Source organism: Gambusia affinis, linkage group LG22 (assembly GCF_019740435.1).
Source record: "Gambusia affinis linkage group LG22, SWU_Gaff_1.0, whole genome shotgun sequence".
Taxonomy (NCBI): domain Eukaryota; kingdom Metazoa; phylum Chordata; class Actinopteri; order Cyprinodontiformes; family Poeciliidae; genus Gambusia; species Gambusia affinis.
In genome coordinates this window covers 13936269-13990819 of record NC_057889.1, presented here as the reverse complement: position 1 = coordinate 13990819, position 54551 = coordinate 13936269, and the positions used below count along the sequence as shown (strand labels likewise).

Below are 54551 nucleotides of genomic sequence, written 5' to 3'. Positions count from 1 at the left end.
TCCACGACATTAGCATCCAGTAGCTAAAGCCGTACTTTGCCGAAATGTTACAAAGGGTTTGGTATTCAATCTTAGAAAATGTGCAACTTTAAAAGGTGCGTTTACTCCTTTAAGAACTACAAACAGACGATGTATGAGTGTCGCTCCTCTAAAATGGTTTTTCCTTCAGCATACAGGAGGTGCACAGGCAATTACAGTGATGTTTTATGTATATCTACTCCAAGGAGACAGAGAGATAGGTGTTGGTTTTAAATCTCATATCCTGTTTTATTGTTCAGACATGGCAGAACAAGATGTACAATACACGATACAAAGAACACACACTCATACACACATCTCCCAACATGCATGTGGATACATGGAAAGACAAACAAAAAAAGGCCCATTTGTCGTTGACACAGGACAAAATGGTGCCTTGATTGATACAGACAGGAGCTTCTAAAGGGATCCACTGATCAAACAAGTCTTGCACATGATGTGAATGAGAACACACACAGATGCACACACACCACACACACACACGCAGGCTTTCAGAGACAGACGAACAGTCACAGAGGCAAACAGGAGAACTTTTGCATTTAAAGGGGATTTTTCATGGAGATTTAAGGATCTGGTGACAGCAAAAGATCAAAGCAAACAAACAAAAAGCCTCCAAAGTCCACCTTGAGACAGAACGAGCTGCTGCCCACAGTGACGGTGGTTCAGTGGATTTCACAGGGACTGAACTGTAATTTCAAGCTCCAAGCTGTTTGGATCCAAAGAAAGAAAACTGCAAATAGCTTGGATTCAACACAAAGGCTGTTTCCACGTTTGTTTGGTAGGGTTTTTTTTTATTTTTTATTTTGTTTTACTACAAAATTTTAAACCAAAGGTTGAAATTTAGAAGATATTATCATTTAGAAATGTTACCTACTTATCATTACGCCAAGTAACTTTTAACCACAAAAATTTGTGATGCCACCGTCAAAGCTGAAATAATAATACAAAAAAACGGTTAAAAAGAAAAATGTAAAATTCTGTGCTTTTAAGATTTTCAAAAATGTAATTTTACTTGTTGATAGCAGAAAAAAATAATTTTTTTAAAAGACATTAAATTATATTTAACTTCCAGAGAACAGATTCTGCTTTCGCATGAAAGGAAATTAAACTTTAAAAGTAACGGAATGACTATTTATCTTTGTTTTATCCTTCACTGTCAAATATCTCTGGAAGCTTTCCGCGAAAATTCATTAAATAATCTGCGAAGCTGCACGCCACGCAAAGACAATAAAACCAAAAACAAGAAACAAATGAAAGATGGTAAACTGAAGAGCTTGTGAGCTTTCATTGGAATCGCTGCCCGCACACTTTCCACCAAACCAAAGCTTCTCAGATTACGATTAAAAACGTCCAGAAAGAAAAAAACGCAGAGCCTCAAACAGCCAGACTCCAGGATGTTTTCGACAAATCAGCGCAAAGAGTTTGCCTCAGATTTTTAAACGGCAGGCATAACATAAATACTCTTATCTCCACTCTTTCAAACAGAATAGACAGTAGATAGGAGAGCAATACAATGGTGTCAGTTTTGGCATTGATCGAGTACAGATGTGATCTTGGCAACAAGTCATTGTGTTGTTTTCTGGCATTCGCTGCGTCCAGGCCTCCTGAACTGTGTGACGTTAGTGTTATTAATCTATTATTTTAATGCACTGCGTGGAAGAATCTGGACGCTGGAGTCCAGATCGGCTTCAAAACCCGCCATCAGCAGCCGCCGAGCTAAAGGATTGTCACTTGGGTAATGCAGGACTCACACAACACGTAAAGCTTGTGTTTCTTTGACCTGGTGGAGGGAGACGTCTGAACAACTAAAATGCTGGAAGGCTAAAGAAAACCCATGTCCTGAAGACGGCAGCCGGACAAACGAAGGCGTGCGAGGACCAAAGTCGGACACTCTGAACCACGATTCAAGTTGGAAGAATCCGGCCTCGGTGAGTCAGACCAGCTCGGGCCACACAGTGATGAGCGGTGAAACTGACCGGAAGGACGTCTCCGCAGCGGAGCCTGCGTTTAAAGGAGTGCTTCACATACGTCCATGTCTGGACAGCGGCAAATTAATTACCAAGGTGTCCTGCTAGGACAGTCACCACTGCTAGGACGTGAAGCTATATTATCTAATTATTGAGCACTTTGCCCAGCTAGCTCGAGTGGGAAGCGTGCTGTGATTGGTTTTGGCTTTGAGGGCGGGTCTTAGCGCACTGCTCACCCTTCTTAGCCAGGCCTAGCTGATCTTGTCTGGGCCACTGGATGTTCAGAGTCTGTGCGCCTCCACGCAAACATGTCACTTCCTGTTGTCCGTGGAGGAGTTGGCTGTAGTGTCCGTCTTCGTCTCCTCCGTGCTTCCAGGCGTCTGGAGCGCTGCGGCGTTGGGCCCGCCCCCGTTTTGAAGCGTTTCCTGTTTGTACTGTTGCAAGGCGCGGCTGACGGCGTCCTCCACCAACCTCCTGCTGACCCTCAGCAGCTCGGCCTCGTCGGGCTCCGAGCGGCGGCGTCCACCTGAGGGGAAGAAGAAGAAAAAAAAATTTGATAGAACAGCAGCATTCAGCTTCTGTGCACCACAAATCTGGAACAAATAATATAAAATAAGGTTTGATTGATGATTGATTGATCGATCGAACCATGGGGTTTTTGATGCTGATGCAAACACTCCCAAATGTAGGAACAGGTTTTCAGCATCTGCTGCCATTTCGTCACTTCATATCTGTAAACAAACCACTTCAGACTCTTGCATTTAAATTGAAACCTCAAATAGAAACCCAAAGAACGATAAATCTCTCTGATTATATGCAATTAACAACATCTACTTTTCTGGTTTAAATGATTGACAACCTAATATTACAGAATGAACAGGAGGGAGTAGGAGAAGATATGAAGCCATCATTTATGGCAAAAATAGGAATGCCAGTTTTACCTCAACCCTGCCTCCTTATGTGTTTATAGAGTCTTTCAACATGATCCCACTTTATCATATAAAAACCACAAATATCAATGTATTTTACAGATATTTTCTGTGGTAGTTTGGCACAAAGTAGTGCCTAACTGTGAGTGAGTTAGAAAAATATTAGGTTTCCCAAAAACAAGTCTGGAATACATTATATGGTATATAAATGCTAGCGTCTTGTACGTGTGTAACTGACGAGTCCAAATGTGTGTAACCTGTTCAACTTCCAAAAAAAAGGCTAATTGCTCGAGAAAGTCTCCGGAACGAGAATCTGCAGAGCTGCTGAAGGCTTTGAGGGGAAGTGCTGCGCTGGTCACGTTAGCAAACCTAAACGGAGAAAAGCTCCAACTCTGGGAAGAGTAAACCCAGATGACAGACGCAACTCGACACCAGAGGATCCGGACTATCAAAAACAGCGTTGCGATGAGAAATCACAGAGCTGTGACAGCAGAGTTAAAGTGAGAACTTGTTAAGTCTGTTTTAAACAAAAGAGTTTGTCAAGAGCGCCCTGCAGGGCTGCTACTGTAAACATTTCTATTCTCCAATTATTGTTGAAAAGAACATAAAACCGTAGGAGAGTTGACAAACACTGCAGATAAAGAAAAGAATGTTATTTCTTTCTGCTAAAGATCTGTCTGTAGGAGTCTTGAGTTTTCCCCCCCGTCTCCATGTAACAATCACAACAATAGGCAATAACTGGGGCAACTTTTATAGGATTTCAGTCAGAGAACAGAAGCAGTCGTTGTGAACGATAACGTCAATATTGTTCACTTTAACTCAAGATTCAAGTCACTGTCAACTGAGTCGACCGCATGTCAAATATGACTGCTTCTTACTTTAAGAGCAAACTCAGTGAGATTCAAACACTAGTTTGTTTGCTAAACCTCATATAGAAGTATAAACTTTCAAACCTCTAATCAAGTAGCCAGTTTTTCGCTCCATCATTTGGAAGAGTTAAACATTTTTTTAATGATCCGCTTTGCAAACATTTTGAGTACTTCTCATCTGTAGGAGGTTTCTCTGGGTTTTTTTTTCCATTTTTTTCCCCCCTCAAATACATTTAGATAAATGCGGAAAATTATTGTTATTATTCTGAAGACAATATATGAGCATCCTCGCTAATCATAGTCTGAACCAAGCCGTTAAAGACTGGATGTCTCCACAGAAGAAAGGATGTTATGACAACCGTTATCTCACAGCTCCGGTGAATTTTGCCATTTTTTTTCCAGTAATGAGAAAAAAATATTTCTTTAGCCCACTTAATTTCTGGATCACTCTGCAAAGGCTGCAGGGAAAATGAAAGGCGAACAGAGGGGGAAAATTAGGGAAGACGGACCGCCCAGCCAGCAGCGAGGAGAAACTGTAAGACGGACATAAAGTCAATAATTCATGTAGAAATACAGTTACAGTTGGGAGGCAGGCTGCAAGCCGGGGCGGCGAGTAATAGAAAAACCAGGCAGCAATTCGGTTGGTCCGAGACACACACACACACACACACACACACACACACACACACACACACACACACACACGCGCACACACACACACACACACATCTCTGTTATAATCACATCATCATCTGATTACTAAAGACTGGATGGAGATCCTCCAGCTAATCTTCGCTGGCCTAAAATCCCACTGGGTCTGTAGGTTTGTTTTATCATCGGTCAGAGTCGGGGCCTTTTTATGCTTTATAGAAAAACAGTGAATGCAGGAAGAAGAGTGAGATAGCCTGAGAGGACGACGAGGTCCACAACGGTCAGAATCAAATCCCACGGAGAAGATTAAAAAGCCTGCTCCTTTCTCCTTAGCGTTTCGACCTCACATCTTTGTTGTTGTCTTTGCTCATTCACAGATCAGTGATTTATTATTTACATGAAAACAAATCTTAAAGGCGCAGTTAGCTACAATAAAAGGAGGATCAGAATCCTAAGCAGCAGAGAGAAGAACAGGGAGAGAGAGTAGAGGGTTTATCTTTGAAAACAGCAACATGCTGGAGTGGTTTCCACATTATGTAACACAGAAGCTTTGGTTCAATTCTGATTTGGGTGCGATATTCTTACCCAGGAGATAGTTTGTTCAAGAGAGACAAAGATGTCAGCTGGAGGACTGGAGTTAGACAATTTTACATTTTTCAAAGCCACCACACTGAAAGTGCTGCTGCGCTCCACCAACAGCGACTCCTCAGGGTTTTGAAGAAGACTCAGTGAGGTGTTCATAAAGCCCAGTGGCTATCTGCTACTTTGTGTTGGTCAATCACATGGAATCACAATACAATAAACTGTTTTCAAAGAAAACGTAAAGTATCTAGATCTGCAAACAACAATCAATAGATGTTGTTTGATTTAAAAAATGAAAGAAAGAAAAGAAATCAGCTACATTTTAGAAAACTAAAGCGTAGTCTACAAAAGTCTTTTCCTCAAAGAAACAGGCGGTGATTCTTGATGCAACAAGGGCATAAACCCAGGCAGCAGAGTTAATGGACAGTGTCCCTGATCACTTCCTGCCCAGCTGTTCTGACCAAGACAGAGGCCAGCCCTGCTCGGCTCATTTAGGCTCACTTTGAAAATGGCAAGTCGGCATCACATTCAGTTCAGTGAACCACAAGTTGTGTATCCATTTGATTTTCAGTGCAAACCATTTTCAGTGAGTGACATCTTGTAATCAAGAATCATTAATCAGACTATTATTCATTTCGATTGTGTTGGGATTAAATGATATTAGGATCTTAACTTATAATCAGAGGTAATTTAGATTACAAATTAACCCCAGTGCCTTAATTGCAGACATGTGTTATGAGTACACATACTTAAGCGCTTGACATGGATCGGACTCTGAGTCAACTCTGCAACACAAGAACAAACATCGACTGTTAAATGAGGACAAAATGAAGAATAAGAGCATGCACAAGTACAGTAAATAGAATATTAATCTAAAGAGCTGAGCAGGTCTCTGTGGGGTACAAATAAGTTGCATGTGTGGATTTTCTGGATTGTGGCGCAACGCTAGAAACCAGAAGTAGGTAGAGCATCTATCATAAAAGGCTGCATGCTGTTTAAAATATGAGAGTACATGCAATAAATCTTTGTTTTATATTAAGACTGGTAAAAGGGCGAAAATAAAACGGCACGTGAATTCCAGAAAGTAAAAGGTGGCAGATTTTTTTTATATATATTTTTTTGTCTGCAGATCATCTTCTGTTTACAAGAATCATCCACAAAACTCAAACTTTAGTCCTGATGCAAGTCAGCTTATTGCTGCTTGTCAAAGGTCTTTTCTGTGCGTTTCTCTGATAAGGGCACATATGTTTGAGTAAAAATCCTTTTATCTGAATGTTCGATCTCAACTCTGATACAATGCAAGCCTTTATGATGGCAGTAAACCTGCCCTTCATACCTGTTTCGCAAATACACAGGACTTTACGCTATTTGACGAGCAACCAGGGTGACAGCTACGTGGAAAATCATTTACGCAACATATCTGGAACACCACATGCCACACGTGTTCAAGCAGCATCCTGAACACAACATACAACACTGATGCTCTTTCACCTGCAGTGTTATATCCTTTTCTTTACTTCCTTCACCTTCTCCTCTCAGCCTTCGTGCCTTTATAATCAACCTTTTCCCACTCAGTCACTCTACCTATTATTATTATTATTTTTTTTTTTGTGGCTGGCAGTGTTGTCATGGCTACAGAGATGAGAACCAGACAGGCACTTCAACACTGAACAACAGAAAGAGGTTGCACTGACTTCCATTCATGTTTGGCAGGTTGCACTGGCTTCAGTCTCAAAGCCTCTTCTCCTTTCACACAGCTTTTACTTCGTTTTCCTCCCCGGGAACTACTTGTATTTTTTTTCCCCCCCTCCCAGACTCTTTCCGGTCCCTTTTTATCATTAATTATGAAGGTCCTTCCTTAAACTGTCAGCTGCTTGGGTTATTCAAGACGTCTGTAAAGCTGCTGGTGAGGACGCCGACATTCAGTTCAATGTGACTGACATGCTGGTGGAGTTGCTTGACATAGATTGCTCATCTAATGTGAACTTGCATAAACAATTTCAAGTAAAAAGTATATATAAAAAAAACCCTCTAATATTTAAAATATAGTGTTATTAGAGTGGTGTTCTAAATATTTTCTACGGTGAAACGCTGAACTCTTCCTGACTTGCGTTTGTTGGATTCTGAAGCTGCTTGTGGCATCCAAACATCCATAAAAGTTACTTTAACTATCTGAAAAGGTTTTATCTGTACACAGACGTACGGCATATTCTCGTTCTCATTGTACATCAAGGTTTTATGGTTACACTTTTAAAACCCAACTAAGTCTTTTGTTAAACTGTTTGTTTGATTTAGAGTACTTTAAGCAAGATGGCAAAGAACAATTTAGTCAAGTCTACAGTCTTCTGTTCTCCAGTCGCCATCTCACATATCTATTACAGTGAAATATTATGAGATATAAGCTCTACAGACAGAGCAAACACTCGTTTGGGTTATTTGCTGACCTTAAAAGAACTTTTTGCACAATTAATACCCAAAAAATAATAATCAATACACTTCGTTGCCTGGTGTAGGAGGGGAGGCAGTGAATTTATAAAGAAGCTCTTTCTGTGTGAAAAATCTTTTAAAGTTGGGAGGTTCTCCTCTGAATTAATGAATATTTTTGTGGCGTTCCCCAGGGATGGATGCTTGGCCCAAGTGTGCATCATGGAGACAATATAAGAGTACTTATCTGTCCTTCAGCTACTGGTTGTCTTGGAACAAAAATTTATATTGAGCAAGTGCGAGCAAGCAACGTTTTTAGATTAAAACTCTGAAAGTGAAAAAGTCTAAAGGGTTCAAATATACAATAACCTTAGCCAGAAGTCTCCATTCACTATGTACAAATAAAACCCAAAGAGGTCATAAAACATGATATAAAGGTTCACAGTTTTATCAGACTGAACATATTCCAAGTCTAGCACCATAACTACAAAACATTACATCAACTTTTCATTTCTTTTTATTTTATTTTGTACCCCTCCAGGGGGTCTTTTGTGGGCTCTAGTGTCTAGTATATGAAAGGAGGAAGGAGAGGGGGGAAGACATGCAGCAAATATCGCCGCGTCCGGGAGTCGAACCCGCGACAGCAGCATTGAGGACTCAAGGCCTCCAAACATGGGTCGCGCTTATCACCAACGCCACCACGGCTCGCCCTCAACTTTTAATTTCATTTCATTTGTAGGATATAAAAGTGGATCTTTCCTACAATTCATTAACTCTGCATGAGCTAGAAGCAACAGATTATCATCCAACATTCAGTTTATTCCTTTTTAAGGAGGAACTATACAACCAAAGGGGCTTTACACATTTCAGAGATCAGAGAGTTGAGTTTTTTTTATGCTGTACTTCTGCCTGTGAGGACCAAATATGGATTAGTCGAACTTAGGTATTCAGGCAATGAAGCAATTTAAATCACAGTAGTGATTCATGTTGAACATCTAGATACTTCATTTCTTTCTCAGCATGTAAAAGCATCTAATATAGTAGTTTTAAATGTAATACTTAAATAGAAATGGGTTTTCTTACAGCTTATTGAGATGTACTTTGACATTTACACATGACTGTTCTAAATAAACTAAGCTGGAAGTGAAATAAATGCTGGTAATTAGTCAACCATTTCTATGTAATAAATGTCATGTTTTACTGCTTTCTCATTTACTGACAGTAAATAAACGAGTGATAAAAACAGTTGAGTAGCAAAATGATATACATAACTATAGATGTATTAATGCTCCTGCATAAACATTTAGGCAGACATGGAAAAGGTGAAGAACATAATTATACTTTTACCTTCCGAAAAATAAGTACTGCTGTGACACAGTAAAAACTTCCTATATGAACCAGGAGCATAAAATGGAGAACACAAAGAGCAAAGGCTGAGATGTCGCAGGTATAAATTTGGCTGCACATTTTCTGTGCGAGTAACGGGAAGTGGCAGCGCGTGCTGATTTACGTGGTTCTGTGTGCTGCAACCTTTAAACTGCATGAGCTCAAACTCCTGCATTTTCATTCATCTTGTCCTTTATCAGCTCCAGACATCCAGAGGAGTCCATTTTTAGTCAGGTCAGTCTGCTGAATGTTAAAGCAGCTTTTTAAATACTTACCCTAGTGGAAGGAGGGTTTTTAAAAAAATTTTTATAGCAGCTGGTTATTCTTGAAGTTTATCGTTCCAGCCTATTTACTATTGGTGACGCTAACCACACACTAAGGCCCGACATGCACAGTGCATGCAGCAGCAAAAGGACCCATAATAATCCAATTAAATACTTAATCATATTCACTGGATTCATGAGACTATCTATAATGTTTATATCCAGCCTCATAATCTGCTGTGATGACTAATTCTTCCCATTTCGGCAGATTTCCTGAAAGCTTGAGCGGAGGTTTACACGGAACGCTAATAAAGCATATGTGGCACGACGAGATGGAAAAGTAGAAAGAGCAAGGGGCAGCTGGAGAGGAGGGGAGGGGGAGGAAGGGAGAGGAGAAAGCCACAGAGGAGGAACAGCTAAAATGGAAGTTCGAAACTGAGATATGAGAAGGCAAAGAAGGAGAAAACCAAACTGGAGGGGGTTTAATTTGAGGATGAAGGAAGAATGAGGGGGAGAAACTGGATCCTGAAGATGAGGAAGGAGAAGAGGACAGCAGGAGCAAAGCTGAGGCTCCAGAGGAGGGAGTTAGATTCACTGATGGTGGAGCAGTTTCCTGAGGAAATACCAAAGACTCCTCCAAACCCGTGACACTGCCTGCAGCAGAGAATTCAAACACTTATTTTTTATCGCTGAGCACATTTGTCAAGCCTCTCAATAAACACGTGACAAAACAAAAACTAAAAGCTATTTTCTGACTGAAAAACAACAGAGAAATTGAAAAGCAAAGTGGCAGTGCCGTTCTCACTCAGGAATAATCCGCTTAATGAAACATTTGGCTACAGCTCTAAAGTCTGATCAATAAGCCTAAGAGGTGGTTAGCAGAATAGTTTATAGGCCTGTGGTCCCCAGCCTCAAATGTCATTTGACAAGGCGATGAAAGCTTGGTAAACTTTTGCAATGCTGTGCAGAAAATTACTCGGCAAAGGCAAAAGGAGAACTAGATCTACGGTACACGTCCACGGGGTTTGAAGCCGCCTGATTTCATTGTGTTTCAAGTATTGAAGTAAAAATAATAATAAAAACAAAAGATGCTTCTGGCAATATCTCCCTTCAGGAGGAACAATGGAACGGAGTGCAATGGGACAGAGAGATATTCTTCTAATCCAACGTGAGAAGACAGTTTTACGAAAAATGAGTCCTTCTGCTGACAGTGAACACAATAAAAGCTCCATTGTTCTGCTCACACCTGTAGAAAACAGGATAAAACGAAGCATTTTTCAAAATTTATGCTTTATCTTTTGATGTGTATTGGATTGCCTAGGGAGCTTAAATAGAAGTGCGTGTATTTCTGGGAAATTAAAAAAAATAAAAAGAAAGAAAAAGAGATGACACAGGTGGCCATTTCAATTAAGCAATATTTAGTTTTCAGACTTCACCAACTATAATAACTGTTGTATTGCATCACCGAGTAGTGGGTTATGCATAGTTGTTTGAGAGGTACACCAAAAAACCAGCCTTTCTCATCTTACAGCCACAGTTAAAGTAACTGGAACTATACACTTTGGCTGGGCTCCAGTCCAATGATAAGCATGGCGAAGGATCTGTGCTCCTGTGGGCTTGTTGTCCTTCCAAAACCGTGGGGAACTTGATAGATTTCAGGGAGTTATAAACTCTACTTCTGAAATGAAGGCATAAAAATGTCTGGTAGGCTCTGCCAGGAAACCACAGCTGGGTTGTCACTGGTCTTTCGGCAGATTGATCATCTAAAACGAAACGGCCAAATCAATACAGAAAAACTCGACTAGACACAATCAATATTTTTTCATAGGTAAGTCAATCCCCAGACCTAAATCTGATAAACTAAGGAGAAGAGGGTATAAAGGAGGACGATCTACAGTGACTGTGAAAATTGCTTGTGAAAACCTTGTGCATAAAGCCTTGATGAATCTGTTGTGTATGGTAGAATCTAAAAGAAGATAGCGCACCATCAACGTATGTAACGTAAAGGCTTAGTATTGAAGAAAACAAGTTACTAATTCAACGAGAATTAATCCCAAAAATACAATTTCATTAGCAAGAACACAAAATAAGTGAGATCAGCTGTTGTCCACAAATTCAGTACAATTCCTTTTAATAAATATTTAAGCCTTGATAGACGATGGGAGAGATCAAAAATTTACTCACCAACAGGGAAAACTTTTTTTTAAAAAAGATTATAAAATGCAGATCAGCCTTTAAAAAGTAGAAAATAGGCAACTTTTTGTAAGGATTTTTTTTCCCTAGAAGTCAAATATCTGAATCTCTGTCAGCTTGAAAATTGAACCAGACATTTGAAGCTGGTGTGCATTTGTCTTTGTGAACATGGACAAACCCAACGAAACACTCCTAGTTTGATTTACAAGAGCCGTAGACTGCTGCAATCCAACAGTCGACCTATAGGAGAATATCACAACTCAACTCTAGAGTTTCCAGGAAAGTGTTGAGTTTCAGCACAAAATTTTGCTATTGAAATTGAAAACTGTCTGCCACAGCTGTAATATATGGTGAAATTCTCTCTAAGGCAGCAGGAACAGTATGAACCAGGCTGTAAGGTATGCTTCATCTAAACAGTGTCTCGGTGAGTAGAAACACCGACGGAGCATGAAGGAGTTAACACTGAGAGGCAAGAGAGAGAAAAAGAGAAGACTGGGCATGGAGGATAAAACAGGATGAATTAAACAGCGCTGCATGCAGCTCGTCCCCCTGCCGCGCTTCCTCCTGCTTCTGTGTTCTCAACTTTCTCTCCTTCCTGCTCACATGTGGGCTCTGTCGTCGTCACCTGCACACCTCGAACACAAATAGGCCGGATTCGACTCAACATTTTCATAACGTGGCGGTACAAAGCTTTACTATTAAAATGTAAAGAGACGGCATCGGCCCAAGGTCGGATTTGAAGCGCTGTTACGGAGATAATGCAGGTGAACAGCTCACGCCGTGAAGAACCAGATGAAGATTCTCCTCCATTTGCATGCTTCAGACCAGCGGTGGTCCTCTGCGAGGGGGAAAGCTGCCTTCGTAGAGGGCGCTTTATTAAAACACATAGTAAAAAAAAAAGCAAACCGATGTTATGAAAGGAATGACGCCGCTTGGATGTTTGCAAGCTGAAAAGATGATGACTCGATCGAAAGATCTTTAAATTTTTTTTAAAAGACACTGTGGAATGTATGCACCAACATCATGAAAGCAGAGAAAAAAAACAATCATAACCTGAGAGGTTATGAATGTTAGATTGTTAGAACTTTTAAAAAAATGTTAGAATCAAAGGGATTAATTATTGTATTTTCAGCCAGTTTGTTTGTAGCTTAAGACTTGGCAGGGAGCATTAAGGAGCACATTTTAGAAAAGATGAAAATCTGTTAGGTTTTAATTAAGCTGAATGGCAGAAGCAATTTTTTAATATTCAATACGGGCAGTTTCTTCTTTCGGAGTTTTAATCGGAGCGTCGACAGAGATTCTTGAGACGCGGCTTTAACTCGTACACTGACCTTGACCGTTAAATGTCGACCAGCTCAATTTCAAGTCCAAGCAAGCTCCACACAGGATGCAATAATTCTGAGAAGTTGCTTTAATTTGATCTATAAATATGATGACTCTAGTAAATATTTTGATTTTTTTTTTAAAAAGACACTGTAGAATGTATGCACCAACTCCCTTTATTAAAAGTATAAAACCTTTTTTTTTTATCCAACATGGTTCAAAAAGAATGATTAACTATGATTTATCTTCACAACACAACAAAGCTCTGTTTCAATTATTTTGTCCTTAACTTTCTTTTGAGATCTTGACGCACCCTTAATTATCAAGTGAAGCAAAGCTTAAGAATGTATGTAGCACATGCTTGCCATACCTTGAACTTTGCACTTCGATTAAAAGGAACAGGTGAGTAATTTAGCACCATCAGTGCCATCGCTGCTACCCAGTTGCTGTTATTGTGGCCAGATTAAGAAAGTATCCTCCTGTACTCATCATCTGCTGTGACTCACAACACACTGCACTAAAAGCACGTGTGCTGCTCTCCTGGAAGAGCATAGTTATCGCCTGCAGCAGATGTATTTGTTGTCTGACTGTGTTAACATACATACAGGTAAAGCCCTAATTAATCCCATTTAAACAGAACTCTCGTCTCACATGAAAATATTTTTTTCCTGTGTGGTTAATATAGGAGTTTTGACTGTTCACATATCATTTGGATATTTCAGAGCTCTATTCCCACCATTCAAGCAACGTCCTAAACGGTTTGGAGCCCACTCAAGACGTTTGTCAGGAGAACCGTTGCACATGTTTTGCAATTAAAACTAAATTACGCAGAGATTTTCAATAGCTGGACAAAAGGGCAATAAAATATTAGAACATTTTCCAAAAGACCCATATTGAAGCTGTGGGAATGTTGGATAGGCCACTATGTGAAAATATGTTTATGTGTTTATCACCTGCAGTGACTGCTAACACCACACTGTGACAGCTTGTCACATTGGTCATGGCTGAATTCACACACAAACACGGTGGACGCAAGCGCACACCCACTCGCATGCTTGTGTCTCGCAGTGCTCACGAGGGAGGGTGTCGCCGGATCACAGGGGGAGCATCTGACCCGCAGAACACACACACACAGAACACTGAAACACACGCGTTTGTCTGCCTCCCCGAACGCCCCGGTGTCTTTGTTTCAAAAAACACCATTTCTCTTTAAGGCCGCTCTCTTCGTTTCCCCTCATTAGTCTTCAGTCCCTGCCTCACCCTTTCCCCATCTCTCTCTGCTCAGAACTAGGGCACAGTGGCTCCACTGTTTATAGCAATGCAGCTGCAAGCAGAGAGTGAAAAAAGGGACATGGAGGAGAGAAAACAGCGAGCGAGAGAGAGAAAGAGAAAGACAGGGAAGCAGAAAAAAAGAATCCTGCAAAAGAGCAAACGGGCACCTACACACTCCAAACCTATTTTCAGAATTGGCTTTTCAGCTCAGAGTCAAAGTCTGCATTTATGACTTGATGATCAACAGGATCTCTCGTACAAGGTGCACACACAGATGTGCATTTTTACAACCACAAATCATTTACTCTTTTCAATACTTCTTGTTTAATCATTACTTCAGCCAGTAGCCCATCGATTTTCTTTAACTACAGAGACATAGTGCTTTTTTTTTTTTGCTTCAAGTAGAAATAAAAATGTCAAGCATAAGCATTACATGTGCAGTCCAGGTGGTTCAATAAAAAAATCTCTAAAAACCAAAAGCAAGTTGCTTTTTTAAACAGCCTAAAATAAGACTAATACTTTAATTGAATTAAATTTTAGCTTTGTAGACAAACAAACAAACAAAAAAATGCTGCTCTAAGCAATGTGTATATAAGGCTTTAGAAAGAAAATATATAGGACATCTTTTAATGAGATGTTCAAGAGAAACAAAACCTAGATTTAGAGTTGCCCAGTACTAGGGACAGCGTAGAGACAACTGTGACAACACATTAGTGACACTTTATCGCAACTTTTAGACGAGTCTATCAGCATTTCTTCAAAAAGCGATTAGCAACAAATCTAGCAACTTTTATTTTCTATTTTTATATACTTTTTTTATCCTGTTATCTTGCCCAGTTTTAGTTTTTTGATTCAATATCTAGTTATTATAAAGGCCGTCTCCCAAAGGCCCTTCATTTTTGTGGGGGTACGCATGAAGCACAATCTGTACCATTAGCTCATTTCCAGATTTCTTCTTGAAAAAAAAATTTAGATTTTTTTTTTTCTTTTTCGAATTTCATTACAATTGTAAAAGTACTTATACAGACATACATTTAAAAAGAATATCTAAAGGTACAGATAAAAATAGTTTAACTGCATTTTGCTGTTTTGATTGCTATTTTCTCAAAAATATCTAATCAGGTGAATGTGGACAAAAATCAAACGTGAGGAAAGATGGAGTAAAAAATTTGTGTTTCCCATGAGCACATGGGATATAGTCTTGTACAGTACCGTACAATAACGCCTTTAGTCTTGTTTGTAAAGTGTCCACTAGAGGGCGCAGTGACAATGTCGCTACGCTACAGTCGAGTGAATACACAATTTTCTACTGATTATAATCTTCTAACAAAATTATGACAATTATCATTCACCAAGTAAATTGTGACATTGTCTAGGAAAAACGTCATTTTATAGGAAGTGATATTTTCATTAATTCATACATAAATAAATATGTTGCACTTTGAAGATCTAAATGTTAATGACCGTGAAGAAGTTCTTGCAAATGAGCCAACGGTACGGATCGCAGGTCTGGGACGTATTGTGTAATCACAGGCACCATTAAATATCTTCTGAGTTATTAGTTGTCATTTCAACTATTTTTACAATCTGTGAACTAAAAAAAACACGTTTGACATGTGGGTTTGCTCGAGTTGTGGCAAGACTCACGGTTCAATATCAAGTTACTTACAATTATTCTGACAATGAAGCTGAACACCTATGTGAAGACAATTTTATTCACATAATTTTGTACAAGAAGCAGGTCAAGTTTCTTAGTCTGTTTCTGTGGACAAGTAACAAATAAGTAGAAACTAATTAAATGCTCCCAATGTGTACCAGTTAAACGTCTCTCCTCTAATATATACTGGAACCACATTCACAAGTCAATGACAAAAAGCCACACTCCATTTGTCTCAGAAAAATAAATAATACAAAAATGGTTTAATCAAACCACAAGCTGCTCCATTAATTACCCCTTGGAGCTCATTTAAATTACGCCCAATAGACATTCCCCTTCATCGTCACCGTCATCTAGTGAGATACTCAGATTTTTACTTTCACTTTACATCTAAACCTTTATTTAACCACACTGACTTTGTGTAAAACGAGTTACATGCCATTTTTTTTTTTTCTTTCTGAGAAAGTCGTGGTGGTCTAGATGTGGAGAAATCAGATCGAACTGTGCCCCATGACTGCACACGAACGGATGACAACCCCAGAGCGATGTAGAAAATATTTAAGAGCATGACACTTGGAAATTGTTCCCTATTGCAGATAAAGTCCATTTTCTCAGTCTTCTACAGTCCGAGCTTAAGAGTTAAATGAAACAAATATGATTTTCAAAAAAGAGCTGATTGTGTGAAGGCATAAAGAAATAAATAAATACGATAATAAGTTTGAACATGTGACTGAAAACAATGTACTGTTTATCACAACAGCTGCGATTCTTATAGTAACTGGTGTAAAGCACCAGATCTGAGAAAAGATTAGTTGAATTTTTAGAAAAATATTTATTTTACTAGCCTCTATCCTTGGTCAAAATAAGTGATACATTTTGTAATTATATTATTACAGTATTAATTACATATATATTATAACATATACAATATATATGTATGTATTGTATGACACAATTTGTTTATTGGTATAATTTTGGCATATACGTGTCCTGGTGTTAGTTTTGTTATCACTGTCTTTTCGTTCTGTTTTGTATTAATGTAGAACAGCTTGGAAAATCCTTTTTAAAAAGAAGTCTTCTCTTTTTAGTGAGTAAATCTCTTCAGTCTGTCGGTGAGAAATGGATTGATTAAACACCAGGATATCACCCTGAGCTGATCAGAGACTTGAATGGCATCAACACACACACAGAGCTCAGATCACAGAGTTAAAATGCAGCATGCCCTGTCAGCTCTCCACAATTAGCTTTCTTTCAAAAGAAAGATGCTGAACCGTCACAAAGGCTTTTTGATCATGAATGAATCTATCGAGCAAACAAGTGTTGATTTTAGAAGCACATCCCTGTTCTGTTTGGCGCGTGTGAGCAAGGACACACATGCAATTATCAACCTGCTGCTTCTTTCACTGCCCTGCTGTTCAACAGTTGGTAGAAATTGATAAAGAACAACATGAAACACGTCCACAAAGAATGTGGGAGAAAAATGGAATCTTTTTCGGTCTTTGGGGAGGTTTTCTTTTAATATTTTGGGAATTTTACATTTAACATCCAGGATAAACTACATAATCAGAGAACCATCAAAACAGTCTATTGAATACAATGTCAAACACCAAATAATACCATGTTAGAGAACAAGGGTGCTACTACCAGAATAAAAAAATCCTACAAGAAGACAAGTATTTACTTAAAGCGGAAATGTGGTTAAATAAAGGTATTAATGGAAAAATGACCTTTTATTTACAATAGCCGAGACTGCTAACAAATTCAATTAAATGGCCCCCAGTCACTCTTTCACAGGCACTCCTCCTTAGGTCACCGCACAGACATGCATGTTAGCGTGCACACATGTGGAGCGCTGACAAGACGAAACACACGTCTCTCCACGGTGCACGCACGCAGTCTGTCCCCACAGACAGCACCATTGAGAATACCAATCCAACTGTCTTCTCCAACAACACAAGCCCACGCCTGAAGTCGGGAGCCGGAGACACTTACTGATTTTCTCCTCCGCTTGGGAGAAAGGGAAGCAGCACAGTTGACCCATGGCGCCTCCTTTCCTCTTCTCCCGTTGCCCTCTCCCAGCTGTAGCCCCTGTTTTTCCCTCAGCTCCTCGTTCTATGACAGACGGAGAGCGACGGCGTCCTGCTTCTTCACGATTTTTTTTTTTCTTTCTCCTCTTGTTCTGTAGCACTGATTTTACACTCTCAAAACAGCAGACAGACCCGGTGAAGATGGAGGCAATAACAACAACAAAAAAAACAAAAAACAAAAAACAAAAAGACTCCCTTTCTCTTGTGCAGCCAAAAAAAAAAAAAAGCCAGAGCAAGACAGCAGATGCTGGGAGGGAAAAAAAAAAAAATTAACGAGTGGCTCCTTGCTCTTGCTCTACTTTGCGCTGACACGGGGAGGAGGGGTGTGTGCATCAGAAAGAGGCAGGAAGAGAGAAAGAGGGAATGGAAGAGCTGGAGTGTGTAGGAGACTAAAAGAATATTTTTTTTTTTTGCATTTGACGTGGCGAACGCGGAGGAGGAGCATGTATGAGTAAGATAAAAATTACATGTGTGTTTAAGTGGACTAGGACAGAGGAGGTGGGATGGAGCATGGGAGTGTTTGTATCAACAGCACGCTTCTCAGTGCGGCTGGCATGTGAGCGAGGGAAAGGGAAAGGGAGCGACAGCATGTATGGGGAGACAGCAGACACTACTGTGGAAGAGTGTGTGTGTGTGCGTGTGTGTGTGTGTGTGTGAGAGGAGGGGGAGGGGGACTTACAAGCTCCGCCTCCTCATCACAGCCGGCAGCTGCAGCTCTCCACTGCTTTCGACTGTCTTATTTATGAGACCTACATCTATATCTTGCTGCATTCAAATGCATCTTAAATAGATACAAATTTGATTTAAATATTTTTAACATTAAATTCTTAAATCACTAATATTTAGAAATGGTCAGAAGACAAGGCTGATAATGTTTAGCAACATTGAATATCAACTTAAACGCTAACATCATTTAAAAAATATTAAACAAATGCTACATAGGACCTTAACACCTGACTCCAAGGTTAAGACAAAGTAAAATGTATCAACTTAACTTTGGACTGTTTGTCTGAAGTCTGTCAAAATCTGACTGCATTATTTTCTCTATAATTCCCCCAAGAGTAAGGATATAGCGCATTGCTGTGGCAGCTACAAATCTTTGAGCTGTACTCACTGACACAAATCCAGCTAAAAATCCACCACTGTGTCGACAACATGAGGGTCCTTTAGGACTGGACATCAGCAGACATCCTGGCTGATCCAGATGGAAATGGACTAAATAAAACATGACCACTTCTGCTCGGCATTGAATTCAGTCCTGCACAATCAGAACATTTTATTTTATTTTTTATTTTATTTGGACAATAAAATACATTTACTTCCAATGTAGTTTATTGTCCAAAATCATATTTATTACTTCTGATTTATCAGAGTTGTGTCCAGTTTTGGGAATATTCTCACTAAATACCTACATTTATATCCATCCTATGTCCTACATCCATCCCACGTTAATTATTCATACATTTGATCCCTGGTATTTGCAGTGTGTTGTGCCCACAGTTGCCTGTGAAAAGCTAAAATCTGCTGTTATTGTGATGGCCTCTAAAAGTGCATACAACCGTTTTAGTTGTTCAAACACAAAATCCACCTTAATACACTTTAATATGTGCAGTGGAAACTGTTTCAGTGCCACCACAGAACCTAACATCTACAGTCTTTCTTATTTCCACTCTTGAGTGTACAGCCAAGGAAAATGAATTGAGCTCCTGAAGTACTGCTCCTGTGTATTTCAGCTTCCCAAGTTGTATTTTCTTCTGAATATTTTAGATACAGGCTCACTGTATGCATGGGGAAATAACTGGAGTGAACAAGCTGAGTAGGTTTTACTTGCCATTTAGAGAAGGTGTGTTGTCATAAATGCTGATTTTAACCAGTTCACGTTAGTCTGCTAATTTAAAAACTAATGTTTGAATCTGTGATAAATACTGGGATGAACACGCCGTCTGTGCAAGTATTTCTTTACTTTTGGTCGTGAGACAGGAGGGTATAAAAATGACTTCCTCTTCCATGATCAGAGCTGACGTTTAGTTTTTTATTTATTTTAACTTTTCTGTGTTGACTCAAATTTGAAGTTTGCCAGACGACAATATAAACTGTGGAAACAGTTTAGAGGCGAAAATAAACAGATGCTTTAGGTTTAATGGGTTTCTTATGATGAGTGTAATTTTTAATCCACAGTTATAAGAAAGAAAATAATCCAACATTATTTATGTTGGTTTTCGGAATTGCACGTGTTATAGCTAAAGAGAGAAAACAAGAGTTTAGCTTAAGGGGTTTGTAGAGCAGCCTAATAAATGACGACTGACCAAGCGAGGGTAACGACATGAATTGCTGTTCATAATTTGTTGGCGTGTGAAATGTCTGCACTGGGACCTTTTAAGAGCCGTTAAAAAGATGAATAGAGCTTAAGAAGCAACTAAAGCGCAGAGAAAGATGTATTTGTTTATCTTGCTGAATGGGACCGTTTGGGTGCTGCTACTCCCTTTCTGAGAGAGCAAAAATCAACGCAATGGTTATACTGTCTTTTTAATGTTCTCATGATCTTTCTGTTTGGGATCACGCTCTAGTATTGGCACCAATACGAAGCAGATAGCGAATCTAATGTGCTCATTAGATCCATAATAACAATTTTCATTAAAAACAATTTTAAAAAGTAAAATACTGGGACGTGCTGTGGTGGCGTAGGGGATAGCACAACCCACATTTGGAGGCCTTGAGTCCTCGACGCGGCCGTCGCGGGTTCGATTCCAGGACCCAACTGACATTTACCGCATGTCTTTCTCCCTCTCCTTCCCTCTTTCCTGTCAGCCTGCTGTCATATAAGGGACACTAGAGCCCACAAAAAGACCTCATGGTGGGCGAAAAAAAAAGGTAAAATACTTAGAATGAAACCAGGCACTGTCAGATGAAAACGTTTCAGAAAATTATGTTTATTGCTAATGTTTGCTTAGAGGCCCTTTTAAATGTATTTAAAAGGGCTGTACAGTCTCAGAAGTCATTCCACTATGAATCAGAATATGCAGAAAACCCCCCCCAAAAACAAGGCTTTCTTTATTTTATGCAGAATATGATGAAAAAGATAATTCATTTGGTGAAGTGTGAATTGAGCAGCCAGACAGCCGGAGCTTAGAGGGCAATGCACACACTTATAATCAAGGCTGTGGTTGGCATATTGAAGAGCCAAGTCGAAGAGCTTGTCCTGTGGGTGGCTGGAGAAAATGCACACAATCAAATAATCCAAGGCACTAGCTGTACAGCAAATACCATCTCAGAATCAACTTCATCACCCTGGTTTGTACCCACCAACAAGGAATTTGACTTCGATTCCACTGCACCCTCAATGCACAGACATTTAAGTTTAAATATAGACAATTTGGTGACAAACGAAAAGCAACTGCATTCATGTGTACGATGTTATTGCAAAAAAAACCAAATAAGAAAGTTGAATTAGTGTAAATATTAACTGCATCGATCCGAGCATTCTGTTAAGTGTTTATCAGACTGACAGCCAGGGAAAGTGTCTGCGGTTGCTAGTTTTAGCAGAAAGCATCCTCGAAGGTGAAAGTCTAAACTCTCTGTGACCAGAATGTGTGGTTTCTGTAAAGATGTTAGTTCCACAAACAGCCAGCAAGATGCTCATCACAGCTCTTAGGGATTGGTTTGCTTTTCTATAACTCCAGTTTCTACAGAGCCAAGCAGAAACACTGGTGGTATTAACCACCTCGATGTTATGTACAACTCTTACTCTTACAAATAGTCCAGTGCACATGACTAGGGATTCAGCTCGAATCTGACCTTTTGAACTCCCTTCCTTACCTCTGGTGAAGCTGAGATGAACAAAAATGGCATCCAGCTATTTGGAAATAGCCAATTATAAGCATGTTATTTTTGTTTATATAGTGTTAGTGAAGTTTTTGTCGCCTTTTTGCAGCACTGGTCTGATGTATGGGTGAAACTGAAAGCCTCCACTTTCCTGCCAACTAGCTAAGGAAATGTATTGTTCTTGCGAGGGCGTCCCAGCAGTTGTGATACACTTTCACCTTGATAACCCAAAATATCAAGGGCTTTAACTCATCTGCCTGTCCGCATGTGACTGAGAGATTTCTTCCAGCCATCTTGATAGATGCATGTTTTTTAAAGCTTTTTTTAGGTGTGTTTACCCACAATCCCCGCTTCCTCCCTTTGGTTTACTTGAAGTGGGCTGTTTTTAGGCAGCCCAGAGTTCGACTACACATCCACAAACAAACCAGAGTTTTATTCAACAGGACTGCTGTGAATGCTCAGTAAGACTCAAAATTAATATTATTTTCTAAACGGATTGTGCAATTTTTTAAAATTTTTTTAGCACCAGTTCAGGGGGTTGTGCAGTTGAGCTTCTTTGACTTGTGCAGTTTTATGCTCAGGGTTCATAACAGCCATCTGATTAATGCATTGAAAGACACATTCTAGTATCACAATTGACAGCCCTGTACATGAATGCACAGGACTGGACAGTGTTCACAAATGTCAACTGGTGGTATTAAAACCTGAAAAGGTCAGGACAATCAACTAAGATCAATCAGATTTGGCCTCACAGTGTTCAAGCCTTAGATTACATCTTTCTCTCTTAAAAGGAACCGGCATAATGCTACAACTGCCTAACATAGTGGGCATTAAGTTTTAGTTAATCTGGTTGGTACAAATAACCCACCCTTAGCACATCAAGTAAATAGTTTTGTGTGTGAGCACCTTTGCAGCGTCAGAGACTTCAAACTCCAATCTGGTTCTTTGGGAGTAAAATCCAAATTGATTGGTGAGTGAAAAAGGTTCAAAGCATCAACTGACAAGTCTTAAGATACTGAGAGACAGATTCGTCTGTCTCAGCAGCAACTTTTCCCACAAACTTTCACCCGACTAAACCGGGATCAATGAATGAATATCAGTAACTCATGAAAGTGGCTGAAATGTTTCCAGTGGGCTATGTACTGTAAGGCGAAACTCTCAGTGGACTGGGAAAATAAATGGGACTATGCCCTGCTGGGCAGAGCAGGAATGCAATAATGGGAAAACAATCTGACCAGAGCCATGCCGGTCTTTATCTGCCCAGCTGGCTGGAGCCTTTCTGTGTTTTTAAGGGGGAATCCAGAAGTTTTAGACAGAGGAAAGGAATAAAAATCAGGATCCTACCAGGGAGCAGAATGTTTGTCAATAAAGATGTTTGTTTAGAAAAGGTTCGATGCAATGGGAGGAAATTTCTAGAAAAATTTCTAGAAAAAAAGTCTAGAAAAATTCACTAAATATTTATTCAAACATTTGGATTAGAGACCTCCCCGAATCATAATTTCATTTCTAGTTTTGAATGTTAGTAAAATTAGAGTTCTCATTTAGACTGTCTTTAGCAGCTCCTCTGGCTAACATCACAGAATCAGCAGTTACTGTGTAAACTCAACAGAAAATACAGCATCTTACGCTAACTTGAAGATTTCCAAAAGTCTGAAACAGTTCCAAATCCTGTACGCTTACTATCAGATATTGATAGGTCACAAGTGTAAAATGTAATCATTTAGCCTTTCTGTTTGCCGCTGAGCGTCTTGTTCTCTCTCAAACCCTGAATGAACCACAGCCGTGTCTCGATATGTTGTTGAGAATATAGTGTGTTTTTAAATTTTATGTTTCACCACATCACTAATACTCAAAGTAAATAACTTTTAAGTTTTAACAACTTCTGCACCAAAGAATGCAGCCATCAGCGCAAAATCGTAGGGTTTAGGATGAAGCTTAAGGCTTATGGTTAGAATAAAAAAGATTTTCTAGTCTCAGAGAGGCCAATCTGGTCACCAGCTGGTGTACATAGCTGCACTGCATGTAACAATCGACTTAAGGGTGTTACAAACACTAAAGATGAGGCTTTTCAGGCTTTTATTCAAGCTCCCCTGGTGGTTCCCCTCAACAGAACTGATAATTACCAGTAGATTTACATTCCACCAGTTGCAGCGATGCTTTCAGTAGTTGCATGTGGACAATCAAAAACTGCTTCATTAAAAACCTTTCCCCAAGTAGCAGCGTTAATGGAGCGTCACAAACAAGAGGTGAGAGGAGGTCAGCAAATAGAGACACCAACACACAAACATACATGGAGCGTTTTCCACTGAGCTCAGCTGTGTCAGATGACCAAGGTTTGCTGGCTCTGACTGCGGCGTTGAACTCACAGCTGCTACCTTAAAGACAATCGCTTTGTTTTCCCCAGATTTACATGCATACAGCTGCGAGGATTGCTATTTGTAGCATCTTGTAGTGTTGAGATCTGATCCTGACAAGGCCCGATTGATTCACAGTGAACTCGTATATCTTCGTCAACAGACACTTTTTACCGTCATGCACACAGACAGTGCCTATAATTTCACCAAATCAGTTTATCTGGATTCTAAAAAAAAACATTTTACCTGTAAATATTTCTTCCCAATTTGAAAAGTTGTGCTAAATGTTTTGATTTCCAATTAGGTGAGAAGCAGAGGGCACCTTTTAGTGTGTTATTTTATATTTAGAAATGAAGATGGCCAGAGGAAACATTGCAACAGTATTGTCTTTTGTTTAGCAAATACGAACCATCAGTGCCTCAGTATGTAGTCACAAGGCACACTATGGATGAAACAACTGCATCAGTCAGATAACAGTGGCTCCCGGATCTGGTGTAATGGTAAATACCGGAATAATTAAGAAAAGAAAATGAAATGAAATGTTTATATACACCATACATAAAATGCATCAATCATAATGTGTTTTCATGAAAATCCCGGAGAGTCCTGTGTGTATGCTATGGTCACAGAGATGTCAAGGCTAAAAGTGACATGCCAGGCACTTAGCATTCCCAAAGGAGTCCCTCCCCCATAACACTGAATATCTGGAATAACAATAAAAAGCAAATCCAACTATTCATACTCCACATTGCTAAAAGATTTCAGTCACTTCCCTTTACGCATTCACACATTTTTATGACAATGCATTTTGCTACCTAATATATTTTTCAGTGTAGAGCAGAATAAGGTGTTGAACAAAATTCCGATATTGGGAACAAGAGTGTGCAATCAACATCTCAACACTTTCTCATACTGTTCAGGGACGGTGCTTTGTGGTCAATAATACAGATTGCATCTTGATACGCTGCCAAGAGTCTGATACATCAAAAACTGAGAACCAGTAAATCACCAGCTCAACATAATTAAATTGCTCAGACAATCCTTAGCAATGATCTAACAGAACTGATTTAATTTGATCTGATATGATAAAACAACAGAATTATTTCTCTAGGTATCTAGCCTGCATCTCATACGGTAAGGTATTTATTCAGTAAATAGTTGATTAATAAAAAACTACAGTGGACTGATTAGGTCCTCAAACTCTTTCAGTGTTAAATTGCTAAATTTACTATAGTTGCAGTGGTAGCCACTGCAACTATAGCATTTGGTTTATGATGCCCTTTGATATAAATAAACAAGGATTTTTTTTCATGATACAAAGCCCTTAAGTGTCTTCTGTCATGTTGTATTCAATTTAACAATGTAACATTAACAAATCTTTCTTTTATCAAACATAGAAAAGAAACAGCCGGTAGTAATTTTGATCAGATCTTGTTGAAAAAGGTAAATATTCTGCAACACGGCAGCTTTCAATGTAATTTGCCGATTGGTGCATCTCCTGGATCCCTAACTGAATTTCTTGTCATCACAGATTTACAGGTTTTCTAAAAAAAAAAAAAAAAACTTGCAGAAACTGTTCAAAACTAATTCTGTTCAGGAATTAGTAAGATAGTATAAAACTGCAAATGTTTCTTTCTGGGGCTGCACAGTGGCGCAGTTGGTAGCGCTGCAGCCTGGGGTCTTTCTGCATGGAGTTTGCATGTTCTCCCTGTGCATGTGTGGGTTCTCTCCGGGTTCTCCGGCTTCCTCCCACAGTGCAAAAACACGACTGTCAGGTTAATTGGTCTCTCTAAATTCTCCCTAGGTGTGAGTGTGTGTGTGAATGGTTGTGTGTCCCGTCTGTTTTCTGTGTTGCCCTGCGACAGACTGGCGACCTGTCCAGGGTGAACCCCGCCTCTCGCCCAGAACGTAGCTGGAGATTGACACCAGCAACCCTCCTGACCCCATTAGGGACAAGGGTGAACAGAAAATGGATGGATGGATGTTTCTTTCTGAGAGGATGACTGTCTGTAGTTTAGGGAGATCAAAAAATGAAGCATTACCAGCTGAACTGAGAGTTATTTTCCCAATGTGCGCCTTGTCATGCTGCTCATCCGCCTTAAACCAGGTGAACCTAATGAAATGCCTCATTCTTCAACACAAACTTTCAGGCTTTACAGTGTTCATTCAGATTCTGTTGAACAAACTCACCACTGATCTCTGAGCTGCTTTGCTCTCTGGAGTATTTCATGCATCTCTGATCGTGCAGTTTTTACGCCTCAGGAATTTTCCTGCTAGTTCCTGGTAAATGCAGTCTTTTCCATGGTGTTAGGATTTTATTTTTTTTTACTTTGATCCGTATTATTTACACTTTCTGACGCAAACGTTATATCATGATGAAGATAAAATAAAACTCTAATCAAACCCAGATTCAGTCTTGCTCAGTTTGCTGCTTGATGCCCTGATTCTTTTTTATTTGTGTCCTTTAAATATCAACCTTCAATTTGGTCATCTGTTTAATGTCACCTTCACTCAGGCTCTCAATTTTCCCTCTCCGTAAATCTCGCCAGCCTGTTTGCCCCTTTACTCCGCAGTCTTTTCAGTTTTGCTTCTTTTGCAAGGTCTCTGTCTTTTCTTTCCCATTCTTTCCCATTTATCTGTGCTGTTTATCACATTTCTGATTCCGCCCTTTGCAATCTTTCTAACTTGTCTTTCCATACCTCCTTCTGCTCAGTTGGTGACATCTTTCTTTAACCCACATCTCTCTCCCTTCGTTCTTCCTCCCTAATCTCACCTCACGGCGCCTCCTCTGCGCAACATAAACCCCTCGTAAGGTGTCAGCCGCATGTTGTTTACCCCATTTATCCGCTTTTTTAAGTCAAAAGATTGCTGTGCGAACAAAAACAAATCCCTCACAAAAACTATTCAGAACTATATCTAAAATTACAAACAACATGTTGGCTTTGGTTAAATGATTTGGCTTCTTTGCTTATTTCTCAATCACCCCAAAAACAGACACGGTTCCATTCATTACACTCTGGGAATTGAGATTACTCAACAGGATCCCGGACTCTTGTTGATGCGATTCTCAGGAGTATCCCAAATGTCATCAGCTCTCACACACCAACGCTGCCAGAATTCCCTGGACAGTTACCTTCTATATTTACCACACATTAATTACAAATTAACCTCATTCCCCAAGCAGATTTCCTAGCTGCAATACACAGGAGAAAACACCTTCAGTAGACTAGCCGTCCAACCCAGAGACCATGTGACATCTTCTGCTCCCCAATTACCAACAAGCTTGTGTGTGTGAGAGGCAAAAAAAAAGTAGTGTAAATGGGTTAATTGGAATTTCTGTAGAGGGTAACATTCTATGGTCTGTCTATTTACCAATGACAGAAGCCTGTTTGTTTCAAAGCCTCCATAATTAATCAGACAATAAATTAAGCCTTGCATTCCAGTTTAAACAAACCTTAGTGTTGATGACATGGGATCAAAAAAGCAAATAGACAAATAATAAATGATCCTACACTATGGCTGAAATAATCAATTTTGATTATGGCTGCAGAGAACAAATCGAGACACTCCACCTTACCCACAATGCATCTCAAGACTTTCCATCAGCCACAGTGGAAATTTTACACATAAAGTAATGTAGTAATGAAGATATATCTGGTATACATTAATATTTATAAGTGAATATAAGTTAATATAAGTGAGAAAGATTATTTTTGCTCATTTTTCAATCATACCAAATTAATTTTAACAAGACCATTTCCAATTATTTTTTCACAACTTTTACAGACACAGATGCATGCCATGGAGATGAATATATTTCAAACTACAGAATACACCTGAATATTTTTCATTATATAATAATTCATTTTGTTTTTCTTTTTGCTTGTTATTAACTGACAATTATATTGTAAATACATTTGGTACGCATCAACTGCAACATCAATATTTGTGATGGCAAAATATTTTGAGCTTGGAAGTGCATTTTTTGTTGGGGTTTTTTATTAACTACGTGTTAATAATGAACATTCATGTCAAACGCAATACATGAAGAGTTCTGGAACTACTACTTCTATGCAATATGGTAGATGTTAAAGTGCTTATTGGGCAAATACACATGTTTTTAAAATAGTGTGTGCAAATTACAGCCCTTTGTTTCCAAAGGTTCCCATGAAAGGTTAGGAAGTAATCCACCTTTGCCTTTCTACTGGTCTGCAAAAACATTCAGGATCCCCCATTAGAAGTGTTAAGCCAGGCCTCATAATCTGAAACTGCTCATTATTTCCAGAAACGTATCTAATTAAAAGAAAGCCCCTCGACTGCCTGCTTACACATTCTGACTCTTGAGCAAATTCAGTTGGTGACCTTTGCTTTAACACATTAACACTTAAAACTTTCAATAGGGTAAAGGTTCAGTGGTAATTGATTTGTTTCGTAGTTCGAACCTTATTTTCCTTCCAGCTGATTAGAATCAGTCAAAAAAAACAATGCAAAAATCTATGTTTGTAACCAAAGTAGTGTCAATATGACTAAGAAATGGACACGGTTTAGTTCTAGCCCCTTCGCACCGTGGGCAATATTTAACTGTCTTTTGTCATCACTTTCCTGTGAGATTTCTTTCATATTCTGAATGTCTCCAGAGGGATATTTGCTCTCTGATATGCAAATGATTATAGTGATTCATCTGGATTTTTGGCCAGTGAGCAGAAAATGACTGCTGGCAAAAGATTTTAACGGAGAAAAAAATAAATAAATACATCAAGCAGTACAGTCTTTGCAAACGTAACCTTGTCTTAAATACTAAAATGCCACAGAGCAAAGAAGCAGCTTCATTAACAGACATTTGCAGCTGGGATGCAGTGCATCTAAGTGTGTGGGCTGCAGTTTGTAAGCATTAATGCTTAGATACAGTTTCTGTTGTTTCTGGGTAAGCAGCTGTGAGTGTGACCATTTCATACTGTAAATGCCAGCAGGCCGTGACAGCAGCCACATGTATCATTTTCCTGAAACAGTCTCACCCACGCAGATCAGCTGAGGGTGTCGCATGGGCCATCTGGAAGAAAAAACCTGAACCGCCAAGACTACGATGTTTGGATATTCTGAAGTTCCTCTCCCTTAAAAAGCTCTCCTTCACAGAGAGCAACGATTTGTCCGGCAAAGTGAAAATCAAACTGTTTAAACATTCCTTACATTTTACGTAACAAGCAGTCTTGTTGCTGACACAATAGTGATGGTTTCCTTGTCACACACACATGCCTACACAATGAATCATCTACAGTTTCTTAGCTTACACATCGCTGTCACATTCCTACAGAGAAGCATGGAGAAAGAGAACAGAACGAAACTTAAATATTCCTCTTCGAAGTGCTCTGGCTTTAAAACCTTTTATGTCCCGTTTGATGCTGACAAAGAAAGTCTGGAGGTAATTATGCCAAATCCCTGCATGTCAAACATGGAAAACTTAAAGTTTATTAGTATAAACAGTAAATCTTGAGTTGCTGTTGTAGTATTCTCCTTATATTTTAGCATCCCCCTCATCATACAACCCTGAACTATTGGACAGTAAATAACAGACTCCGTTGTGGATTATGTTTTAAAGGATTACAGGATTAACATGTCTATAAGTACAATCAGACACTGTCCTCTGGGATTCACCACTAAAAGCCTTAGTAAACCTCACTGGCTTCCTGTTAGATATAAGGGATGTGTTGGACTCTGATGCTGTCAAGAATCGGTGCTTGCACATTGCTTTCTAAACCATCTTTCATGTTTCCACCACTTGCATTGATGTTTCTATAACCACGTATGACATCATTAATTTAATCTCTGAAACTACTCTAAACAAGGGATGTCTACTATCTGATGGATTCTTGATTGACGTTCTAAATTTTATGTCTGCCTCAATCCCAGCAAAATGTGTGGTTGCAATTTGCTCTACCGGTTTTTATAAAAAGTTGTTTTTATACTGCTCTCTTGCAAAATTGTGTTATAGGCCATGTGCAAAAAGCCCCACAAGGAGCAACTGAAACACTGGATGCTGAAATTTAAATTGTTCAAAGCGAAACTGCTAAATTTACAAAGAAGAAGAAGAACTTTTTCGGAAAGGTTTGCTCACACACGAAGAACTGGAACTGCCCTGAACGATGTGAAGGCTTGAATTTAAATGAGTCATGTCAACACAGAGTAAAGCAACTAACATTAGCCAAAAACTTTAGCAAACTTGCTCCACAAGAATGGGTTGTCACAAAGAGCGTAAAATGAGCGTTTATCTAAGCCTGTGCCTGGATTTAGAAAGCATTAGAATAAGTACAGTTTGAATTATACAGACTCTGAACGTACATTTTGTAAGCTCTTCAACAATATCTAACACACAGCAGACTGAAGATCGGTCATTAACATTGACCAACTGGGATTTTTCTCTCGATATAAAACAAAATTGAGTTTTTCTCATTTAAACTACTCTATTTAGCAAATAAGAAACACATCAATCAAAAGTAAAATGAAAACATAGTAATTTGGAAATGCATTTCTTCATTTCCAGGTCTTGTGCCAGATTGACTTGAAGCTGCCCTGTAGGAGAGACACTGCTTTAAACTATTTACAGTATGATCGGTTTCTTGGGTAAATTAGTTGAACTGTGCATAAAAGAATCACTTTTTTTTTTATCGTTGTCCTCTGGATTATTTTGTGTCGGCCGTGAAACTACAGAGTGTTATCTGAACAAAGGCCCTCCCAAGGAGAGAGCGATGCCACACATACTGCTCATCATGTGTTTTGGCCTCAGACTATGGATATTTAAAGCCCAACTGTGAATGCTGGCCTCTTTTAAACCAAGGGACTTTTAGAATGCTGAATGCTTTCTTTTTCCCTTCAGTTCTCATGCCGCTTTCAATTAAAAGTGAAACGAGTAGTCCGAGTTTTTTTAAATGTTGGGTGCAGCACAGGAACTCAATCAGGATATGGAAGAACCGTCCCTGTAGAAGCTGCTGCTGTACCGATCATTTCTGTCGGATTTCAGTTGTCTTCCGTTTGAGTGAATAAAAACACAGATTCTTTTACCATCATTTATCGCCTTTATCCTGGCTCTTAATGGGAACGGGGAACGGGTAACACCCACTTCTGTCAAATTATTAGATCCTTTCAAATCATTCTTTACTGTGTATTTTTGCTGCACAATGTTTACCTTTTTCAAGCCACTACACTTGTTGTTCTTCCTTTTATTGGCTTATTTTTTACCTACTTTCTATCTACAAATAGAGTTTTTACTCTCGCCACATGCTTGATCAAAATGAGGTTTTTATTCGACTGGGCATTATTAAATTACTTTAACTATTGGAATTAAATTGAAGTTTATTGTACTTGTTTGATCATTGGAATTGAGTTTGACAACAAGAGAGTTAATCTAAAGTTTCAAAAAGAATCATAAAGAGACATTATTGGAACTTGTCGTCAACTAATAACGCTCAGGACTTCTTTTTGCTAAACCTTATCAAAAAAATATATCCATGGGTTTTTGTTTTTTTTCCTTTTTCTAAAACACTTACAGTTCATTTGACAACTTCTGGAGAAAAAATGGGATGAAAATTGTACAAATGTATGTTCATCTGAACAATTCCCTTCACTTCTAGCACACTTACACACAGTAAGAATCATCACTCTGTTTGTAAACTCTCCAGTTTATCATCCTCTGCTGCAAAACAGCAGAAGTGCAGATGATGTTCAGCTTTAAATATGCATGTCTTGTTTTGGGGAAGCTCTTCGCAAAAACACAAGCTTCCTTTTGATGAGGGGATGTGTGAGGTAAACATCCCTCTGCTCTGTTTCTCACTCCCACACACATACACACCGCCGCTCTCCTGTAAAATCCAGTGATCCACGAAACACCGTGACAGCCCACGTCTACTGAAACTGACAGCTCTCTGTCACACACACACACACACACGCACACACACACACCCACACCCACAGCTATTAGTAAACTTGACAGTGGAAAAAAAGGAAGAACCATTTTGCTACTCTTTATCAACCCGTGATAGTCGGTGTGAATAACACGTTGATCCTGTTAACGCGAATGAAAGTGACAATTTACATTTTCTACACTTCATTTTATTACGTATTTAAAAGTCAGTTGTTGTTTTTCTCACGTAAGGCTTAAATTGCGTGTTAATGGTTCTACTAAATTATGATCTATTTTATTTTATTTTAAGCAGAAAAGCAATAGTTATTCGTGCAAACAAATAACGTCGATTACCTTTACCTACTGTTAAGCATAAGTAACAGTAGATAAAGCTCTTGTTAAACCTATTAGTAATTTGCACTTGTTTATTGTGGAGAATATAATTTTTTATTTGTTTGTTTTATCCTTTTACTTTGGACCTTTTTTGTGTCTGGAATAAAGATATGAAGATGATGACAACACCAGTGAGTTATGAAGCTGATATTAGTTGCTTAATTAGTCAGGCTAACTGCTGGGGTGGGGGCTGCAGTCAGCTGCATAATGAAATTGACCTTCTTGTTCACAGTAGTTTCAAACCAGTTTTACTTTAATAAGAGTGATGGATGGCGCTCATTTAGTTCCCACACTGCAGTAGTCTTTAGGATTTGCAGTCAGAAATATTTCTACAGTCAAATTTGTCTTTTTTGTGCCAAAAAAAAAAAAAAGGAGAAACACTGGAGGTGTGCAGAAACAGGTTGGGGAGGGACAGCACTGTGTTACTCTGCGTCCCAAAATGATGTTCCAAAAGCAGAAAAAAATGACTGCTGTATGATGCTGGTAAGTGACCTGTGACTATTATTAATTATTATTATTGGACATGTAATAACTGGTGAATTTAATGTAATTAGCATATCATGAAACTGTTCATTTATTTCTGTAATTCAGATTATAAGTAAAGCTTAATTTAGAAATTAGAATAATACAAATTTAAAAAAAAAGAAAATAAAACTTCAAGAAAATTTTGAAAATGATGTTATTGAAATTTTATTGAAAATCACATTCAAAATTCAGAGGACTGCTGGCTTCATGATAACTCCACATTTTTCAGGTAAAAATGTAAAACCTTTTCATACTTTCAGTCATTTAGAATGACAAAATTATTAATCATTATTAATTTAAGGCAAGTGCAGGTGCAGCATGAAGGCCCTACATATGATACCATCCAAAATCTGAGACTGGATGGAAGGAGATGAAATTGCTAAAGAAGTTGCATTCAAGAATGATGCGAGAAAGTTTGGTGGAAGGAAAACTGCATCCATGAATAAACCCATTTAGGAATGTTGAGAAGAATCACAAGGATTGGATAGTGGCCACCCCACATGGACGCATCCATGATAAGGGTTACAACTGTTGCATTGCATGTATTAAGCAACTCCAGAACCAAATACAAAGTGAGAAGCTCGCTATTCTCTTAGGGTAAGGAGAATAATGAGAGCAGGATGGTTGCTCAGTGATCATTACTGCATACTACATGAACATATTTCAGAGTGAAAATCTTAAAATTACACAAATTTGTGAGGTATTCAAATTTTCCCAGAGACTTATTTGCATCAAGCAGTACCAAGTTGACAGACATAAATTTTTCAAAAACATCAATCTGCTGTATTTAATCTTTCCCATATCCCGCAATCACGTTTTGAGCATTTTTGCAATGTTCACTTTTAATAAGACCCACATTTATTGGGGGAAAAAAAGCATATGGTCCAACTGTGAATTATGGCTACATGCTTTAGCAACAAGTTACACCCAATCAAACTTTAGGACCTACTTACAGGAACACATATGGACGGACAAATGTTTTGTACCCATTATGTAATGAGTTGAAAAAACTGAAATTCATTAACAAGCTGCTCAGTGAGTCACTGAGCCTTCCGGCTACATCAACAACACACTGCTTCAAACTCTACATAAACACACGTTGAACCTACAAAAAAACTACTTTTTTTCCTAAAACACCACAGCTGTAACTCACACACCTTCGGTGCTACTTTCATTAGCCTGGCGCTTGCATTTTACAACATGACCGGGGTTTACTCTACAGCACTGGCAGGGCGGTAATGAGCAACTGGGAAGCAGAGTCTGAAATGGAAATGAGCTCCAGAGTAACCCCACTGTGCTCCATTATGCCAGTTTGTCTTGCGTCGAACCTTTGATGCCCAGGTGAGCTTAAATTGTGTTTAAAAAACATGACTCTATAAAAACTCTCCCAATCAAACGGTCACCTGGCTACCGTGAGGAACAAAACAACCTCCAGGTTTACCGACCCTCTGCAAGATAAATCAGTCCAAGCTTCACACGTTATAATGAATAACAAATACAGACGGCGGCTCAGCTTCAGTGATAGAGATACAAATGGAGGCAATTAAATCCGAAAACAGGGTGCTGTGAGACAATTTTACCCTTTGATATTAAAACCTACATGGACAAGGAAATTCACAATCCCATATGCAAAGTGACAGCGCCCCCTGGTGGATCTGTGAAGAACCCGAGATTCTCACTGTGAGTGCTTACCTAGTTGTAGTGAAGTCTCGGTGTGGTAATATCCATCTTGCTGCTTCTTTTTTAACATGGAACACAAATCCAAACGCTCCACTGTCTGGTTTCCAAAAAATCTGAGCATTAAAGAAAGATTGTACATCAGTTTTTACAACCATCTTAAAGCAATCAGCACCAAAAACAAGTGGCACAGATGTGATTAGATTTGGTTTGCGGCGTTAATACATTTGATACTGTTAAAGTGCCCCCGTCACACCAGATTAAGATTTCACCATAACAACGCAAATCATCCAAAACGTGGATCCTCTGCAGGAATTTGGATAAGTCCTCCAAAGCACATCCAGCTATAGTTCCATGATCAGGCCTTTTGTACATAGAGATTGATGTGAGCTGATCTCCCTGTGGTTGTGACCCCTAGAAGCACAAACTACTCCAAATTGCGCATAAAGACTGCCCACTGGTTGACAGAAAACAGGTTTCCCGTCTGCAGTTCAAAGGTATAATGTAACTGTCTAAATAAATTTTGGCATCCTCTTTAACAAGGCTGATGAAAGAGAAGGAACATGTGAGATTGGCTGCTCACTGAATAAATAATACATTTACATAATTGTAAAGACAGCTTCAGACTGCGTACTGGATTAACTTCCTACTGGAATTTGTTTTTCTAGATTTGCCAAAATCCAACAGAGATTGCACGGACATTAGAGACCAGGACGCCTCGCGACCCTCTTAATCCAGCATGAAGTTGGAAACAGCATAAATTACTGCAATCTAATGAGCCAGTGTTAATACCCACAAAATCCCATCAAACAAAGTCAATGCACCCCACTGCTTTGGCATTGGCTGTTTACAGACGAATGGAGTACTCACTTGTTTGTGTAGTCGGAGTACAGGCCTGGTTCCACTCGTTTTATTCCCTGGTGGAGATAAGAAAGTAAAAATAGTTCTCAGTGAATAAATCATCCGTTTTATGACACTTACATCCTCTTGGTAACACAACAGTGACATTGTCTGGTAGGCGTCAGACAGGAAGAGCTTCCATCAAATGTCAACAGGATGAAAAAAATAGATGCGGTCCTTCCTGTGTCACTTCTATTCTAATAGAGACATTTCTTTTTGCTTCTTCTATTTCTACCAAATTCCCATTACTGAACATGGTATTTACATAATGTCACACATTGTGATTTTTTTCTTCCTTATTCCCTGCATTCATAGGACATGAAGACGTCGGAACAAATCTAGATTCACTTAAACGTAAAATGTAGGTGTAACAAGAGCAAACGTTATGCAAGATAAACATTTCACAAACAACTAAAAGGAAGGTTTGGTCATAAAATATTTATTTAAAAGTTTATTAGTGAGTTGTTATTTTTGTAACAAACAACAAAAAAGAAGAAAAAACTGGCCTTCATGGGAGAAAACTAAAATGAAAACAAATACAATTTTGTAGCATTTTCTATATAGTGTTTGTTGCAGGTTCATGCCTGAAATCGGAGTTTTGACGCTCTTGACAGCTTCATGATGGTGAGGTGGGGCTCGAAGTCACGGCAGTCTCCCTGCAGGAGACCTTGCTCCTCGAAACGTCTGCGCACCAACTCTGCAACACACGTGAAAGATATGCATTTTATTTTCCCCTAATTCAGACTTTGCTGCAAAATTCTAATAAAAACACAATAATTATTACAACTGGAAAGTAAAGTAAAAACAATTAACACAATGGCTTCGCTGCCAATATCAAAAGGGAACTATGTTAGTTCACAGGTAATGGAAAACACTATACTGTAGGCAAATCACACAAAAGATTAAAAAAAACAACAACCAAAAAACCTCGTAAACAAATAGGCTGCAAAGACAGATAAACACATGCAAAAAACAAACACCCACCAATTGATGAGGTTTAGTGGAAAGCTAGAGAGGTATTTTTAGAAGAGAAACTCTGCAGGGAGAGAAAGGTTAGTATATAATCAATAACAGCGGTGGAGAGAGCAGACAGGATGACAACAGGCCCTAACTTGCTGTCTTGTCCTTCATTTGTTCCAGCTGCTACATGGAAATTCAGTTCAAGATTAAAAACAAAAATACCAGCCTCTCTTCTTCCAACAACCGTGTTTTACCTTGTATGCACGATGCTAATATCTAACTTGTTTGAAATGCTCCTGCATGCAGAATCTCACAAGGATACAAAGACTTTTCAGAACCTCAACCTTTGGGCGTAGTTAGCATAATGAATTGTATCACACAAGGAATGCTTATGCTGCACTCAAAACATTTGACATGTCATTTTAGTGATATTATTTCTTTGCAAAATTTTCAAAAAAATGCAGGAAGAAGTTACATCTTATAACTAACCAAATGGATTTGGTCAGATAGTCTAAAATAATTAGTACCTGATTTTGAAAGGTAACACTCCAGAGAGGAAAAATGCAGAAAGGGCTGATGTAGAGTAGATATGTATGGAAGGCAGGCAGACTCTCATTACTGCTATCAAGCTATAATAAAATTTTAAAATTATGGTTTCAAAACCACAACAATTTGAAATCTCCTACTGTTTAACATAGTTTTTCATTAAAAGGGCAGAGAGAACAGCGACTAATTTTCTCTTGACTGTATCGAGGGTAAAGCAACACAGCACCACCTTAACAAACCTGTTGCTGCTCAGCAGGATAAAAAAAATAATAATACTAAAAATAGTCAGCTGCTCCCAACAAAAGACAAATCCGACGGTTCGGAACCCTTTCTGCTTGTCAAAAAACACAGATGTGCATAGAATGAAGTAGAGAAGTAAAGAAACGTCCATTATTGCTGTGAATAAACCAGGTTTTAAAACTACAGCAGGGAAGCTCAACACAGCATTTCTGTTAAGTAGCAGAGAGCAGGCTAGCTAATAATAGCTTATTCTATGATGAGCAAGATGGAAAAAAGGGGAAAATATTCTGCACGCTTGAAAGCTACAGCTTCAATTCACTCTAATTCAGTTTATTTACAGAGCACCAATTTCCAATACATGTGGTCTCAAAGCACTTTTCAGAGACAAAATCAATTTAATTCAATCATACAGTAATTTACATACATTACTACAGAATTGAGATTATGTGTTTATTATCTAAATAATTTCTAAATAAAAAAGTAAATTTACGTAAGTAATTAAATCAAGCTGTACAGAAAATGATTAACCGCAGTCATCAATGTGTTGCACTATTTCAGCATCAGTAGGATGCTAATTCACGTAAGTAATTAAATCAAGCTGTACATTTTTTGTCTTTTAAATCACATAGACAAATTAATCTATCTGATTTATACTCTATTAAATTTATGCTTTGATACAGTAAGACTGAATTTGTACTGTAGAGTATCATACAGTGAGATTCTCAAAGCGACCCATTCATGGTGGATAGTGCAGATTAACTCTCTCCATGGCAACCACTCATCTGTGATCATTATATTATTATGTAAAAAAGTTCAAAAATTTGTTTCTATTTCATAAAAACATAATTATGATTGTTGAATCTTTAATTATTATTTTTTTAAAGTGGCGTTTACCAGAATATTAGTAGCATTTATAAAGTAAATATCCTGGATGTGAAGCTGAGAAGTCTTACACAAGATATAAAAATACCTGGACCACTTCAAGTAAGACCTTTTAAAACTAAACAAAAAAGAAAAAGGTATAATAATAAATAATAATAATAATAATAATAATAATAATAATAATAAAAATAATAATAATAATAATAATAATAATAATAATAATAATAATAATAATAATAATAATAATAATAATAATAATCTAATATCTCAAGGATGGAAACCTTCCTTGTTCTGTGTCATACATGTCCAAGTTTCTACTTCATGAAAACAATCCATATTTCTAAATAAACTGAAGAGTGCAGTTTTGAATTTAGAGATCATTCTTGTTTTAGCTGGTGAGCAAGCCGCCGTTACAGTCGGAATCCTCTTAGAAATGTTGGCTTAGCATTTCAACTACAGGCACACATCCAAATCGGACATTCAAACTAATTTTTGACATATATATGCAAAAGATCGAAAACCAAAGCTTTAAACAAACTGAGAAACACACTGAATTACTCATTCTATGATTAGATGCAATTAGTGAAGTGTGTTAAAGCTCTGTCTTTGTTCCCAGGTGATCAAGTTCAGATTTTACCCTTTAAGTCCCAAAATGCTAAATTTACCTCAAGCCTCCTAAATTAGTCTAAATATGTCTGTCACACAGTTAACTTATCAGACTTAACTTATCATCCACCTGCAGTAAAGTTAAAATTATTAACAAAGACAACAAACAGCTGCAGAAACAAGCCTGACTTCAAGCATCCCTCCAGAGAGCACAACAAACAAAACCTATCACATTGAGGCTTAATGGAGCACATTCAATAATAACAGAGACATAATTCCTAATTAGCAACCTTCACACTTCTGTAACTGCTATATAGAAGTGTTGATAACAGACTCTGACCTGCAAGGCTGTCCAGTGTGTGTCTGTGTTCTCCGCCGTCCAGCCCAACAAACACCACCTCCTTCCTGAAATGACGGATTCCCGAGAAGGGCAGCACCAGGTCCCGCCCCCCCAGCAGCTCAGCCACTGACGGCTCGGCCTGAGCCAGCACGGCAGCCGCACTGAGAAATAAGTAATAATAATAATACCCACGTCAGTACACACAGAGCAGGTCGCCACCTAATCCTCCCCCTCTCTCCCTGCCAGCTTACGTAATAACATAAGTTATTAAAGACAAAGTCTTCCTCATGCATATTTTGAATATGTATCTCTGTGGAAACATACTGAGATGGATCAGCTTCAATCTGAGCTGCTCATTTTTATAATAACACTCACACAGGACAGCTTTTACTCCCCACATCAGTACAAAACCGGTAGCATTTTAGCTGCATTTAGTTTATGCAGTTTAATGAATATTTCTAATTAAAATATTTTGATAATAAAAATGCCAAAAAATGTGCATAGAAAGTAAAGACTACTTTTGTATGCTATTGTGCAACAATAACATGACTATTATCAATATGATTATGCTTCATTTGGTTAATTGGGCTGTGAACAGTTCAAAGGTATCACATAGAGTTCTATTCAATAAATTGGAATATGTTTCAATAATGCTTGTTTGACAGATTAAAAATAGCTACCTTTAACTAGGCATTAAACATAATTTTCATTAAACCCAAACTTTTGTAAATATGAATTTAGGTGTGTTTATATTGTCTCCAAAAGTTCCTAAAACTAAAGGTTTGGGGGTTTTACGGGTAGTTTATACCTTGTTTAAGAACCACTTGATCCAGTTGAACCTGAATTTAAAGTAATGGCCCAATTTTAATTATTTGAGTATTCAATCAGTTAGTGCAAAATCAAAATACTGAAGGACAAAATGTCAAAATCAAGGAGTGATTTGGCAAATCAAAGACAAAGTGAGTCCGATTACCATGAATCAATGTCAAAACCCCTTTTTTTAAAACTAATTTAGAAATGAAGGATGGAAAAATGTAAGAAAATCAGATATTTATCCATCTTCTATTCTCTTCTCTTTTTTTACTTATCTATACCTAGATAAGCATAAAAGAAAATTCCATACTTTTTCTGATATCAACATTTTGCCAATAATTACTGGAATGCTTAAATGGCTGACTTGCATTCAGAATGAAAAATAGAACCTCAACACAATACTGCATGTATTACAGAGATATACATGTTGGCTTAAATTAATCTGATTACATTTTGATTAAATTTCAGAGTAGAATATGTTATTAGACATGCATGTGTGCTTTTAAATAAAAAAGGACAGTTGAAGTCACAATCCCTGGATTTGGTTAATATTTCCCCTGGTCTCTGCCATTGTTTCACATAATCCCTGAGTATTAAATCATCTCTAAACATCGTCTGAATTTCTCTTTAATTAGGTAAGCAGCCCTGCTGCACTGGAGGAAACTGAGACAGAACAATCAACAGAGTGATGTCAGAAAAGCTTGTTTTCTTCATCAACATTATCAATTAATTCACTCCAGTATGATAAAAATAAAAATTTTCTCAATGTTTTGCATTCAGATTTCTAATCATTTCTTATTCTTACTGTAAATTGCTTTAAATTTGGAAAGCATTTAGACTTACATAGTGTATGATGAAACCCCAACTTTGGTGTGACCATTAGTCCCCTAATGTTGGGACTAATAGTTGTGTTTTTCTGGAAAGTCTTTGTGCTCAATTTCTAAATGTTGATGTACATTAATGAGAGATAACTCACAGCTCTACATGCTCCTCACTGGCCAGATGAGTGACCAGTAGTGTGATGTGAAGGGTTGGGACTGGGATCATGGCTTTGGCGAGTCGGGGCTCCTGCTGAAGCACGGCCTCTTGCACCTCTTTCACAAGCGACTTTATCTGCCGTTGGGAACATTTGCTTTCAGTTACTGGCAACAGAAAGACGTTTATTTCCTCTGACAAACACAAAATGTACCCCTGGAAATTAAATATCAACTTTATTATGTAGAATATGAGAGAGGATGCTGTAGAAAGCAAATGAGAGAGCTATGAAATGTAACATTTTAATTCAAACAAAATACACAATTATCTAAATTGAGCTCTCACTTGTGGTCACCATATAGGTATGTTTCAGTTCAAATACTAGATACAAACTAGTATTTGAACTAGTTTGTATCTAGTACAAACTAGTACTAGATACTAGTACTAGTATCTTTATGCCTATAAAAATACTGTCTTTTTATAGGCATAAAAAGACAGTATTTATTTTTCTACTTAAAAAGGTGTTTTAAGTGTACACCTAAGCATTGTAGACAAATGCAAAAATACAGTATATGGAGATTAGTGCCTATGTCAGGTTTCCTTACCTGAGTGTTGGTAATGGGTATGGAGACAAAGTAGTTTGGTCTTTGGCTCTCTTTCTTCTTTTTCTTCTGGTCACCATCCTCCTCGCTGTCCATTCTGCCCCCCATGTCTCCTCTTTTTCTCTTCCTCTTTTTCTCAGATGTCTCTGGCGTGGGAACTTATGTAGAGACACATACGAGGAGATTTTACATTAAACTGAAAGCAGACAGCAGGCTTTAATTCAGCCAGGTCAACGTTAGTGTAGTCAAATTGACATAGTTGAAGAAAAGCTAAGGTATACATACAGCCAAGCTCTTTCCACGTGGTGGGACTGGTGAGAGCAAACGGAAGCTCTGACATTAAATTGGCAGAAACTTCAGCTGATTTTAGCTTCCTCTTCATCAGCTTTATCCTCTCTCTCCGCATCTTCCTCTTTGATTTTTTTTCACTTGACACCGCTGGAGCTGCAGATAATAAACATATAAAATGAATAAGAAGAATATGTAGCCTTTAAAACGTATTGTTGCATTTTGCTTGACCTCACAGAGGAAGTACAAAAAAAGAAGACTGTTTCTAATTTGAAAACAAAATGGAAAAATACATAGTTTCATACAATGATCCTATATCATCCGCAAATTTGAATGAGTGAAACCACCCAACCAGAGAGCGCAGCCACAACACGATAACAAACCACATTATTATTATTTGAATCTGTATGCTTTCACTTACTTAACCCTGTAGAGGTTTCAGCGTCTGCGGTGCTTCCATGGACCTCCAAGCTGATCGCATCAACCTGACTGGTTAAACTAATTTTATCTTGTTGCATTCCGCTCCCCAGTTGAACCAAGGTTTCAGCCCCACCTGTACAACCCTCCTCCTCGTCATCTTCACCCCCAGGGGCCACAGCATTGCCCTGACCTTCATAGGATATGCTGGCTGGTTGCATAACACTCACTGCTGGTAAACAGACACAGGACTGGACTGTTATCTGAAACAGAGACAAATGGTATAATTATTCATACATACATTTTTATTCACGCATCTGATGGCAGATGAAGCTTGTTTTCTTACCTGAGGTCTGAGTCTGTGAACCGGTGGTTTAAGAGCTTCTAATTTACTACAGCTGTTGGTAAACGTTGAATGCAGCTTCCAAACTCGGAGCTCCTTTACGATATTCAGTCTTTCAAAGCAAACACTTCTCGACCTGTGCAAACTGAGGCTCAACAGCACACGGCCGAATATCATGACAGGCTAGCAATTTGAGTTTATTTATTTTTTAATAAGTAAGAGAGTGGCATTTTACTCTTGCTAAGTTTACACATCGTAGCCAGATACGTAAAACCAATGATATTTAGACTAATATAAACGTTTTTAGGCGGAAAATATTTAGGATACTTGCAAAAAGAAACTTCACCCCACTAATGTTGCTTTTTTAAAGTTAACACCTGTTGAAGTAAATCATTGCTGCAGAACATCTGTTGTTACTAAACAGCTACGAGCTAACATTGGAAAGAGCTCTGCTTCTAACTTCTGCACATAAAGTCACATTTTAATTAACTCAACATCATGCTGGTGTCACAGAAGCCATGTTGATGTTGCACCTAGGTAGAAAATGGTCCGGACTAGTGAGAAAATAACAGAACTTTAGCAGTTGTGCTAGCTGATAGCACAAACCGGATGAAACATTTTGTAAACACAGCCAACTTCCGATCGATCTCTTCAAAATAAGAGTGTGTTCCTTCAAAATAAGATCCATTTTGACTCATTTTAACCGAATGCTGTCAGGTACAGTATAAGCTCACTAAATCAAGGTTAGTGTGTGGAGCATAAACAAAGACATTGGAAAAAGCTTATACACTTTCCATGTAAACTAAAAAACAAGAAGTCACCAGCAGGATATTTTAATTAAGTGGGCTGTTTTGGCAGCACTTCTTCATATTCATTCAAGTTTAAAAAGCACATAACATTATGCTAACATTCAGACTGTTACGGTACTTTCCCTCCGCATTTACCTTAATGTTTGCTTGACTACATTGTTGGCCAAATGTTGTTTTTGAACTTATTATACAACACCAACATACATTTGCAATAATTGTGTCTACACAATGGTCCAGATTATTCAACACAAAACTCAAGACAACATATAAAAGTACTTTGTTATCAAATGTTTTCTTAATTTGATAAGTCCTGATTATGATTATAGAAAAAATAATCATGACAACCATTTTGAAACATCTGGTTTATTTATTGAATTACAGTCACTGTTTAAAGATAAACTGTTCAGTAAAGATAAACAAGCTGTTTTCTTACTTCTCACCAATGGAGTCTTAAGAATTTATTCTATTATTTTAGACAAAAAGTATGTAAGAATTAACTATAAATGTTAACAATGATTTGACTTTAAACTGATTAACCATCCACAATTAGCATATATACGGATAGGCAGATCTGAATCATTTCACTTTTTCTTGCCAACTGTTTTACACTATTAGTTGTTATAATTGTCACAATTAGCACAGCCGCTGCAAGCTATGAGTTGTATCTTGGATACAAAGAGCTAAAAAAACCAAAGTTTTTTTTTTCACTAGCTGGATATTCCCTTTTCTCTGTATCTACTCCGTGTTTTAATAATTCCTGCTGTATTCCAGAGATGGCATCATTATTTTCTTTGCAGCTTATTAATCCATTTGCTCTCTCATGATAGAAAACACTGAAATGCTGCGCAATCTTAGGGTTGTAGTCCCAGGTTCCCATTGTGGCAACATGTTTTGGCTCATAAGCATGATGCATCAAGACCAGAATGGCAGGTTTAGTACCTGTGAAGAACAAAAAACATAATAAGTGGAAAATGAAGAATTTCTCCCTGGGACACAAAAAGATGCCAATTTTTATCTCACCGTGAAGGGCAGAAGGTTATTAGGAAAAATGCAAAATTGTAGGGTTTGAAAAACCGTTGCAAGGTTACCTTAAGTAACGAACATGTAATAATTTGTTCATTTATACAGATAAATTAAAAACCCCAAAATGTCTAATTTCAAAATGTACATGACAAGAAATGTCTGATTGGATCAAAATGGATGGAAGTTTATTGTCTGGAAAAACTCATTGCCTCACCTGTAACCTTTTTCATGGCTGCTTCCACATCTGTTCCTGTACGTGAAACAATTGGACAGAAGACCAACACGATGTGGCAATCCTCAATGCTCTGGCTCTCCACCAAGTTCAGCTGCTGTCCTGAGCTCTTGACTTGGCTCAGAATCTGACAATGGGCATCAAATGTTTGACCACTGACCACTATGTTGTAGTTCACAGTCACTAAGGGGGAAGTTACAACCACAGAGTTAAACTACTTATGGATAACTTCACCATTACATAAAAACATTTCTCAAGAGATATGAAATAATAATGAGAATTGCTACCTTGGGCAACCTGGGAACGACCACCAGAGTAAAAGCTTGTTGACCTGGAAGCCCCAACACTTTGGTTTATTTGCACTAAGAAAGTATCGAATGGATTAGAAAAAAATTGTTACTTAAGGGTTCTAAAGATATTACTTAATTTATTTTTAAGAGCTCAGCTTTTCAAAATTATTAATACAACAAATATATTACAAAAGAGGCTAAATGTCAGTAATGCAAAAACAAGAGAGAAAGTGAAACTTGCCAGGAGACTTTTGTGAAATGATGTCATTTGATACAAAAAAGGAACTTGCTGAACCAGCCAGCGCCTTAGCAGCAGAACCTTTGAAGCACAGTGTCATTGTAAACCTCAATTCATATGCTGTATTTTATTTATTGCTCAACATTAAAAAGTATTTACTATCAAAGAATAAAGTGTAACTGAAACATAACTATGACTCAGTAACTAAAAAACAAACAGTCATTAGGTAATTTGTTAAAATGAAACATCAGCTTTTGTCTTCCAGTTTTCAGTCCCCTGCGTGCAAAAACAAGCATCTGACTACTTTTGTCTACACAGAGTATTAGGCAATCGATTAAAGTTGATACAAGAAGATAAAGCCATAAATATTTTGAACTTTTTGTGGACTGGAAACCAGCATTAGCCGTGAATATCACGTGGGAAAACGTGTTATGGAAAAGGTACTAATTTTGGTATTTACCAAAAAGAAATCTAAACGGAGTAAAATAGATGCATTTTTTTCTCCTAACCATGTGTTTAAAAACCCTTCAAGTAAAAATAAGCCAAGCTATTAGAAACAACATAAACATTTGAAAAAAAACAAAACTGTGATAAATGAAGTTACAATACATGAAGAATGCTTGTAAGATTTACTAAGATGATGTGAAAACTCAACCTGTATCATGTTTCTGCTGTGGCTGAGCTTTGATATCCTCCAATAAACTAATGTGCGCTTCAAGGAAACTCTGCACATTGTTCAGTTGAGCTTTCATGTCCTTCAGGAGATGGAGGTAATCAACCAACACCCCATTGTTGGATAGAGCATCTGAACAGAGTACAAGGTTGACACAATCATGTTTTTCTGAAGATATGGCCATTTTAAAATAAATTTTCAAAAGAATTAAATAAATTAAAGAGAAACATACCCTTTATAGAATCATCTGGGAGGAAACCTCTAAGATCATTCAGGAGCTTCTCAATTGGTTTCTGATTGAAATACAACAAAAAGCAAATTTATGTAAAGGTAAGTATGCTCTGCATCAGTCTAGGTTTGTGTGAATGCATAGGGGACATATACCTGTTTGTTTATTATTTCAAAAATCTTCCTCCTCAACTTTAGCTTGTCAGATCCAGGAAAAAGCTCATGCAGGTCTTCTCTTGTTAGAGACTGGATCTCTGAGTCTGTGTAGAAATCTGCTCCTGAAAAAGGGTTTTAAGTTAAAACGTAGCACAATAGTGATAATACAACTGAGGTAAGCGTATGAATTATACGTCCCTGTGACCCTGTAGAAATGAAGTACAAAGGCATGTCTAGTTGTAGATCAGATAAATTAATTACTTACTTTCAAGTGTCCTCGCTGCGGTTGGATTGTAGATTTGTATTTCCTTTAGCAAACCGTTCATTTTTTTTTTTCGGAAGTGAATAAAAACAGAGGACAGCTTAGTAATTTAATTTTTGTTCCGTGTGTTTTCTCGGTTACCCTTTAGCACGATAATGTAAGCCTGTGAAAACGAAAGTGGTAAAGAGAAACAAATAGACGTCAGAAATCACTGAATCACACCCCATATCTACAACGGGTTAAGATGTCAATTATTTAACCACAAATCACATAATGTTGCCACGTCTATGCTCATTTTAGTGTCTCCTGATACTCACCCTTTTCCAGTTAAGAGAAAGCGAAACTGAAGTGGACCAGAGCTGTTTTTCTCACGTCGAAGCATAGAGGGCGCTCTAAACTCCCTGGAGCCTCTTTCAAGTAAGTACTTGTCTTTCCCTATGCAGGCAAGTACACCAGCCTGTTTGCGCCACAATAGCCCACTAATTACCTCAGCATCTCCATAAAGATTTTCAACAGAGAGAAGCATGAAGTGTTTCCGCACTTATTTCACCACATAAATGTGCTTGGAAAAAGAATAAATAAAAATTTCATAGACATTCTATTTTTTATTTTTTACCAATGACTGTTTGTGGTTTCCTCCACTTGTGAAGGGTGTTGATGACTACTGGGCAACTATCAAGTCAAAAATTGTTCCTATAATTGGGTAGGCCATAACACATCTGTATTAAAACCCCTTTACATTTGTTCTCATGTCTATTTTTTAAATAAACATGTGCATGAAATTAATTATAAAAAAGAGACAGAATAGTTTCATTTGTTTAATATGTAGATTACATTTGCAAGAGGTAAAACGGAATTGTATTACTTATTTGATCAACATCACTATTGCTTCCAGGAAACCTATAAAAGGACAGATGCAAAAGTCATCATATACTACAGCACAATATCCCAAGACAATTACAATGAATACGTTTATAACTTCACATCGCTGTAAACTGAAAAAAGAGAAAACTAAATAAACCTCTATTCTACACGCCCCCAAATACTTTTAGTGTCACTGTTGCTGCTGCTGCTGCTACTGTCACTGTTGAACAACCTAAAGCCAAACTCACTGCCCTCACCATCCAAATGGGAGCAGCTGTCAATGTCAGGGCTATTATATCCACCAGTCACAGCCCATTTACTTGTTGGAGTACAGTATTCAAGTAATTTGTTCTGGATCTGGATCACAGCAGCATTATTTTCTTGACACTTCAGCAATCCATGCACTTTCTTGTGGTAGAAAATATTGACATGCAGCACAATATTTGAGTAATCCGACCACATCCTCCTTGTTGCTGTATGCCTGATGTTAAGTGTGTGGTGCATCAACACCAGGATAACAGGTCCCCTTCCTGTGAAAACAAGAATTTAGTTTGAGGTAGAATAGAATAGAAAAGAAATATCCTTTATTGTCGCTGTTGGGAAAACTAAAACCCACCAAGGTGGGTGGGGGTGATACTTAAAGGTCAAGTGGGGGAGAAAAATGTTCCAACATTTTACAGACATGTTCATTATATTACAATGAGTTGCAGTATAGCTTGTTTGTCAGATTAAGAATACCTTTAGAAAATCACAAATATAATCAGGTATAAAACCTACTTTTTACTAAGCCAACATTTCTATACTATTTATTTTTATTGGTCTTGTATAATATTCTAATCACAGATGTCATGTTTTCATTAATTGTAAGTGGAAATCATGAAAAAATGAATAATAATGAACAATAAAGGTCACTGGGTATAATAACAACACATATAAAATGAGTAGAATCATAGAGATAGACATTATATAGATTTTCTTCCAGTAGATTGTGCTCATCGTTAAACCTCAAGGTTAGCTTTCAAGTCAAATACATATCTAAAAAAAAAATGATTATTAGCATAATTTCTGCTAAACAATTACTGAATCTTCAGCTCGCAGAAAGATAACTATAAGTTGAAACAAAATTCTAAATGAATCTTATTTTAAAAATAGTTTGATCTGACATTTTGTTTACCTGTTACATTACGCATGGCTCCATCAACATCTGCCCCGGTCCGGGAAGTGATTGGGCAGAAGACTATGAGGACTTGGCCGTCCTGACTGCATGAAATGAGCTGAACCTGGCACTGCATTTGGGCTTGGACCTCGGCCATCAGCTGAAGATGGGCATCAAAGGTTTTACCACCGACAACCATCTGGTACATCACTGCGGGAAATAAATGAACATTTGTGAACTGATTGACTAAATAAAGTTTTATATGGAAATTACTTTGGAAATAAAAATGAAAATTATACTGTTGGTGACTGATTAAATCCATCAGATCTAATTTTGCTTGAGAGAAGTTGTAAAAATGGTCAGACATTTTGCATTCAAATCTAACTTTGTATCTTGTTTTTTTTTTCTATTATTGAAAAAGCCAATCCAAATAATTCTGTTTCATAAAGCAAATGTCATACTATCTAATGCTCCGACTGAAAGGCAAACTACAAATGTAGTTTACCACCATCACCATCGGATTATTTAACATTATTAGAAGGTAATTGTTACAACATTTATATGCCACTTTTGCAAATTGTGTGTCCAGTGTTGCTAAGTAGCAACAACAATAACAAAGAATTTTTTTTTTTTGCCATGTCCAACAAATCTGTGGCATCATGGCTTATCAGAATAATAAAATGTCTATGCTACGGTGTTGGATGAATAGGAAGGCAATGCGGGATCATTATTAGATTAAAACATACATGGCAGACAAACAGAAATGTGATGGGCGTAAGTCATCAGAAAATGTAGAAAATAAAAATAAAACGGGGGCAAGTCAAACCGAGATTTACCTTGAGCTGCATATGAATGTCCGTTCTCTGGTGTGACGTAAGGCTCTGGTGAAAGACTGGGAGCCTTTGTGCCAGTACTGGATAAAACATCTATCAAGTATAAAACAAAAAATAAATAAAAAAATCTCATTATGGTTTTCAACTATCTTATTTTTTTATTTGTTTCTACATTCCCATGTAATCATTTATCCACAGCTTTTTATTGCTTTAATTAAATTATTACTTAAATCATAGAACTTAATCTATTTTAACATCAAAGTGAGTGAGCTATTAGATACAAAACGTCAAGTCTCCTTGTATTATGTCAGCTGTATTTACAGGGCTTTGTGGTTTGTCAGAGTGCTGCTTTTGTATGGACAGAGAACATAACGGAAAGCAGCGTGAGGGAATCCTGTTTCAGGTTCTTTTAGAGGATCTTTGAATTTTAACAAGAAAATAACTTGAACAAAAGGACTTCAGATTGGAAGGAGATGTAAATACAATTGAAAGACCATATTCCAATTTGAGTCGGAGCTCTTTGTAAGATTTCACACGGCTGTAAAATGATCATTCCCAACTAATTTTAATGGTTTGACCACCAGAAGCAGAGGCTGAAAATATTAAGGCTCGAAAAGCTTTTTTCTATCCAAACACAGGTTAGATGAAAACCACTGAATCACAACCGGTGTTAAAGTTCAAGTTAATGAATTACTAGAATAGAAAGAAACACCGATTAAAATGTGAGTCTGTCATGTTACAGACTTTTTAAAAAACCATCGGAAACATTTACCAAAACCATACATTACAAGAACGATCGATAACAACCTGAGTCTTGTTCCTGGCATGGCTGAGCTTTACTGATGTCCTCCAGTAAATTAATGTGCGCTTCAATGACACTCTGCACATTATTCAGCTGATCTTTCATGTCCTTCAGGGTATGAAGGTAGTCAACCAAGACCCCACTGCAAGACAGAGAATCTGAAAAAGAAAGTGTAATGTGTGTTAGAAGGAAAAATACTGTAGTGGGATTTTAGTAGTGTTACTGGAAAACTATCTTACCCCTGAGGGAATACGGTAGGATGAAACCTTCGAGTTCTTTCAGGAGTACATTTATTGGTTTCTGCATGAATAAAACAAACCAACTGGTAAGAATTTATGCACACTGTGCAGTTCTATGAGGAGCAAAGAGGCGGAACACAAAGTGCAGAAAAAAACTCACATGCTTCTTTATAATTCTGAAGATGATCCGTCTTAGCTTCAGCTTCTCCGGTCCGGGAAACAGCTCATGTAGGTCTCCTCGAGTCAGAGACCGGATCTCTGAATCTGTGCAGAAATCTGCTTCTGAAAATGAATGTTGAAATTTTATTGGGAGTTTATGTGATTTTATGCGACACAGTGGTACAAATCATAAAAAAAAAAAATTCAAATAGGGTGGCTTGATTTGTTTTCATTCTCCTTTACCCTTAAAAAAACAATCTAGTGATACTCTGACTGAATCGCCTCATATATAAACAACAACTTAAACACAAGGGAACATTAGATGAAAGTACATGCATGTTTAGAAGGGTCTAGTCAAAGTCCAGACCTAAATCAATTTGAGGATCTTTGGCAAAAGAGGTTCTTGTGCAATCTTGTAAAGAAATAAAAGCAAAAGTTTAGAAACTTACCCTAAACAACTTGTTGTAATCGCATCAACAGTTGGTTGCATAGAGTATTAATTCAGCAGAATTTAACATAAATGCACGCTACACTTTTCAGATTAATTCTAAAGATGTTGAATGCATTTGTCCACCTTTAACATAAAACTACAATGAGACACATTGAAATTAGAGTTTGCAAAGTGACAAAATTGCAAAAATGATAGTTTAGCAATGCACTCTAGCTATCAGAGTGAGAATAGCACACCAATCACACTGCTGGTTGGCTACACTCATTAATTTATTTTTACTCCATATGGATGAAGTATTTGAGATCGAGGACAGATTTGTCCGTGCTTGCGAATGTGGGACCAAGTGCGTGTAACTGGATCTGCAGTTTGTACGGTCTGGTCTCATGGGTCAGCCCAGCCGCGTCCTATTAAGACAGTCACTTACGTTCCAGTACAGAGGCAGCTGCTGCGTTGGTGCGCCTCACTTTCCCCAGCAGAACAGCCATAACTTCTCCTGAAGAGCAAACAGACTTTTGCTCATATTAGTATGGCAAGGCATGCGTCTTGTCTTTAATTTACTACAAACTTTGAATGCAGAAAAACACGAGTTTGGTATAAAAATAGGGCATGCAGTACAATAAATAAACGCCAAGTGTTGCGTTTTTTAAACAATTAAATCATCTGTAAGTATTTTATTGAGTGAAAATTGGATTAGATCTTGTTGTATTACTTACCGTTTACCGTTATCACAAACTAGTCAAAGTGACTTCACCGCTGCTACTTCTACTCACGTCATTACGTAAAGGCTTCAAACGGAACGGCTGCCGTCAGAGATGACACTGCTGTAAATCCGCCCATCAGTACAAGCTAGAAAAAAATAGAGATTTGCTTCCTGCTATAAAAGATGCTTCCCATGTTTCTCTTTTGATTTTTGTCTAAAAGGAGGAGATGAACGTGTGAAGAAATGGAGCAGAAAAATAAAAACAAGATTTGTATCATTCGGTTAAATGAGAAGGATGCCAGGAGGTTAAATCAGGTGGAACCCCTTTAATAGACACTTCTCAAAATTTTAATACATTTTTAAAATAATTTATTTTAATGGACCCATACATTCAAGACAAGTAAAAATGTGCATCTCTTTACTTAAAGGCTAAACTTCCACCTAAATAAAATATATGAAGCAACTATTGTGCTATAGTTTCTCTCTCTGATACTGGCAGCAACTGAAAGGAGAGCAGTGATGACAACAATCGTTGGGAGATGCAATAAGTAGATAAAAAAAAAGCAGAGAACAGACATACATTTGGAGAAATTCATCCTGATAAATTCTATTGAAGACACCCCACTTGATGAACACAAGTTGGCACCCAAATTTAGCTTGATTTAGGGACTATTTGTACTTTTAAGTAGCAAATAAGGTAAGTAAATAAAATAAATAAATTGCTAAAATAATAAAGAAATCACAAAGTAAAAATTAATTACAAAATGCTAAGGTTGCCAGAACTAATTTTACTGGACTTTCCCTCAAAATGCTGTTTAATGTTGACTGAAAGCAGCCCTGATCCATAGCTTTATGAAACCGATTCATAGTTTTATTTCAGTTTTTAATTTTCATGCTTAGCAGATGAACAGTATTTGAAAGTCACATTTTAAAGAGGTAAGGAAAAAAGGCTGACACACAATCCTTTAGTTTATAGCTTTCTGAATGTTATGTTTATAGGTAACAGCTCTTTTGAGCAAAAATATTGTATTCCCTTTTTCAACCAGCCATCTTTGGCATTTTAGAAAGTTCTGGAAGTTACTTTCTTTTCTTTTTTACCTTGTTTGCCTCAATAATTTACAGGTCAGATTTGATTAATACACTTCACAAAATAAACAAACAAAAAAAACCTAATCCTCTGAAAATAGTGAAATGTTGAAAGTAAAGTTGAAAGTTGAAAAAATTCAAAACTTGAAGGAACTCTCCCTCAGGGTCACTTCAAAAGAAACCCTGGCCTTTTGAGCAGATTCAGGACCTTTTCAGTGTGCTGTTATTTGATCTGGGGAACTTAAAGAGCTGAACGCTGCGATGATCGTTTTAATCTATTTAAAGCAGGACTTAGTAAGGAGCAATGTGGAAAACTTGCATGACTGGGTGTTATTTATAGGATTTTTTTTTAAGTGAGGTTTTGTTTTTATCTGGAGAACCGAACCCAAATTTTGCCGTACGATGTTTCATTGTTACATTATCAGTAAGAAGTGCCACACCTGACTTCAGCATAAAACACTCGCTGGTCCTCCAGGAAAATTCAAAGAATGTGTTCAACCTTACAGGAACTTTGCGAACAAGCACTGAAAGCTCAGCTTCCATTACACTGACAGAGATTTGTGTTGTTGCCTCTGACCTTCATCCTAGAAACCTCCTTCATATACTAAATGTAGCAGTTGGTGACAGGGTACAGCGTGCTCACATAGCAAAGCCAGCAGGGTGCAGTACTGTACAGCGCTACCTGCTGTTTCTCCAGTGTCAGTCTCACAAAGTCATCTGCATATAGTTTTCTCTCCCCAAGTTTCTAAAAACTCCAAGAAATAAGACTATAGACAGTTAAAAGTCAAAATAGACCAATTTAAGACCAGTTTAATGAAGACATGTACATGGATCGTTGCTAATGTGCTCAGGGCTGCGTGACAGGCTAGTAAGATTCTAGCCTGTCACAACTCTGCAACCCAAACAGGCTTTGTTCCTCCTTTGTATTCTTGCACAGAGCAGGAAAAATAAAGAGCAACAAAGAGATGTCCAAGAGCGAAAAGCATCAGTAGATTTTTTTTTTCCTCTCCTCCCCCATTGACTTCCAAGTCATTCTGTACAAATGAGATCCTCTTGCAGGCCTGACAGCCGACAGTGAAACTTCTCTCCCGTGTCAGACTTTCTGCAGGAGGTGGGGCTGAGACGGCTCCTTCCAGCTCCTCTCAGATTCCCTCAAGGAGCCTTTGAAGGGAGAATAAAGCAAAGTTTTGTGTGTATCTGACTGTAGCTCAACTCTGCAGTGACATTCAAAGGCTCCCACTACACCAGCTTAACATCAGCTGTTCTTTCTTTGATTTAGATCTTCCTCCAGTGTCTTCAGTTTCGTGCACCTTTTTGAAGGAAACACAAAAGAAACAAATATCAAAAGGAGGGATTAAACTGCAGTCCAATCTTTTATGGAAGTAGTGGCCAATTTTGCCCAGAAGTTGGCCTCATTTGATAAAAAAAAAAAAAAAAATTAAAATCAGGGAACTTCACAGAAAGTAATATGAGCCTATTTGGCTCCTAGCCGCTTTTAGGTGATGCCAAGTCCACAGTCCCTTCAGAAAATCTTAGAAGGAGCCAAAAGCTGAGCCAAGCTAACAAGGTGATATCAAAGATATTCCTTTCAAATGAGTAAGGGAAGATTTACTTCACAGTTGGAATCATGATCTGGGTTTCACTCAAAGTGAAACAATGAAAGGAATTGCAACTTAAACTCTTAATTCTTTCAAATGGAGCAGGAGATGGATGGACAGATTGAGCCTTTGCAGTAATGTAAGCATCTTAATTTGATTTTGATTAAAAAACACTGAAAATGCACTGTTCCAAATTATTATGCACAGCAGATTTTCTAAACATTTTATAGATTATAAAGAACTGCAAATGGTCATTGTTTGAATGTGCAGCATTAAGTGGTCACATGTACTAAAATCAAAAGCTATTTCAATCAAAAACATTTTAACAGACTGAGTTACATGTTAACATAGGAACCTTCTTTGATATCACAGCACAATTCTTGCATCCATTGAACTTGTGAGTTTGTGGAAAGTTTCTGCTTGAATTTCTCTGCAGGATGTCAGAATACCTTCACAGAGCTGCTATTTTGATATGAACTGCTTTCCACCCTCAGATCTTCTGCCTGAGGAAACTCCAAAGGTTCTCAATAGGG

The 54551-nt window shown here is 38.0% G+C and overlaps 2 protein-coding genes across 5 annotated transcripts; both read right to left on the bottom strand.

The window, feature by feature from the left end:
- Nucleotides 1-242: 242 nt before the first annotated feature.
- On the bottom strand, nucleotides 243-42862 carry LOC122825176 (A-kinase anchor protein 7-like). Of its 2 annotated transcripts, XM_044106344.1 has the most exons (11): nucleotides 42223-42862; nucleotides 41881-42139; nucleotides 41457-41615; nucleotides 41175-41329; nucleotides 40571-40707; nucleotides 38782-38942; nucleotides 35792-35904; nucleotides 35178-35224; nucleotides 34323-34423; nucleotides 5787-5822; nucleotides 243-2532 (listed from the first exon to the last, which is right to left on the bottom strand). In XM_044106344.1, the coding sequence occupies exons 1-11, from the start codon at nucleotides 42394-42396 to the stop codon at nucleotides 2318-2320; spliced, it is 1557 nt and encodes a 518-aa protein (XP_043962279.1). In that variant the 5' UTR covers nucleotides 42397-42862; the 3' UTR covers nucleotides 243-2317. The 2 variants fall into 2 exon arrangements, with proteins under 2 accessions (XP_043962279.1, XP_043962280.1); XM_044106345.1 differs by lacking the exon at nucleotides 5787-5822 and having other exon boundaries at nucleotides 42223-42861.
- A 513-nt stretch (nucleotides 42863-43375) lies between these two features.
- On the bottom strand, nucleotides 43376-51467 carry LOC122825175. 3 transcript variants are annotated; one of them, XM_044106341.1, is made up of 15 exons: nucleotides 51348-51467; nucleotides 51059-51127; nucleotides 50185-50306; nucleotides 50025-50085; nucleotides 49791-49943; nucleotides 48987-49076; nucleotides 48169-48360; nucleotides 46448-47524; nucleotides 46134-46293; nucleotides 45869-45990; nucleotides 45717-45777; nucleotides 45467-45616; nucleotides 44571-44892; nucleotides 44266-44466; nucleotides 43376-43967 (listed from the first exon to the last, which is right to left on the bottom strand). In XM_044106341.1, exons 2-8 carry the CDS (start codon nucleotides 51117-51119, stop codon nucleotides 47154-47156), a joined length of 1050 nt encoding a protein of 349 aa, XP_043962276.1. In that variant the 5' UTR covers nucleotides 51120-51127; nucleotides 51348-51467; the 3' UTR covers nucleotides 43376-43967; nucleotides 44266-44466; nucleotides 44571-44892; nucleotides 45467-45616; nucleotides 45717-45777; nucleotides 45869-45990; nucleotides 46134-46293; nucleotides 46448-47153. The 3 variants fall into 3 exon arrangements, with proteins under 3 accessions (XP_043962276.1, XP_043962277.1, XP_043962278.1); XM_044106342.1 differs by having other exon boundaries at nucleotides 51059-51143; nucleotides 51348-51461; XM_044106343.1 differs by lacking the exons at nucleotides 48169-48360; nucleotides 48987-49076; nucleotides 49791-49943; ... (2 more) ...; nucleotides 51059-51127; nucleotides 51348-51467 and having other exon boundaries at nucleotides 44571-44645; nucleotides 44815-44892; nucleotides 46448-46554.
- Nucleotides 51468-54551: the final 3084 nt, after the last annotated feature.

Excerpts from the sequence above, each read along its gene's own strand:
- LOC122825176 (XM_044106344.1), bottom strand. The coding sequence starts at position 42,396 with ATGATATTCGGCCGTGTGCTGTTGAGCCTCAGTTTGCACAGGTCGAGA. Across the intron at positions 40,708-41,174 it reads TACCCATTACCAACACTCAG|ATAAAGTCGCTTGTGAAAGA; the intron begins GTAAGGAAACCT and ends TCCCAACGGCAG. Across the intron at positions 5,823-34,322 it reads CGAGACTTCACTACAACTAG|AGTTGACTCAGAGTCCGATC; the intron begins GTAAGCACTCAC and ends CTTGTGTTGCAG.
- LOC122825175 (XM_044106341.1), bottom strand. The coding sequence starts at position 51,119 with ATGGCTGTTCTGCTGGGGAAAGTGAGGCGCACCAACGCAGCAGCTGCC. Across the intron at positions 50,307-51,058 it reads AGCTGCCTCTGTACTGGAAC|AAGCAGATTTCTGCACAGAT; the intron begins GTAAGTGACTGT and ends ATTCATTTTCAG. Across the intron at positions 49,077-49,790 it reads ATGCCAGGAACAAGACTCAG|ATGTTTTATCCAGTACTGGC; the intron begins GTTGTTATCGAT and ends TATACTTGATAG.